The 69,246-nt window shown below is 35.8% G+C and overlaps 12 protein-coding genes and 1 long non-coding RNA gene across 16 annotated transcripts in view; 8 read left to right on the forward strand and 5 right to left on the reverse strand.

Moving 5' to 3' along the window:
- Positions 1-4,608: 4,608 nt before the first annotated feature.
- On the reverse strand, positions 4,609-10,025 carry LOC143452310 (uncharacterized). The gene is made up of 6 exons (XM_076953224.1): positions 9,452-10,025; positions 9,001-9,285; positions 8,757-8,878; positions 8,503-8,671; positions 8,251-8,359; positions 4,609-5,097 (listed from the first exon to the last, which is right to left on the reverse strand). The coding sequence occupies exons 1-6, from the start codon at positions 9,795-9,797 to the stop codon at positions 4,920-4,922; spliced, it is 1,209 nt and encodes a 402-aa protein (XP_076809339.1). The 5' UTR covers positions 9,798-10,025; the 3' UTR covers positions 4,609-4,919.
- A 5,064-nt stretch (positions 10,026-15,089) lies between these two features.
- LOC143452045 (uncharacterized) lies at positions 15,090-16,072 on the reverse strand. Of its 2 annotated transcripts, none has more exons than XR_013114937.1 (3): positions 15,853-16,072; positions 15,563-15,591; positions 15,090-15,323 (listed from the first exon to the last, which is right to left on the reverse strand). It is a non-coding gene; the product is annotated as an uncharacterized LOC143452045 (long non-coding RNA). The 2 variants fall into 2 exon arrangements; XR_013114938.1 differs by having other exon boundaries at positions 15,090-15,308; positions 15,853-16,070.
- Positions 16,073-21,116: 5,044 nt separating this feature from the next.
- Positions 21,117-25,970, forward strand: LOC143451869 (tRNA-dihydrouridine(20) synthase [NAD(P)+]-like). Of its 2 annotated transcripts, none has more exons than XM_076952627.1 (13): positions 21,117-21,304; positions 22,512-22,557; positions 22,787-22,881; positions 23,037-23,080; positions 23,177-23,237; positions 23,338-23,451; positions 23,675-23,832; positions 24,028-24,196; positions 24,587-24,708; positions 25,027-25,167; positions 25,261-25,351; positions 25,583-25,656; positions 25,728-25,970. In XM_076952627.1, the coding sequence occupies exons 1-13, from the start codon at positions 21,149-21,151 to the stop codon at positions 25,840-25,842; spliced, it is 1,386 nt and encodes a 461-aa protein (XP_076808742.1). In that variant the 5' UTR covers positions 21,117-21,148; the 3' UTR covers positions 25,843-25,970. The 2 variants fall into 2 exon arrangements, with proteins under 2 accessions (XP_076808742.1, XP_076808743.1); XM_076952628.1 differs by having other exon boundaries at positions 21,120-21,304; positions 22,842-22,881.
- Positions 25,971-26,931: 961 nt separating this feature from the next.
- LOC143451872 (phosphomannomutase 2-like) lies at positions 26,932-28,930 on the reverse strand. The gene has a single exon (XM_076952630.1). The coding sequence runs from the start codon at positions 28,832-28,834 to the stop codon at positions 28,076-28,078; it is 759 nt and encodes a 252-aa protein (XP_076808745.1). The 5' UTR covers positions 28,835-28,930; the 3' UTR covers positions 26,932-28,075.
- A 3,185-nt stretch (positions 28,931-32,115) lies between these two features.
- LOC143451871 (uncharacterized) lies at positions 32,116-34,077 on the forward strand. The gene has a single exon (XM_076952629.1). The coding sequence runs from the start codon at positions 32,219-32,221 to the stop codon at positions 33,314-33,316; it is 1,098 nt and encodes a 365-aa protein (XP_076808744.1). The 5' UTR covers positions 32,116-32,218; the 3' UTR covers positions 33,317-34,077.
- A 3,937-nt stretch (positions 34,078-38,014) lies between these two features.
- On the forward strand, positions 38,015-39,806 carry LOC143452238 (uncharacterized). Its single transcript, XM_076953126.1, has one exon. The coding sequence runs from the start codon at positions 38,049-38,051 to the stop codon at positions 39,144-39,146; it is 1,098 nt and encodes a 365-aa protein (XP_076809241.1). The 5' UTR covers positions 38,015-38,048; the 3' UTR covers positions 39,147-39,806.
- A 1,643-nt stretch (positions 39,807-41,449) lies between these two features.
- LOC143453249 (uncharacterized) lies at positions 41,450-44,264 on the forward strand. The gene is made up of 2 exons (XM_076954497.1): positions 41,450-43,211; positions 43,287-44,264. Exons 1-2 carry the CDS (start codon positions 42,852-42,854, stop codon positions 44,163-44,165), a joined length of 1,239 nt encoding a protein of 412 aa, XP_076810612.1. The 5' UTR covers positions 41,450-42,851; the 3' UTR covers positions 44,166-44,264.
- A 2,185-nt stretch (positions 44,265-46,449) lies between these two features.
- Positions 46,450-48,402, forward strand: LOC143452154 (uncharacterized). Its single transcript, XM_076953010.1, has one exon. It carries the CDS (start codon positions 46,600-46,602, stop codon positions 47,647-47,649), a length of 1,050 nt encoding a protein of 349 aa, XP_076809125.1. The 5' UTR covers positions 46,450-46,599; the 3' UTR covers positions 47,650-48,402.
- A 753-nt stretch (positions 48,403-49,155) lies between these two features.
- Positions 49,156-51,520, forward strand: LOC143451938 (uncharacterized). The gene has a single exon (XM_076952724.1). The coding sequence runs from the start codon at positions 49,797-49,799 to the stop codon at positions 50,910-50,912; it is 1,116 nt and encodes a 371-aa protein (XP_076808839.1). The 5' UTR covers positions 49,156-49,796; the 3' UTR covers positions 50,913-51,520.
- Positions 51,521-55,120: 3,600 nt separating this feature from the next.
- On the forward strand, positions 55,121-56,265 carry LOC143452112 (uncharacterized). Of its 2 annotated transcripts, none has more exons than XM_076952958.1 (5): positions 55,121-55,224; positions 55,374-55,452; positions 55,570-55,672; positions 55,770-55,884; positions 55,949-56,265. In XM_076952958.1, exons 2-5 carry the CDS (start codon positions 55,379-55,381, stop codon positions 56,041-56,043), a joined length of 387 nt encoding a protein of 128 aa, XP_076809073.1. In that variant the 5' UTR covers positions 55,121-55,224; positions 55,374-55,378; the 3' UTR covers positions 56,044-56,265. The 2 variants fall into 2 exon arrangements, with proteins under 2 accessions (XP_076809073.1, XP_076809074.1); XM_076952959.1 differs by having other exon boundaries at positions 55,952-56,265.
- A 1,609-nt stretch (positions 56,266-57,874) lies between these two features.
- Positions 57,875-59,028, reverse strand: LOC143452975 (uncharacterized). The gene is made up of 5 exons (XM_076954130.1): positions 58,954-59,028; positions 58,617-58,789; positions 58,392-58,515; positions 58,194-58,308; positions 57,875-58,044 (listed from the first exon to the last, which is right to left on the reverse strand). The coding sequence occupies exons 2-5, from the start codon at positions 58,781-58,783 to the stop codon at positions 57,875-57,877; spliced, it is 576 nt and encodes a 191-aa protein (XP_076810245.1). The 5' UTR covers positions 58,784-58,789; positions 58,954-59,028.
- Positions 59,029-63,071: 4,043 nt separating this feature from the next.
- On the reverse strand, positions 63,072-66,710 carry LOC143452295 (uncharacterized). The gene is made up of 6 exons (XM_076953204.1): positions 65,695-66,710; positions 64,965-65,031; positions 64,783-64,863; positions 64,293-64,400; positions 64,047-64,112; positions 63,072-63,917 (listed from the first exon to the last, which is right to left on the reverse strand). Exons 1-6 carry the CDS (start codon positions 65,719-65,721, stop codon positions 63,160-63,162), a joined length of 1,107 nt encoding a protein of 368 aa, XP_076809319.1. The 5' UTR covers positions 65,722-66,710; the 3' UTR covers positions 63,072-63,159.
- A 323-nt stretch (positions 66,711-67,033) lies between these two features.
- The window catches only part of LOC143452444 (uncharacterized), a 3,404-nt gene continuing 1,191 nt past the window's right edge, over positions 67,034-69,246 (forward strand). The window contains exons 1-8 of the mRNA XM_076953422.1: positions 67,034-67,166; positions 67,274-67,330; positions 67,518-67,605; positions 67,724-67,827; positions 68,276-68,389; positions 68,488-68,565; positions 68,735-68,782; positions 68,997-69,077. Coding sequence (XP_076809537.1) covers positions 67,097-67,166; positions 67,274-67,330; positions 67,518-67,605; positions 67,724-67,827; positions 68,276-68,389; positions 68,488-68,565; positions 68,735-68,782; positions 68,997-69,077 — 640 coding nt within the window. The 5' untranslated portion in view covers positions 67,034-67,096. The remainder of the gene's footprint in view (positions 67,167-67,273; positions 67,331-67,517; positions 67,606-67,723; positions 67,828-68,275; positions 68,390-68,487; positions 68,566-68,734; positions 68,783-68,996; positions 69,078-69,246) is intronic.

Raw genomic sequence — 69,246 nt, forward strand, 5'->3', positions numbered from 1 at the left:
GTTTTTCGCTAGTCATCTGCTAAACGGATTGAAAATTCATGTTTGACGGCTTTATATCACCGCAAATTCAGTTGTAAACAGCATAAGAAACATGACTGCTTGCGCCGAAAACAAGGGATAAGCGCCACATAAATTTCCGCGTCTATCATCACACTTGTAAATGTTTAACGATTAAATTACAGCTACGAGGTGTTTGGTGTTTATAAAGATCAGGACCTTATAGAGGATGGTAGAAGTAATCGAATTCGGAAACCAGAATGTAGGCTCTGACGTCAGACATTTCTAACAATATTCCTTTTTTTAACAATGTTCCCTTTTCTTTCCAAAGATTTGCTATTGTATTTGCAACGTCTTTTTACGTTTCAATTATGTTGTCATCAAGCTATTCATCAACATCTAAATTTTGTATATTCGTTGAATATAAAGAAAACAATTATTTAAGAAAGCATACCCACTTTTAAAATAGTTTTGTCTAGTTTAATATTAGTTAAGAGCAATAATAATAGTTAATGATAGTTATAGTTATTTGTTAAGGCTTTATCAAACTGTCGGAATTCGTTTCAATTGATCAGCTTGCGCTCGCCACTTAGTGGTAAATTAAAAAGCATAATTACCGACACGATATGTTTTTTAGACCGAGACTACCATTAAAATTACAGTAAGTTTTGGTTTTTCGAGAATTATTGTAACGACTTCCAAAATAATTATACGGCGAAGTCCAGACTTGCGCAAACTAATAAAAAATATCAAGCCACAGGTTCCATTTTAACAAGATTGACTGTATGCCGATAAGGTAAGTATTTTCATCATCACGGCCTTTTTCTGTTTAAATTTCACAGAATCAAGACTTGATTGAAAATCTTTGATAAGGGGCTAAGCCTATTTGTGTTGCACGTTTACGCAAACAGATGCTATCTTTCTAGTCAGGTGTCCAACAACAAACACATCAAAATCAAACCCAGCTTTGTTGATGGAAAGCTTAGACAATGTCATGTAATGTAATTCTAAGTGCGGCATATGCAAAAAGATAAACACCTTCAAACATTTAGTGCTGTGATTAATTCAGTTTAATATAGGGTTATACCAAAAAGTGTTTTCTGCCAGTTTGCTTTTGTTTTTTAAACTCGTTTGAGCAATAATTTACAAATACAAAGTATGTTGTCGAGTCATCAATAGTAATCATATGTTTTTGAATCTCGTCAACAGGTAGCCAACAACACAAATATTAAAATACTAAAATAAAACGCACTGGCTCTTAACTTTTTTCCTAATCCACAAAGAATTCAATTATATTGTTAAGGTACCGTATATTCCTTCGACAGAAATTGTCACTGTTTTCTAAGAAACACGCGGTCTTGTCCCAATTTTATCAGGTTCAAGAAATCGGCAAGCAAGTGATTTGTACAACTTTGACTGGCATGCGATATAGTTGGGTCGGCAGGACTACGTGGATACAGCTTTGATGACCTCGCTTGAACATGGCCACAGAAACCTCATAAAAGATTATTCTCGCATTTAAACGTAACTGCTGAGACAAGATACGATCTGATAATTATTTCCATTTGCAGAGCAGACCTCGACGGGGTGGTACGGATCTGCCCAGATCCGTAGCGATAAGCGCAGGACACGGAAATTAAGGCTTCCAATCCGCCTATCACTTTTGTCTATCAGTATGTTTCCAAATGTTTCGTTAATCTCACTCGTGCATCGATGTTATTGCCATTGCTGAGATAGCTTTCACGTGTATATCGCATCTGTAGCAGACGTTACATCGCGTTATCACGTGCAGATGAAGCGTGCTAGTCTTCTGGCTCGGTAAGCAAGCCACATTATACAATCTGTTTATGTAAACTTTTAATGAATCTGATGGTACAAACTGGTGAATGCATAACTGCATGTTTACAGGCTTTAGTATACTTCAAACAGTCGATTGCTGTAGATTTTTAAAAAATGTATAAACACACAGAACCAATGAAAAGCTAATAATTTTTTGAAATATAATAAGCAAATAGCAAATAAACTTTTTTCTATTTATAACTTATTATTAAAGACTTTAACGTTCAAACTAATACACCTCCCAAGTAAGGTTCAGTTACACCGTTCTTGAAGCTTTTTATACGAGAACAATAACAAAATTACGGCAATCTTCATTTGAAGAATTAAGCTAAAGTTTTTCTTAAATCATTAAACAAAATTTCAGCGGTTTTCTAGAAAATCATAAATTTTAAAGCCCACTTTTTACGTAACTTCATTGTTGTGCTTGGGTGCTTGGTTGTTGCAAATTCTGTGGGTTCATGTTAAGTTTGTGTGAAAAGTTATATTCAAAACTTTTGATCATTATTCTATATCCCACTTTACAGTTTCGGCGACGCAACAAAATATCGTTTTCGCCAGCATGGTCTTAAATTAAATCAGGCCGTGTGTTTTTCATGAACTTATCGTTTAGGTTGACCAGTGCTCAAAAGATTTTGAGTAATCGAGCTTTGGGCTATCGTGAATTACCCAGCGCTGTAGTTTGTTTTGGCAGAAATACTATCACTATAAATGTAAAGTTCATCGACGATTAACCATTTCTACATGATCACCAACCGCAAGCATTTTGATTCTACTTTAATTAGCTTAAGAGCAATCGGAGACTCGGTTCAATAGGCTCCTGTGTGGTGTAGTTTGTTTATGGGATTATCGAAAACGTACTAAAGCTGCCGTCAAGGATCGGGTTACCACAAAAACCTATAGACTTATGCTTTTACAAGTTCGGTTTCTCACAAATCCAACATGTACAAAATATACAAGGTTTTTCTCAGAGATTTGGTTGATTTCTAATTTGTAGTTAACAATTAACCTTAAGCCGAAATGATCAATCACCGACGTTTTCAAAGCCGCTTTAAGTCCTTCAGGCATATTAGGCAGAGATGACACGCTTGATGACGGAGATAAACCTATATTAAGCAGCTATAGTTAATCACTTGTCGGTTTGGATGAAAGTTAAAGGTCTCTTCGCTGTGATCAATTGCACCTCCACATATATGGATGTGTAAAGGCATTGCTATTGCAGTGGCATTGTAATGGTAAAACAAGTTGATTATCTTAGATAGATAATAACTTTATCATTTACTTTTTATCAAAGTTTAGCATCTTAGAAAACAGTAACATAAATTACTTCATCTCTTCTATGACATTTCACTTACATGTTCACCTTCGCTTTGTTTTCTACTACTAGGGTTGAAAATGATTAGTCATTACAGTTATATGGTATAGACTTTAGACTATAGAGAGATGATGTGTATAAACTCTCCAGAAGTACTTTTAAATTTTAAGTTTTAACCACCTTGATCACTCTCCAAGTTAAATGAAGAATGAATGAAGAATTACGTGAAAGTCATCCGTATTTGAATGCATATTACTTAGAACTGTTCAGCTAAATATTCAAAGTTTTCTTTTCTCTCGTGTTTATGGCACGATGTGAACAAAGTTGCAGTGATAAACCGAATTTTATGTTTTATTAATAAAATGAAACCTTTGGTGGAATTCTTGCGGAATAAAGGTGTCTAGAAGTAGGCATATTAGACGCCTAAAAATAAGCTCATTGAAAAAATATAATTTTACCACTTACATTACTAAGTTGGCTTTTACGCAAGTCATGATAATTTGTCGTTGTTAGCAATGTATTCACTTACAGGTGTTTAGCAATGTTGATAAAAGGAAAAATTACGTATTCAGGTAAACAATTTTAGTAGTAATATAGGAATCCTGACAACCACAAAGCTTTGCTTTTCCTTGAACACTTAAAGAAAGTTGACATATAACCAGCCTATAAGCAATTCGCCATACACGTACAAAAACCAGCTTAATCTGAACGTTGACGCTTAGCATTTTGGTTTATGCCTTCATAAAACATTTTGTTAAACACACTTGGTTTCTCTTCCTTAGAAAACTAGTTGATAATGTCACGATATAAGAAATATATTGTCAGTAAATATCATTTTCTGTAAAACGTTTAATTCATCTAACCGAAAAAAACTTTAATTATTTTCTTGATATCGGCGTTTGATAGACAGGAATGAAATTATACGAATTTCTGTTCTTTTACGCCACCTTGCGTGCAAAATGCTTTACAGTAGCTTACATGTGTTTTCAGTCTAAAGTATATTTCACATTGGTAGTTTTGATATGTAGTTAGATGGTAGAGAAATAAAGTTATTCTTTATGTTGTTCAATCTACTTTCTATACATTGTAGAGATGTCCTTTACGAACGTTTTGCAATAATAAGCGATAAAGAAGTCTTTTGTACTCTTTGCTGTAATATATAAAGTAGATTGCTTTCTTACATTCAATTTTAAAGATTAATGGCTGTTTAAGGCGTGGCATAAATATTTGTGTTTCTCGCTCCACGTTTTTTAATCTTTAATTTAATGTCGTCTATTTCTATCATATTCACGTTCAAAAACCTTCATGTGACTGCACCATAAATTCACTTCTTTCGTAGACAAACTTTACCGCGTTGTGCGCGTTATGTTGCGACAGCCGCCTTCTAAAATGAAGCTGCATCGCAGGTTTAAAATTCACAGTAACATGATAAAAATAAACATATAGGGTTATCGTTTCGTACAGTTTCGTGTCATATCAAATATCTGGGTTTCGGTTTAAATGCACGGAAAGACTGTGTGTTAGACTGAAAAGAATAACCTATTTTACAACGTCTGAGACACAGCCAGGTACCATAAAGCTAAAAATCATTGCACATCGTGGTGTGTGCGAACGTCAGAAGCAGAGAAAAGTGACGCAACATACACCTTTATTAAAGTCATATTGGACCACGTTGAAAACTCACAACAAGACTAACTTGACATTAAACAACTTACAGTGTAAAATTAACAGCTGTACCACGGTGTCTGTAGCCCTACTACCACCCGGTCTCTTATGATCTTTGGGAGTCTGGTGTGCTTTTGTGAAAGAAGTCTTGGTGAAAACGGGCGACTCTTAGGAAAGTCGTTTTCAGAATTCTGCTTGATGATGTTCCCGACGATTTCAGCAAAGATAATACTGACTGCCGGAAGCCTTTGTCCCGTACGCTATACACCAGAACGTTGATCAAGCTTAAAAAGGTGTAGTAAGATTAATCTGTTTTGTTTAATTGAAGGCGTAAAATAGTAATTGTTTGCTAATAATATTTTGTGTGAAATTGAAATAAAGCAGCACGATATGGCTGAAGCCGAAGTTTTTTAAGTAGGCCTACAGTCTGCCTGTTTTGACGTTTGACCTCATAAGCAGTACCCTATTACCCTATAGAATGTAAAGTGTAGCTATAGTGTAGGCTGTATAGGTTGTATGGTATTTGCTAATGCGAAATCGGCTCAGGTTCGAGCGCTGGCTTCGCAAAACTGTGTAGCGTTTCGTTTGCCGCTTCCTCCAGCACAGAACCGGAGGAAGACGCCCAGGTCGGATGGGCCCCATGGTAAAACGGGCCCCCAAATGTGGTTGAAGACTTAACTTTATGCATATAAACAACCAAAACTAAACTGACACATTTCCTCTTTCAACATTCATATTTATCTACCCTAATGATATAGGGATCATGGGAAAGCTGTAAACCACCAACATCTTATAAATTTGCTGATTACAACTGTTTTTTATTTTGCTTGCAATTTTTTATTCGTATTATACAGGTGTGATGCTAGGGTTAAGCTAATTTGGTTTGCGGATAACAGGTTCATTTCCTGGAAATTCTCTACTTCCTATCAGTTATAGTGTTACGGACTTTGTCCCCACATGTTGTTACTTATCATCGTATTTTCGTTTGAAGCGAGCGTTTTTACCAATCAGCACCGTGTACGCGTTTGTTGAACTATTTTAATCACGTGTTTTGGCACCCTGGTTGTATATAAAGATTGTGCGATTTTAGGAGAGGTGAGTCTGAGTCGGCGTCTGGCTGAGACCAATTAAATGTGGCTTTTCGAAGATCATCGGTTTGTTTCGTTAGCGTGATAACGCTACAAAGTCTCACAGTTGAAGGTTACTCACAGTTACTCGCAGTTAAAGGTGTCGCGGTTCACCGTAAATGTGAAATTAAGCCTGGCTACATGAACGAGAAAATAATCGTTACAATTGGCGAGCGCGCCAGGATTTCACAACCGCCAACAGGGTTAGCAGTTTTGTGAGTATTATGGATCCGATCTTCTACCTTCCACGGCCGTTCTATAAAGCGGGAGACGACTTACGACGATTTTTGTATTTGTTTCATTCCTATTGTCGTCTAACCAAGCTTTCCGATGAAGCGAAGAAACCGTTTTTCTTGGCTTCGATTCAAGAAATGTTTCTCCACAGGTTAAGTTACTTACCTGTTGCCGAGATGTCTTTAGTAGACGTTGTTTATCAATTCGAGTTGATTGTCGACTATCGAGAAGCTCTGTACAGAATGCGGAAATCTTTCTTTAACAGACGACAACTACAAGACGAGTCTGCATGTGACTATGTAAAGACAGTAAACACTCTGGGTAGAAGGGCCTACCCAGCAAACGAACGTCTTCGAAAAGATTTAATGTTCCTGTGCGTGATGAAGGGCTTAAGGGATCCACAAATGGTCATGTCTCTCCCAGAAACCATCTTCGAAGAGAAAGATTTTGACTATCTTTATAGCTTCATCACTAACCCCCAGAAAGCTGTAGAAGCTGAAGAAGTTTTATTGCTGGGGGTGGGCCAGGAAGATGACAGCGGTACCGATGGAGAGTGCAGTCGCACAGATGTTTCCGATGCTGGACAGAATGAAGCCGATGAGAGCTTGCCTACTTCAGTTCTCAACAATCAAGCGACCGACCTGTCGGAAGGGGCCCTCAAAAAGTCAACGTCGACGCCTGTTACAGATGAAGCGCATACATGTTCCGCTTTACTAGTGTTTTGGGGAGCACGAACACGTGTTAGAGTTCTCGGATTTTTAGGTAATAGAGCACTTTTTGTCGTTTTTATGTTTTTAGCTTGCATCGTACACACAAGTCACCGTGATTTAATTCACATACCTTGGGACAGGGGAAAAGTTTCGCCCGAGTGGTCTCAAATGTAGGATGGGGGGTGTGTTACGGACTTTGTCCCCACATGTTGTTACTTATCATCGTATTTTCGTTTGAAGCGAGCGTTTTTACCAATCAGCACCGTGTACGCGTTTGTTGAACTATTTTAATCACGTGTTTTGGCACCCTGGTTGTATATAAAGATTGTGCGATTTTAGGAGAGGTGAGTCTGAGTCGGCGTCTGGCTGAGACCAATTAAATGTGGCTTTTCGAAGATCATCGGTTTGGTTTATTAGCGTGATAACGCTACTAAGTTTCACAGTGGAAAGTGACTCACAGTTATTGGTGTCGCGGTTCACCGTAAGCGTGAAATTAAAACCTGGCTAACTGAGCGAGAAAAGAATCGTTACAATAGTATAAGCTTTCTTTATATCTTGTTTGACTTGTTGTTATTTAGATATTCTGTGGTTTATTCTATTTTTCAAATTGACGTTTATATAAATATTGACTATTTCACCGGCGTATTTGCTTACTTCGGTAAATGCGGTCGGTAAAATAAGTGTCTTCTTCACCGGCCGCCGTTTACCGAAGTAGCTTTTTCCAAATTCGGTAATCGTTAGCTGGTGAAATGAATGCTGCCTAAAAATATTTCTGTTAAATGGTTTGTTGTGTATGGTTATTGTTAGTAGTTATTTACTCAGTAGTTATTTATTGTTTATTGTATGTATAAAAAATCTGTAAAATACTTTACTGTGTAAGGTTTGTTAAATGATAGATGGTTTGGGAGGCCCAATGGGCAGGCTTGGAGGACTCTCAAACCACCTAGCAACGTTGCTGAGAAGGAATGACAAACGCAAAATCTACGCAGCTAATTAGCGTATATACTCGACCATTGGTAATAAGTTTAATAACTACTGAGGTTTGAGTCCGCCGCATCTTTTTGGATATTATCAAGTGGCTGGCGAGCCCAATCGTTACAAATGCGGCTCGTGTTGGAAACTCAATGGCGCTACCTTTGTATTGCCCTTAGACAAGGTATTAATGATGCTTGCTCCTGTTGAATGGCGAACAAATCTAAATTCGGGTAACAAAACAATGTATGATCATCTGAAATTGCAGAAAGGCTATCTAGGTAACCGGGGCTCCAGCAAGGAAGACTTTTCCGTTTAAAGTCTTTTCTCATTCCGCTAATAAAGATTAATTAATTATCATGTCATGCCAAATAGAAGGTAGGATTTGACTTACCTGTTTGACAGACTGAAGTATATAAAGCCTGCCATAAGGGTAAGAAAAACATCACATCTGTATGGGGATGTGCGTACAAGTAATAACAACAACATGATCACAGCAGGACCTGGTAAAACACAACCAAACATGATAAATTTAGTCTACTATCTTAGTGTGGCCGGAATATGCCTTAAAAATGTACACACAACCAAATACAAATGCACAGGTCAAATATTAGATTTGTTCTAAATTAAAACTGTTTCTTCAAACCTATTGTAACAACTACTCCACATTGCATGATTGCCACCATTTTGAAAACATGCAACTCTCGTTTCGTTTGCTGAAGTTGCTGACATTTAGCAGCGTCATTGTCTGGCAATTTTCGCAGACGTCGAAATTTCCACCAAGCTGCGATTGTTGTCATAATGGAAAGCAGGACCTACGTCATAAAGCTCTTTCAAGGCAAACGTTACAATAACTGGAAAATACTAGATGTTTCACTTGCCACTATCAACTCGACCTACCATCAAAAAGAAAGGAAAGATGATTACAGAACACCATAGGCCTAAGGCCGCACCCAATGACTTTCCAACGGGAATGTACATAAACGCGGCCAGGTGATATCCATAGCGAGATGAAAAGAAAACTACAAGTCAAAATCGATATACTTGTAAGACACAATTAATGCTTCAGGGTTAAGTCCTAGCTACGTACGACATTTAACGCTGGCTTATAGTAATAACGGCAAACAAGTTAGTCTTTGGTTACCTGGCGCCATAGCGTACAAAAAGGCGAGAATCCAAATCACGATTAAACCGACAACAACTTGTCGTTTTGATTGTGTTCTATAACGGAATGGCAGCTGGATGGCGTAAAAGCGCTGTAGGCCGAGTAGAATGAGATGAAAGAGAGAAGATGTGATACAAAAGATCATAATAACTGACCCAGTTGCGATGTACACAGTTTTAATATGCTGCTGTTTCTCGTATTCTCCTAGTGTTGTTCCCATCGCCATTATGAAGTTTGGCAGAACAAAGACGAATATTTGCACACCTAGATTGAATCCAATAAAGTGTTAACCCTTCCACTTTTTTAATTATAAATATTTGTGAAAACAAAAGCGCGCCCTTGCGTTTGTTAAAGGATAAGAGGATAAGCTTTCTGATAATGCCTTTACTCTTACAACTCATTAGCCTACTCGTTTGTCTTTGACACTTACCTGTTAAAATATCCGCTAAAGCCAATGATATCTTTATTACGTCAATCTTTTGCGCGATTCCACTTCGAACTCGTTGGCATCCAACTGCAATTATCAGTGCGTTCCCAACCAGTATTGAAAGGCCTAGTGTACAGATGCCAATAACGAATGTAATTTCCCTGGCTTTGTTACATTCTTCGCAATCACTGATTAACTTCGTTTCACAAATTGCATGAGCCTGTTCCGTACAAAATCCGTCCAAAATGCAAGGTCTTGAAGAAGTCAACTCTATCATGCTAAATTCTATTACTTCTGCTTTGGATGTTGCATTTTGTGCGAAAGTAGATAAATTGCTTGCTTTCGACATCTTTACGACCCAGCGTTTTTATTTCCTATAGCCTAACTTTTTTTCAGCAGCAAAACTGTTAGGCCCTAATAGGTTACTACTGTTTTAACTATATTTTCCATAATAGGCTATGAGTTATGATAGACCAAGTCTTTGTATATTTTTTATCACCTGAAGATCTAACTCTGTTAAGTTTAATGAAGGTTTGACCAAATAGCAAAATTCTCAAACTGACGTTTTGCCTTAAACATCAACAATTCACTGCATTCTCTGACTGTGAAGTTTAAATCCATCTCAACGCACAAAGTAACTTAAAAATGTTTTTCAGCGAATTATTTTCTATTGTGCTATTGGTAGGACAAGAAAGAACTCTACTAGAGCGACATAATAGACGAGAACCATTGATCTGAAAATGCTTCTCCAACCGAGGAATATGGCGCTTAGATATTGAAAAAGGCGATGACAAGCTAGGCCTATATAGTCTACATTAAACAGGTGAAAATAAACAAGGGGAAAAAATCTTCATCCAAATCTTCGCATTTGTTATGCAATCTACAGGGTCACAACGTTTAATATATCAACAAAGCGCAGGTATTTTCCATCCATATGAACCACATTTCTTGTTTTTAAAAGACTTACGAGTTTTAGTTAGAGTAAAAAGCGTTACGAGATTGCTACAAGTCATGAATCATGCTTTCAGGCCAGCGCTTATATTATATGTGATGAACTTTTTTGTATTCGGTTATCAACGACATACAGTGGCACGTATCTGATTTAGCGAAGGAAATTTGTTTAAACTCTGTCGTTTGTAAGGAATAACTGAAGACTTTTGAGCTGATTATGATTTAGATTCCTGTTGAATCTAGGCTAAGACAAAAGCTGTTATTTGCTTAGTTTTTTACTAAAAATTATAGAGCATCGTAGCCTTAGCGGCCACAATATCATTTAACAGAAGTCGGTGTCAGCAAATATCGACATATGGATTTGGTTTGTTGATATTTTATTATCATGAAATCACAGCCGTTAAGTGTTTGGTTTTGAGATATCAATTGCTCTTTAAACCTTCTGGTGGGGTAATCTTACTAATCTATTATATTGATTCCTAACCAAATAAGAAGCTTTCAGATTATTTGTGGGGCAAATTTTTATTAATTTTTAGATCATTTTTTGTAAATAGATGGCGAAATGATGGGTTGTTGGTTTGCTAGATGAGTTGGGTAAATATTCTGAAATAACGAAGCGCAGTCTAATGGATAATCATAATATATGCAAGTGATTCTTTGTCAAATTCTTTTAACCTCATATAATAAATACCAATTACGACATTTAAGACTAGCACTTTAACCTAGTTATCATTCAAGAAAAACTTTTTAAGAACAAAACTTTTTTTATTTTGCTTATACAGTATCCAAAAGGTGTTTTAAACAAAAAATTTAGTTTGTAATAAGCTTATAGACTACATCTACTTGGAAGTCTAAACTTATGTTACAAAGACAAATACCACAAAAAGGATAATATTAAAGATAAAATACCAATTTATGGTTTTATTAATGTGGAATCGTATACACAAGAATATTTTCAATAGAGAAGATACAGATAAAATAAAACTGTACAACAAACAATTCTCAATCGCCTTTTTACTCTTTCAAGTTACCTCAAAATAAATTTCGTTCGGTAAATGGGTAATTTTGAAAACTTATATTTTCCTAAAATAATTTCTTAAGTTTTTATTGTATTGTTTTTCTATCGCGTGAAAAATAGAATTAAAGAATAGAAGTAAATTTATTTAGGCCCAGTGTTTTTGAAGGTATTTTGGAAAAGAAACGGTGTATTAAATTTTGTAATTCCATAATTATACAGCAGAAAATGAGCAGTTAGTCTTAAGTAGCGGTCTTTTAAAATTTCTTAGCGGTCGTCAAAGTCAAACCTTAAAAGTACTGTTTAGCCCTGTTATAGTAGTCCATTATTGCAAACATTGCTGCGTCATTCCCTGCTAATCATTCCAACATTTTTCAGACAATTTCCTTTTTTATTACACATTGCATCAAACTATGCTCACCTTATTGTGTATAAGCAGCTAAGCTTATATCCCACACCCGGAATAGGGATTTTTTCCCGCAATTTCCAGACATAGATTGCAATAAATTTTGCCTTTCTTTTTGAAAAAGAAGTTTGTCAGAAAATTTGTATGCAGCCTTATTGGAACTAGTTTTTTTCATTAGTAAAAGTTTTATTCACAAAGTGCTCAGAACTCTACAGCTGCCTTAAGAATATGACGTTCGGGTCAGTATACTTTACATTTAATATATGACACAAAAACACATGCGTTCCGAACTTTTGGATATATATTAATACTATAACACAGTGGTTCCCAACCTGTTTTGTTACATTCCTCCCTTTGCCCATTTTCGAAATATTCATTCCTCCCCATAAGCCAAAAAACTAATAGAACATAAGAAATTATAGAAATTTGAAATATCAATTTATTTGGTTTGGTGACACAAGCAAAAGGTTGCCGACCCCTGCTATAGATAAAGGCGCTGTCCAAGTGCTGTCGCATCCAAGTGATTATGTGTCACGTGATTAAATGTCGCGTGATTAAGTATCCAAGTCGCGTGATTAAATGTCCTAGTGATTATGTGTCGCGTGATTAAGTGTCCTAGTGATTGTGTGTCTGTGATTAAGCGTCGCGTGATTAAGTGTCGCGTGATTAAGTGTCGCGTGATTAAGTGTCGGTAAACCAATTTATTTTACATGATAACTCAATGCGAAATTTGTTCTTGTTTGCGGTCTGAAAGTGGTTGTATACGCGGCGCGGTTCGTGACAGTGCACAACGCAAGTCATCCTCAACATCAAGTTTATTTCTTTGTTTTCTTAGACCTTATAATTAGGGATGTCCATTTCACAATCCTTTACAACCGGTTCCAAATGTGAACTGGATCCAAATTATAATGGACATCCCTAATGGGTTTGGTGACACTTAATCACGCGACACTTAATCACGCGACGCTTAATCACCGACACATAATCACTAGGACATTTAATCACGCGACTCTTAATCACGCGACACATAATCACTAGGACATTTAATCACGCGACACATAATCACTAGGACATTTAATCACGCGACATTTAATCACACATTTACAGTATCGAAAATTGCATGTCTACACACGAAAAACAAATATAAACCTAAAAAGAAATTGTTAAAATGATTAAACATTGTTTGCGCAGATAAGGCTACCGTACACACTAGGTAACAATGTCATGCATGGGAAATGTAAGCAACTGCACGAAGATAAACTAAAATCTCGCTTGACAGATAACGGTCAACTGTGTCAACACGATGACTGTCATCGTGTTGGTGATATTTCTGGCTAAATAACAAAGAGTTTCTAGCTGGTGGAAGTCAACTTTAAACCAATGTTTTCTGAATTTGTCGGTTTAATTTAAATTATCATTAGAATTGTCGCGATACCCATCTATGCGTATATGTGGTGTACTTCGCTTTTGCAAAACTTTGTTTTAAGAAAGGTAATAGGTAAAAAGTTTTTTCTTCACGTCAGAACCGTTTTGATGGTACTTTGATCAAGAGCTTCAGTGACAATAGAATAATGTTACATATTACATAGGTTATACGTAGCAATGCAAAATGACATGTTATTTCCTGATTGGCTAATGTGTTTCTATAAAAACTAAGGTTTGGTTAAAATCTCCTCTTCTTGTCTCTACACATAATATCAGTTTTACCTTGTGGACTGTTCATTACTGAATTGGAGTTATAGTTTTGTTTAAATGTGAAAAGATGATGAAAATGTTTCTAATGTGATACAACTTATTTCGGACAATATAACAATTAGACTTTATGAAGCTGGTGTTGATTTAAAGAAACAGTATAGAGAAAGCCGGCGAAACGGAGTCAAAGACAATTGTCGGGGAGTTCTAAAAGAAAGACTAATAGCCTTTGGCTTTAGGCCAACCTTAAAAGCAATCCACATCGCCATCCCCACACAGAGATGCACACGAGCTTGAATTACTGAATTTTCCTCACGCTTTTCCGACATTCGTTCTCTACAAAATAAATTCAGGCTATTCAGTACTCCTTTTGATGTGGACGCCAATACCATTCCCGAAAAATTTCAAATGGACCTTATTCAAGTGTGAATACATATATTTTGCTCTTTTTGTGATTGGTATGATTGAGATTGCAGCAATGTAGCGTAATATACTGAAGTGAGTGTGAATTATAGTATTAATGAAAGTTCCGGCCCGCCAAAGAGTTGTGCACTCGACATTTGGCCTGTGACTAGCAAAAGGTTGCCGACCCCTGCTATAGACAAAGGCGCTGTCCAAGTGCTGTCGCATCCAAGTGATTATGTGTCGCGTGATTAAATGTCGCGTGATTAAGTATCCAAATCGCGTGATTAAATGTCCTAGTGATTATGTGTCGCGTGATTAAATGTCCTAGTGATTATGTGTCGCGTGATTAAGTGTCCTAGTGATTATGTGTCGGTGATTAAGTGTCGCGTGATTAAGTGTCGCGTGATTAAGTGTCGGTACACCCCCTAATGTATATACTAAAATATTCTGTAAAATTTCCAAAGCAAAAAATGTTTTTTAAAGTTTTTATCAAATTCCTCCCCTGAACTCATAAAATTTCTCCCTAGGGAGGAATTCCTCCCCGGTTGGGAACCACTGCTATAACATATAACGGATGGTCATCTTTGAAAAATGAGTTACAATAGCCAAATTTTAACTGCATTGTTTCGAAAAGGCGAATTTTTCATTTATGCTCACAAGAAAGTCTGAATGGGGAAAAATTTATGACATAGTAATTCTTAAGTCCTCAATCACCTGGTGAGCGTGCAGTTGCCAGACCTTGTCACCCAAATGAAACTTCTAACTCTATGGCTTTCGGTTGCTGAAGTAACCGGTGGCGCCTGGTCATCATAGAAATAAAAAATCTCAGAAGTATCAAAATAATGAACAATAATGTAGAAGCGCATACCGTTGTAAGCATAGGTTTGCTCAAAGATATTAAAATGGCTGCGTATTCTGTAAACCTAATCTTGCTTGAAAACCACTCCTGTTTGCTTACTCACTTGTGTCCGACTTTATGTATAACTTCTTAATAGATTTGTAGTTTCTTTCTACTATATAGCCCGAGTATAACGTTTTATTTCATACAAGGGCTCACTTGGCATATTGTCTAGAAACGGGGCAGGGCTTCACTTGCCATTGGACAATTTGACCTTGGATACCCTGGTCAGTCCGCCACTCATTGTCAAATTTATATTCATTCATCAAAGTGATTCATATTTGGAAGTTTTATTCATCTTTTCAAATAAATCCATGTGCTCAAGTGTTTGAACTATTTTCAGAGCAACAATATTTGAATTCTTAACCACTACAACATTCTGGTGAGAATGGCGGTCGATCACAGCATGTAAAGCGTTTGACTACACCTTTAAATTCTCCTTCTTCCACATCCCTTTGCCAACGTCTCAGTTGATTCAAAGATTCCATGATACCTGTCCAAAAACTTTCTGTAAAGCCAGTAAACGTTTCATGTCTTGGTGTAATAATAATTTGGATGAAATACGTTTATCTTAATGAAAGAGAAAATATTGACAAGATGTTTTTTCATGTTATCAAATTAACTACAAAACGTTGTTGATGGCAGAAATGGGCGCAATTCCGAGGGCACAAATGTCACCAAAATATTTAACCAAAATATGTAATAATAATTAACCAAAATGTGTAAACAAAATATTTTCAAATTTACCATTTTCATCAACACTTTGATGGAGACGTCTGAAAAATAAATCATTTCTTCATTGTATAAGCAAATGCTATTGTAAATTTTCTTTCTTTGTATTTTAATGGAAACAATAACTTTAAATCTGGGAAAAATTGCTTAACATTTATATCATCTCGGTTATCATTTTCGCTTTAGTACTTGCCAACTTTGTGTAAGTATAAGCGAAAAATAGCCTGGCAAGTAGGCTACTGTTAAAAAAAACGCTGTTACAGAGAAACTACAACCTTTTCAGCGTAGGCTAAATGTTAACTTACACGGGATCAGAGAACGTAGCACAAGTCGCAAGAAGCAGAATTTCAGCGATCAGAAGAAACTTGCTCATCTTTCTGTAATTTTCAAGAAACGAGTTTTGAACAAAGGCTAAACTATAGGCTACCTACAACGATTTACAGACGCTGTAAACTACTTCGTAAAACTTCTTATTGGTTATTATTTTGCAAGTGGTTTGTTGCGATAGCCTACGGTAACGGAAAATATAAACTTCGATCAAATTCTGAAGTTTTACAAAATATCATTTTTCCCCTCAAGGCATGCTGGTATTTCTCAGAGCAGCTTTTTTGTTGTATACATTTATAAAGACAAACCTCATTGTGACTAATTGTTGATCTATTAGATTTAGATTTGAAATTTAGTCATGATCAACTACAGTCCGTGGTTATGATGTCGGAGCTTGCGTTGATCTGACTATAACGAGTGACTCGACACGACTCACAAACCTATCGGTTGTAATATATTCCACAGCAGTAGTTTTGTTATTGTAACATTCGCTTTCAACTCGACAAGATTTCTTCGTAGAGTTATAAAAATTCATTTTATTGACATCGTGATTCATTCCAATTCCACGTTCCACTGAGGAAATGAGAACAACATCACAAGACTGCAGCTTTCACAGAACAAACTGTGATTAGTGAAAATGGACGTTAAATCAGAATGCACTTCCTAACATGATAAAAATTGTGTACGGCATTGTTGCTGGATACGACCAGAAATTACAGGAAAGACGACACTGAAACGATGGATGCAATTGTCTCTAAACCATATGAGTTATTTGTAAAGAGTGTTCACCAGGATTAGGTTATGTATAACTTATTACAAACTTATATTGGAAACATAACACAATATAACGCATGTTATTAAAAATGATATGGAATTATAAGTACTCTGTTTATCTTCACAGCTTGTACAAAGTCATTTTCTAATAATCGGATTACACCGTACACTTGAAGTGCTATGTTTTGTTATTGATTGTGCCATTAAACGGCACTACAAAACTTAAACACAGTTTAAATTGAATTAAGATTAAAATACAATTAAATAATTCATGAAGAAGTTAAATAGAAAATACAACACATGTGAGTAGGCTAACAGGAGTGGTCTTCAAAAGAGGTTGTGTTTTGGATTTTCTGACAACAAATACCTTACACGTTGAATGCAGTGTGCGTATAGAACTTGAAAAAAGCGATTGTTTCCATAATTTTGATAAAGTTCATCTTGAACGTCAATTTCGTCATCGTTTCCCAATTTTGAAACTTTGTTCGGTCATTATACGCAAGACGACGGCTAGCACACCACATTCAACGTATAGACTATAGAGTGTTAGTGGTCGGAAAATCTGTATATACTCTTTAAACTAATTTTTTTTTGAAATATTTTTTTGTATATGTATAATCACTTCCGGATTTAAAATGTAGCAAAAGTAGCGTTTGCTACAGGCTCCGCGCTCTTGGTGGCCCCGCTCTAAAGCCATTATCTTGTAACAAAAAAGAAAGCAATCAATGAGAGAATATAGTAGCATTGATTGCAGTTACTTCCAACCAGGGGCTGGTGGAAGTTACAGGGGTTGGGGAAGGTAGCCTAAGTCACAATTTTTAAGAAAAACATTTGTCAAACAATTCCTAGTCACTTTGATTTGTAACTTAATTGTTTAAAACCATTTCTAAATTTGCGTAAACAAAACACTTGTTTTATAGAATGAGGTAAAATTTCATGTAAAAATATAAATCTAGAGATTGATGAAATCATTATGACGTAATATTCTATACATTATTATTTTTGATACAGTGGCAGAACACAAGGTAGCACAGAGTGATTACTTTTTTAAGCCATATGTTATAGTACGCTTCACCTAACGAAGTAAGCTTACGCTTGCAAAATTTCGTGTTGAGTAATTAAACGTTTACTCTTACAATGCTATAATACTGTATATTCTGCTCTTTTATTAGATACTGAATTCAACACGCATCAACCACCATCAAATACCCTATATTAAATAGCAACGGTTTCAACCTTTTTTAGTTGGCATTGCACAAAATAGGTTGCCAAATGCCATACCACCTCACGCCGTATTATGTATCCTCAGCAATCAGCTTACAGATGTAGCAGTAGCTTTTGTCAATGCATGTGCAAAGTGAGTCCCAGGTTGGTTCCGCAGAAGTTGCCTTTGACAAAACGTTATTTGCTCTTTTTTAAACACTTTGTTTTTAAAACATAGCAATACATGCTTGTCTACGGAAATTATTAATTATAAGTAGCCGAAATGAATTTTTGAGATATTTTTTGTCTATGGAGGTCCCGGGGCTTTAAAAAGTTATGGTTTTCGTTAAAACGAAAAAGATTGAAAATTCCTGCTTTGGAAAATTTACACTTATAATATAATTGCAAGTTAAGATCAAGTCTTGCAAGCTAAGGTCAGAGCAATGCCATCCACTGCTTGTGATTTGTCAATATTGGCATTGTTTTGTGTCTGGTCGTTTCCATTTTGGGCAAAGGTAAGGCTGAACCCATAATAACCTACAGTACGTTGGACTGTTAGCTTACAGGGAGAACGCTACAGTTTGCCGAAGATAATACTGCGACACGCCCAATTTTCACAAATGCACTTATTTCTTGATAGCGAAGTATTGAATGAAACAAACTTGAGTGTGCATGTAACATACTATATTTCCAAGTTTTATCAACAAGCATTGTATAAATTCGGGATTGTTGATAACGACTGTAGTGTTATTTACCAGTAGACCAGTTTGTAAAATTTCAAACAGCGGCATTTAGCACTACCTTTTAAGCTCTTGCTGTTTGCCACTTTTTCCTGCTCGTTAATTGTTTGTGAGCATGTGTTCTATTGCGCTATAGCTACATGGTTAGTACCGTAACCTTCGATCCGCAAAGTTAATGGCGAAAATAAACAATACAACTAAACAATATAATACAATACTATACAAAAAGTATCCTAATTAATTTTTGCGGTATTAGGGTTACACAGATTTTTTGTGCTACAGGCCCCGCACCAGTTTAATCCGGTCCAGTCTGTAATGCATTTAAACGTTACCATTTACGGATTGCTTCCCAAACGCGGCCTGTAAACTCACAATGATAGATGCAATGCCAAATTTTTTCAAAAAATTATTAGACCAGGAAATTTTCAACCGAAATCACAAAAATTTGTAGTTAGAAAGCAACTACTGTACATAACAAAAAAATTACTGTATTTCAGTTAAAATGGACTAAAAAAATGCAGCGTTGTTCCGCTTCACTGAGCACAAAGCCAACAAAGTACCTTTCGTAAAACGGCTGTATCTCGGAAACAGCTGCACCGATTTCTACTGTATAAAATTGGGCTCGTTTTTTTTATGAAGACCTGTACTTCCATACCACGAAGTTTCATCAAAATCTGAAATGGTGGGTCACACGGGTGGTCGAACTGACGTGAAATGACTTGGTATTTGAAAAAATATCGGCCCACTTGATTTTTATCAAGCAAACATTGTCTGCCAGAGTGTTTCAGATAGCTTAACACAGGTGATTAGTAAAGGTCTCGTTTCTGCGGTTTCAACATTAAGGTCAAAGAAAATTTTCTGGTCAGGTCAGGCCAACGTTCTCTACCTATAGTAATGCTGGATTGCAGAGCCTAACTGGAAAGTAGGATCATTTTCGACAAGAACTTGTGCGTGGAAAAACGCATATTTTGGTACGATTGATGGCGTACACTGAATCCTCAATTCTTGTTTAATTTTTATAAATCGGCATGTTTTCAGCAAGGTCTTGCTTGCTCCAACTGATATTTCTGCACCTGCAGGGTTAACCCGTTCTCTATAACTGGCCTCGCATTAAATGCGGCTCAGGTTCTGTGTTCGATACCCAATGGCACCATAGCCTAGCGTTTAATAATACCCTTGGTCAAGCAATTAACGACACTTGCTCCTGTTCAGTGAACCTGGTGGACCTAAGTTAGGGCGGTTCTATAACACAATCAAAAACTAAATATAAAAAATGTGTGATAATCGGAATTTACACGAAGACTAGCTCAGTAAGCTGGGCTCGAGTGATGAGGAAACATCACCCGGTTTTAGTTGTTCAAAGATTTTCATAGTTTATTTGTAAGGTTTTCTTCAAACATTTTGGTACGATACAATGAGTTTTGTTTTGATGACAAACTTGCATCAATTGCCTTTACTTTTCTTATCCACATCATTATTATCATACCCATCTCGCTCCTTGGTAGGCTATATGTAGCAACAAGAAATAATCTTCCATGCATGAACAATCACTTGTGTTGACCAACATTTTGTTTCACCATTACCTCTGATGAGGTATATATGTATTGTATTTATATATAATTTTATATACTTCAACTTTATTAAATTGACCAAGCACATAAGCTCTCTCTACGTCAACCTGACCTGTGTTAAACTTGGTTTCCTTACCTTGTGTTACACACAATTGACAATAATTACAAAAATCATGTAACGTAACTGCTGTTACAAACGTTTCTAAGAACAAGTTACATTATTACGCTACCAACTTTTTTGGCATGTTTTATGCACAAAATACTTTAATAACTAGCTTTTTTATTTATCTGCACTCATTATGTAAATTCGATTGAAAAGCTTGCAATATTCTGCACTCGGCTCTTGGCTCATATTGTCATTATCTGAAACTGGGCAAAATGTTAGCAAAAAACATTCGTAATGTGATGTAATAACCGTCCCTTGTTAATGACTGCTACGACCATAAATGGAGTATGGAAAGTATGGCAGTGATACCACTAAACTGTTTAAATGATATCACACTGCGTTTGACCTACGAGGGATATTGATCACTTTCATGTCTTGTGCAAAAGTAGATCACACACTACGTAAATAAAATTATGATATGGAATTAAGCCTAGGGTAATGTTTTTCAGAATATAACTTCAATTAATAACGACTATAGTGAATGACCTCAATCTACATTTCAAATTGCCTTAAATAAAAAACAATCTGAATAAATGGAAAAATACTTTATCAGAAATGTGCATTTTTGAGGGAAAATTCTAGTGACTAGAAACGCAAATTTTTCAAAACGGAAACTTAGTATTAAGTACGTGTATACTTGTTATACAAATCTGCTTTTCCGATGAACAACAAAGATCACCACAAAACAACACGAGCAGTGGTATATACATACTAGTTGGAAACAAACCTATCTATCTGTTGTTGTTTTTATTGTAAAATATTGTTTTTGTGTAGAGTATACTTGTAAACATATGCTGATATATCCTCTATATATAAACATATGCGGATATTCATGGAACATTTAAATGCTCAACAGCTGTCGGGATGTCGATTGGATTATCAAAACAAGCACATCCTTGCACCTATGGTCCGCATTGGACGGTTACCAACTCGTCTGCTTGCTTTGAAATATGGTGCTGATATTGTATACAGTGAGGTAGGCTAACTGTTGTTTTAATTTTTGTGGTATATACATCAATGATGGGTGTGTAATAAGATGTATTATAATAACTTTTGCTAGTAATAACCTAGTCTAGTAGAAATAGAAATTACTTTTTTAAAATGGGGTCACAGATCCAAAAAGTTTGAGAAGCCCTGGTTGCCATATTGGCGTTATTCCTGCCAAATTCTTCAACGTTGATGTTTTTATGACGGTTGGTTTTGATTTCGATAATTTGCAAGCTGCTGACTAAAAATTCATTATCAGTGATTTGTCGTTTGGTTTAACTGATGTCTGGTGGCAAATTTTATACAACGGAATTAGGTGGTTTGTAAAATCTGCACTGTTAATAAATAATTCCTTTAAGCAGCTATGGTTACTTTCACATATTTAGATAACATAGCCTCGGCCTCCTAAAACTTCATAGCGGTCGTCAAACCTTAAAAAACTTGGCTATGGGTATGCAAGGCAGACACAGAATTCTTTCCATTAAATGGGTTTTAACTTAAAAGAAGATACATACAAACTAAGAGCTTTACCATTTTTACACTTTGCATTTTCTGTTTGCTCATACAAAATACGATTAGCTATGCTCTGGGGGGGTTATATCCTATTTGTATATTTAGTGTTTTTTAATCATCTCTTTTCGCAACAATAATGATTTCCTACAGACACATTGCATTTAATGCATAAAGTTTTTTTTTCATAAAAATATATGCAGTTACCTTTGTGTGAAATAAACTAGATTAGGGCTACCAGCCAACAAGTTTCGTCATGTATTATTTTGGTTTCGTAGACTTCTTATTTTGCTGTGTGTGTCCAAGCCATGTATGTGATATAATAATAATATTGCTTGGTGGGCATTTCTGACTAAAAATTTTGTGTACTTCATTGTCAGTGATACATACATCTGCACCATGTGAAAAAAATCATAAATACATTATTCTAAGTTACTCTACCAGCTTTCACCGCCATAACAGGCTTTCCAAAGTTCTGTTTTTCTCTTTAAATGGGTCCTATAAAAGAACTGGTCAAACACATGGTCTGAAACTTTTACATATCCTAAAAAGAAATTTAGCAACTTTACGAAAAAATCATTAGGCCTAATAATTATGCTATACAGTGTATAACTATGTATATAGTCAGTAACTTACTTAAATTATGCCCATGCTGTAGTTTGTAACATTTCATATTTTGTCAACAGGAAATTATAGACCATCGCTTTATTCGTTGCAAAAGAATTATTAATGGTAAATAAATAAGTAATCTTGTGTCACAAATGAAATTGTGTGCTGAACTGATGTACAGTAGTCCTACTGTGTATGTTGTGTTATAATATATCATGGTTATGGCATCTACAGAACGTGACCATGAATATTAATTTGTGTTGTCTTTATTTCGTCTGACCATTTAGCATACATGTTATTATGTGAATTATATCTATGTATTATATGTTTTTATTACTTTCTGTGTTTTTAGATAGGCTAAATACCATTGACTTTGTTCAAGAAACTGATAATTTCCCCATGTTTAGAACATGCAGTGCTGAAAGACACCAAGTGGTTTTCCAAATGGTATCATTCATCTTTGTTGTTCGTACCATATAATTTCATATTGTGTGCATTTACTTATGTTAAGAAAAGTAACTACGGTTTGTGTTTCTATCTATTGTTCCAGTGCTTCTTAAGAGTGATTGCAATAGTTTATTTTAACCATTGCTTTTACTCAGGGAACTGCTGATGCGGATAGAGCTTTGAAAGCTGCAAAACTTGTGTACGTTCTTCTCTTCATAATTATGTGTTAATTTATACTTAAACTGATATGTCAAGCATAACACCCAAGTAATATTTCAATTGCTTTATTTTTTAGTGAAAATGATGTTGCCGGTATTGATGTCAATATGGGATGTCCAAAGGAATATTCTACGAAGGTATCTGAAATGGTTCAGAAGTTTTGTTCTAATTTGTCATTTCTTCAACTTTGGCGAGACTAACTCAACAAAATGGTTAGTTTTTCTGATTTCTGTGCAGGGTGGCATGGGTGCTGCATTGCTAAACAACCCGGAGAAAGTGAAAAAAATTTTAACAACTTTGGTGAAAAATTTATCTATCCCCATCACTTGCAAAATAAGAATATTGCCAGACGTAAGCCAAACATTGACTTTACTTTTTTCTGTAGTTAGATCATATCATATTAAGTTTCATGAAACATCTTTTTGCTAGATATTAAGATTATTTGCAAGACACCACTGAAGATAACTGTGTAGCTACGTGGTAGTTCCAGCAAAAACCATAGCAGCATAATTCGAACTCAGATAAAATAAAATATAAAAACAGAGATATGAATGTGATTTACCTTCCAATATAGATGAAAAAAACCATAGAACTTGTAAAGTTGATTGCATCAACTGGTGTTGCTGCCCTTGCCGTTCATGGAAGATACAAAGGAGAAAGACCAAGACATCCAGTACACTGTGATGTCATTAGGAAAATTGTCGAAACTGTGAGCATACCAGTCATTGCAAAGTGGGTTTGAAAAGGAGACTGAGGCAATGTCGTTGTATTAGCGTATTAGCGGCGGAATAATCTGAAGTGTTCATTGTTGATTTCAATCAACTGCAAATGTTTTTACTGGATACTTGGTTACCAAGTCTTTAAAAAAACTCTAGTTTACATTTGATTAGCCAAACAACACAGTCTCTGTTTTTATATGTATTTTAGCGGTGGGTCGGTGGAGTATATCCAGTCCTTTGCAGACATTCAGAAGTTCAAAGAAGCAACAAATGCGTCATCGGTAATGATTGCTCGATCTGCCCAATATAATTGTTCAGTCTTCAGAAGAGAAGGCGTGTTGCCTACGCAGCAAGTGATCAAAGATTACCTTGAATTTGTAGGTGTCTCAGAATTTGGCCTCCTAAAGCTTCGCAATGCTATTATTTAATTTTTTTAGATTACCGTATTTACAGTAAATCAACGGCCGTGAATGTAAAACTTAACCTTTCATAAAATAACAAATCATTCAACGCAAGACAAGAATTTACACAATTACGCCTTTTGTGTTGTAGTAGTACCCTGTATATTTAAACGTTTTTATATCACGATAAATGTTACGCAACATCTCTACAACCTGAAATAGTATGCGAGCAGCTAAGATAAATATTTTCATAAATACATTAAGTAATAATAAGTATTTAATGAAATATTAGTACAAGGATATCATAACCTTTATTTATCGTGGTTGTGTGCACATCCTGATACAAACAATTACCTTTGTTTTAAGGCCGTAAATTACGACAATCACTACATCAACTGCAAATACTGCTTGTTAGAAGTGATGCACGATTGCCAGGAGTCTGAGAAGGGTGTGAAGCTTAGATCTGCTGTTTCTCTCCAGGAAATATGGTTAATTGTGAAGATGATATTATCATTTCTAAGACATAATCATTTACTTTTATACTGTGTTTTTTTTCATGTTGTAAGTATAGGATCTATTTCTGCATTTCGTGTGGTTATTGTAAGATTTTAGTGTAAAAAATCAATTTCATCTCTCCCCTAACTTAAACTTGTTTTTTCGTAGCCAAGTCAAATTTGCATCAGAAAATACTGGATAAATGCTTTAGTAGATATCATCTGTACCCTATAAACATACCGCTGCGTTTTGTTTGATATTGTAGCCTACATGCATCAGCAATTCTTACGCCACTTCACCATTTTATCCAGTGATATATTTGAAATGGGAGATCAATGCAGGCAAGTGTTCAAACAACGAGAATCAATGGATGGCGCCGGGGAGAATGGAGAACCTTTGCGTAAGAAATTAAAGAATGATGACGTCATCACAATGGAATTCGTTTTGAAAAGGTGAACTTGCTCTAAACTGTTTTCTTATTGTTATTGAAAGATTTTTTATATTTTTACTGTGTTTTAACATGACCGTTTTCGTGTTTTTTGTAGATGTGATTTTGACTTGAAGTCCCGCAGCCCAAAGTCTATTTTATTGGAATGGACACATGATAAAAAATTTAATGACCCCGTGTATAATACGGTATGAAAGCAAGATTTTTACTAATGAGATTACATAATAATTTTTATTAAATAAAATATAAAATAATAACATGGCCAAACAGTCTACTGATGAGTAGCTAAAATGTGGTATTGATGTCAATACTATAAGCTATTACTTTGAACGAAATAATCAGGCCAAGCATCACATGCACTGATGTAAGACCAATAAAAAAGCAGAAGTTTTCATTTTATATCGTATGAATTCTATCAGGCGATGCGTGAATCAGACAGACGGTTCCAATCAACGGTGCTTGTGAATGGTCAGAAATATCAAACAACTTACTGGCAAGTATCAGCTGACATGGTGTTTGTTTTATAAATCACCCACTGAAATTTAAATTACTTCTTTCTATCAGGGAAAAGAACAAGAGGTTATCGGAGCAGTCTGCCGCCATTGTATGTTTGAGGTCCCTTGGTTTGGATGATGGTCGAAAATCAAACAACAATATTCAAGGAAACGAGGGCAGCTAGCAACAACTGTGGCTTCTGCCATTTCCAGGCTACTTCTATGCTGCTTTTCATTTGCGCATCATCTGGGTAGTAGAGTCGGTGCAAAAACTTTCATCGCAAAATAGGTCATTACATTACCTCATCAATGATATCTGTGCTCATCCTAAAATTACTGAATGCAAAGGACGAAGTATGTTTTCTTGGCAAAGTGATTTGTTGGACGTCTCGATCCACTTTCACCACAAGCCAAAGGGTTTTGTACGCAAGCGATCAAACTCTAATATTAATGCAGTGATGCTCTATATGACTGCTGGAGAAAGGCCAGTTGTTCCAGCGGCGAGGATGAACCGGCATCAATAGGGGTCATCATGTTAAACAAGCGGTTTATTCCAGATACAAAAATACAACTTTATTTCATCTCACCAATATCATCAATAAAGGTTATGCGTCTGCTTGAGTTAGACTGTAGGCAGTAGACAAGGGTGCCATACTCCCCTCCCCCCAAATCTCTAAGTTACCGATTCGAACGTTTGCTTTTCTTGCTTGCAGAAATTTGTATCCCTCCTACCCACTTTTATCTTATTTTAGGCAGAGTGAGAAATTCGGGCTCGCCAAACGTTCAACATGATCGCTTATGTCGAGAAGCAGTGTCTGAAACCAAACACTTTTACTCGATCGCTAAACTTATAAAATAGTTTCCCACCAACAAATTTTGGGCTAGCTACGTTACTTTTTAGACGTTTTTGACAAATCGCGATTTGTATGGCATGATAACATGGTCAGGTTTATCACCGCTAGATGATGACAAAGTGTGGATAGCCTGACCTGATGCAACTGCCGCCCTGAACATAACTCCGAGCCTTTTTAGGGTACAACACAATCTACAACCGATAGACGCTTGGTTGAAGAAAAACACGTTCTATACTCATTGGACTTTAAAAATAACGTTCTGCGAGTTTGAAGGTTGTTAGTCTTTGTAATCCTTGGTGTCATTAGATCACGCTCTGAAAGTTAATGTTTAAAAATTAAGCTTAACTGATGTTTACTCGAAGCTTATCTCTCGAACAAACTTGTAAGATAACGCAGGAAGAGTAGAAGTGGATTCATAAGACGGGTTAAAATACGTAGTTTATATTAAACTCCAACTGGCTTAATAGCGCCAAAATAATGATGGCTAAATGGTCACTACAATCGCACCACGGTGGTCCATGAACACACAAAATTTGTTAGAAAAGGATTTAGATAGTAGCTCTTGCAAACGACACTTGTAATAATCAACCTCGGTCATAAGCGTAAAAGATTTACTACAACTTTTAAATAATTATTTTGTTAAGCGAGGCATAGACTTGGCTTCATATAGTAATTGGATGAGGTCTGGCTTAAATGGTTGAAACACTGACAGTAATTGATAAACTGGACTAGTATCACCAGAAACAAACAAACAAGCTAGCTACCAGAAACTATTGTTTTAGATTGCATACGCCAGAATTACTGGTAAGGTTATAGCAGATGGCCAATTAAAAAATTCAAGATAATGATGACATTAAAGAATTTGTAGGAAAAATTAATACAGTAATAGAAATATAGACATAAAAGCAAGCAAATGCCATTCTCCTTTAAATTCTGTTCTTCTACACCACGTCCTTCACAGCCACTATATATAAATTCAAAAATGACCATTTGGTCGCTGTAGTGGTGATGATCTGAATTGGAAAAAGCTTTACTTAAACATAAAAGCTCTCAGTAGAGTAGAAGGACATTCAATGGAGAATTACTTATCTCATGAACTACTGATGTATATAGTTATATACTACTTGTGTTATATATTACTTCTGAACTGCAACACAGATGCATGTTACTAATCGTTTGAGAATGTTTTGATCAATGAAAGCAATCCCAACAATATTTCTTTATCAACACAAATTTTCTGTGCAAAACACGGGGGTATCTATCTGCATACGAATACAAAGAAACCACTGCAAAAATAGATTGGTTCTACTGTATATGATGAAAAAAAACAACTGCAAGGTGGAATGAAAGTAGGTGGTATATAGACTATTATATATATATATATATACGAGTACCGTATATATAGAACATGTTTCAAACAGCTTCATAAATCTTTGCACACCATGTCAACAGGTTTTTGTGTGAAACGCTTCTGCAAAACTGTTAAAAAGTCAGAAGAGCATTAGTTACGGAGTTAGTAAAAACACAGCCTCTATACTAGAGTCTATATTCAAGTCTGCTGTAATCATTTGTCATAGAAAAGCTTTGAAAGTTGTTGCATAGTATCCTCTGGTGATGTCACAGTGTGCCCAATTGTTCTGTCATCATTGTAGATCTCAAAGTCATTGCCACCTTGCATTGTTTTGTCTCCAAAGAAGTGAATTTGCTGAAATCCATCATTTTGGACATATTTAAGGCAGAATCGTTTATCCCATCCGTCGGGGAAAACATCAAAGCTGATCTGGCCACCAATCGAAAATGTCAGCCCAGCACCTTGAAATTCCTTCCGTAGAGAGGCAACAAATTCTTTTCGAACGTTGTTAACATTGTCATACTCATTAAACTCTATCCGTTCCTGTTGTGTGCAGCTTCTACCAACCGGACATACATTGAGCATACCCTTACGGAACTCTATAAACGTTCCTCGCTTTCGTGGAAGATTCAACTTTGACATATACTCGAGACTATAGTTAATGAAGCGTTGCAAAAGTTCGTCGCCAAGGTAATCTTGAATGTTATTCTCACCAATTTTTACACCGTTCTTATAGGCAACGAGGCCATTTTCTGAAAAAACATAATCAAACGAGTTGATAAGCTCATCTCCATCAGCTCCTAGTTGCTCAGCTATTTTTCCGAAATCGGATCCGCCAACCACTCCAATTGTAACAATCTTTCGAAGGTCTTTCAAGAAGTTCTTCATTTCAGGTGTAATCTTTAGTCTTGGCAGAGTGAGAGTTCCATCCACATCGAAAAGACATAAAACTGATGAATTCTTTTTAGCCATTGCAAAGAAAGCAACCGATTAGATTTATTTTGCAAAAAATAAATTTAATACATAAACCGTCCCTATTTGCAAGCTTCTGTGAAAGAAATGAATGAAGAGCACGCGTGGCTTAATTCGCACTTGACTAGTAAAACTTTGCAGCTTACATAAAACTAAACTGCCCTAACCATTATCATAAGAAACTATGTTATCCAACAGTAACTAGTAGTCTAGTAAACAAGTGCACAACCACAGGATGCCTTTGTATACTAAACCCCAGCTACTCAAATTGTGACGTCATCTAGTGTGCACTTGTATAGGCTACTAGACCCTCATTTTCAAATGCACTGGGTCCCAACTCTCACATTGCAGTCCTACTAAAGATAATTCTAAACGCAACTTCTCAGGAAAAGCTTTGGCTGCAACGCACATAACTACATAAGAGTAGTTAAAGCAAGCAATTTATGAAACGCCAGAACAAGCTGAAACACTAAATTTGCTTGCCTATGTGCTGTATAAAGATTCATGTTTTCAGTTCAAGTCAAGTCGTATACGTATAGACTAAAATCTTACACATTTTAACCTCTGCTGCGTTTTCCTATCCGTCAGACAGACAATTTCACATAAGCGTTGAATTTTATTGTGCAGTCAAGGCTGGCCTAGTTAACGCCAAAATAATAGCGGTTGGCAGTTGGCACCACAGTTTCACTCTTGCGCTAGCTAAAAAAGTAGGCGACCAGATAGCCTAGGCTACGTAATTTTTTGCATAACACATCTGGATTGTACTTGCTCTGTCGTTTTACTTTTGAAGTGCCACTAAAATCCTCAGCAGAATATACGGCAGTGTACAAAGCTGAGTAACTTGATTTGCAACTTTTCTTGCAATTCAAAAATACGAGTGAACTGCCACGTCTTCGACACACCTCTTTCAGTCATTGATGACGCGTTGAAATTTGCGTGGGTGATTCTGGCGTCACTTTTGCTCATAGAAAACATAAATCAGAATAACAAAATCGTAGAAACAAACAAAACATCAAGCTGAAATTGGTCCTACCAAAAAATACTAAATAGAATTACTAAAATTTAAAATAAATAGAGTAAAATTTGCCTATATCGCCACCTTAAGAGGAACAGGAAAACTCGCGAACCGGTGACTTAAACAAACAAAATGAAATCAAATTTTTTTATTGCATTTTTAGGGTAGGCTACTACATTTAGAATTTTAGATTAAATGTAGATTAATGCATTTAGATTAAATGCTTTGTAAATTTTATTTTTGTTAAAAATTAATGCTTGATGTGATATTAAGATTTTAATTTTTGTACATAGAATAGCTTCCTAACTTAAATCTACTTAAAAGTCACTAGGCTTACTTCGTATCTCACAGCCCTAGGCTTTTACAATCATAACCTGCTTGATGATTTTCTGAAGACAGAAAACGACTCTCCACTCGATGGCTAGAGCAAAACTGCACTATAAAAACGACATTCTCTATACACTATAGCTGGTTCCATTTTCATCGTGATTCTGTAGTTATTGGCTAGGCCGCTTCATTTGACTGCAGCACAGCTAACTGAAAGAAAATTGAAACCGATAAAAACAGTCTAATATGACAAGGTTTCCGGGCCCTTCATAAATTTACATCATGACGTACAATAAGGTTGTCTTACGTTAACAAGGATCGCAGATATCTTGACAATACAGCTATAGTGTAGTTGTACCAGATTAAGTTTGCCATGTAATCACGTTGACAAAGTGTTTTTAAGGTCATATTTCTTATGCGTATTATTTTGGCCAAAGTAGCAAGAACAGTGCCGAGTTAAGCGAATTATTTTGCTCATTATAACAAAACATAATACTACAGAAGAAGTAAGCTTTCCGCCGGACCACGACTTTGGCGAACTGACGGCTTAGCCGAAGGCGACTTAGGCGAGCTTTAAGGTACTAAGATATTTTAGGTATAATTACAAGAATGAATAACATTTTGATTATTTTAAAGCGTTTTATGATGGTAGAAACCAAAATTTTTGCGATTCGCGCATTTTTGCATGGTAGTTAAACATGGAAATTTTAGATTCAGCTTTCAAAATTTTGGATCTCTTCTCAACATAATTCTAAATAGGCCTACTGATTTCTGGACGCACCAAAATGCGGTATGTGGAGTGCTTCGTCGAGAATTGCTAAATAATTAAAGGGACCAACCGTTGTTTTCATGGAGGGTACATTCCACACGAGTTACGCCGAAGATCTTTGGCATGAGCTATGGCCAAGGCCAAGCGATGTAAACTCGGTTTGACCTTGGCGTGACACGGAGCCAATTTAGGCCTACGTCTTGGCGCAAACATGACAATCCATTTTTCTCTTGTTTGGACTAAACAGAGCACAGTGTCTCCTTTTTTAGAGATCGCAAGTGGCATAACGTCTTTAGCGCATTCGTAATTTACGCCAAACTTACCTTCGGCGTATGCATTGCGCGGAATGCATCTTGGGTTTTCATACATAGGCCTATTGTCTATCAAAGCGACTACTTCACTGTAAACCACACAGTCCACTGTTGAAGACAAGCAGTTACGTTAAAAGAATGAGTATGAAAAACTCAATTTAAGGCAATTAGGGTATGAAGTTAGATATATTTTATAAGGAAGACTTTAGGTTTGAATCAAGCTACTATGTGATAACATTTACAGTAAATTAACAAGAAGTTAGACCTATAAAAAGTAGCTTCGACAGAAGCCTATGATTGTTCCGGTGAAATAGTGACAGCCTTCAGTTTATTGTTGGAAAGAAAGAATATTAGCAACAGTGATGCTGCAAGGGTTCTCAGATTTCGTTTTGTAATTTTAGGTTTTTTCTGCTTGACCAAGCAAGAAACCAAATTTTGTGTCAATTTTAAAAAGCCTCTAAGATTGTGTATAGCTGAGTCACATAGGGGTCTAGGTCACATCATTCTTTTATACAAGGCTTCTCCGTTTGGTTACTTGAAAGGCTCCGAAAGGCTCCAACAATAAAACTCTTCTCGCGAGAAATGTTTGATATGTAGCTTACCTTCATAAATTTTACGTAGAGTAGGCCAACTGTTCATTTCGCACCTGCTTACTTATTGTCTTTCAAAAAGATTAACGAAAGATAACCACTTCTTCGTGCTGAAACCATGCAATATGTTCAGTACCTGCAACAGCTTACCAAGCACGCCTGTGCGTTGAGTCTAGTAGAGTGATCTCCGAGTACAGTTGTCTACGGACGATGGCGCACGTCATTGTTTAAGTGACGTGTGAATGCTCTGAAAGGTTATTACTGGGTGTTATTCTATTATAAATTATTTGATATTTTCAAGGCATTTTTCTTTACAACATTTTGTTTTAAGTTTATGTGGTCAACTTTTTAAAAAGCGAAATTCCAGCTAAAATGAAAGACACAAACTTTACTGAATCGGATCCTTACATCAGATGGAAACATGCAGACTGGATAATACCTGAGGTGATCAATTCTTTACTTATCCTTGCTACTTTGTGGATCATATTTTCTTTGATTCATTTTGGGATAAAACACAAAAAATGGAGCACAAACAGGATGGGAAACGCAGATAAACTTAGTGGTGGAAGTGTGTACACATCGACTGTAGTTTGTGCAATGACAGCACTTGTTAGGTTCATCAACAGCCAATTCACTTTTAACATTGGAATTGGTGTTGGTTACGACAGAGAATGTGAGATTGTATCAGATTCGTCATTTGCTTGGTATAGCCTAGTTAGTTTCGCGATTTACATTTTCCTTTGGTTACGTCAAAGAATCTTTTATTCAAACAACATGCTAAACGTAAGATTTGGAATTGTTCTGAAACTGGTCAGTGCCACTAGCATTGTAATATTGTTTCTGGCTGGTCTTGCAGCGGTACTAGTCAACACAATTCCTGTGAATTATCCATCATCACGACAAGGTTGCATTTATAAGGAGACCGAAGACATCGGTCCTGTCGCATGGATAATTTGCGTTGTTGTCGTAATTGCTGCTCAGTTTGTATTGGTTGGACTTTTTGTATATCCACTCAAACAGGATTTCGTTCAAAGTGTTTGTATTTGCTGTCCGAGTGTAGTGCATGCAGCGAACATCGTAAAAAGTAGGGCATGCAGTGTAGCAACTATACTTACGACTGATGAAAACGCTGGCGTGAATGCTTCGAAGAATATGACGACCGCAAAATGCAGAAAATGCAAAAAGAAGTCGTCAAAAAAAGTAAAGACTATCATGCAACGAACCGTTGCGTTCTCAATCATCATGGTTGCCACAGATATCATATTACTTCTGATTACAACATACACCATCAGCAACGAAGGCCATCGCCGTATTCCCACAATACTCTATGATGTTAACACCTTTCTTAATCTCATCTTTGTCATTTGCTCGTTTTTGTCATTCAGACAAATGTTGTTTTCACCACTTCTGAATGTGAAAGCTTTATCCGCTACCACTCACATATCTTCTGACGTTGCTTGCAGTAGCTAAGCTTTTGTCTTCGAACGAAGAGAGACAAGACTTTTTTTGGTATGAAAATATCTGCTAATGTGTTGATATTTGTGAAATTTACTAATTGCACCGCATCTATTTTAGAATTACTTTGCTAATAATTATCTAACTGGAAAAAGTCTCTTTTAGCTGCACATTCATGTACATGGTTTCACGGAGTTTTGAGTAAAGAAGTTGTACATAGTTTCGTCGATTATTTCTTGTAAAAAATCGTTTGTGCATAGTGGCAACATACTCACAGTGTAGGTTGTTCCACGGCAAACTTTTTTGATCTATTTTAACCCCTTCGACAATAATTTGTGCATATATTCAACCCCACGAGTTTTCGACATGACGGTTACAACAATACAAAATAAAAGTGTATCATGACTTATGTTTAGGTTTCCTTCTAATGTCTTTAAAATATGCAAATACAGTTATAATAATATTTATTTCAAAATATATTTAACCCATGTTGCTTGACTTAACCCACTTGGATTTTGTAAACTTACTGATAATGGTATGAACATAATTCATATATATTGTACCTTTGAGGAAGCTGAAAATAACCCTAACAAAACGGTTTAATGGTAAATTATACCTAAGTGTATGCTATAGATTATAGAATATATAAATAATAACATATCTAAATAATATATATAAATCTTGCAGTGTTGTAATATTATTGAAACTGCTTCAGGCAAGGACGTTAATGATGAGATTATGCGTAATTGTCGACATCTTACGGATGGATTTATGCTAAAGACCTGATATTGTTTTAATGACTTTTTAATTTTATAGCGCAATCAATATAGCTATGAATGAATAAATATAATCACTCATTATGTATTTATGACGAGTACTGGTTAAATAGAAAGAAAAAAAAACAGAAATCAAAATACTTTATAACGCTAAGTAGAAAAATCATAGATGGACCAGCCGTGTTTAAACAGCAAGCTGATTTAAACAATGCTTAAATCAATATACCGCAATACCTGTCTGTCATTATATTCCAGAGAAAACTGTAAAGTACTGCTTACTTGCAAACTTAAAGCGATCTGCGTGGAATGTATTTTGTTGTTACTTGTTAGTGACCCCAAGCTCGAGAAAACTTGAGAACGGCATCATTGTTGACAGCTAAACACAAATATGAACTTAATTCTGCAGGGGAAGTTTGAAGTACAAGAGCAAAATGTACCACTAACATTCTCGCACACTGTAAAAACTTTGGGCGATCGTTAGAGCGTAAACTTCTGCGAAGGGTTTTAAACTTAAAGCGTTCACAATAGCATATTTGATGTTGATGCTTCAACAGAACAGATGAAAATTAATAGGGAGAAAAGTACCGCATTACACCTACAGTGCTGACTTTGGAAACGGTACTGTATAGGTATAACCATGTCACGATGTTCACGCTGTTGTTTTAGTTTTGTTTCGGAAATAAACGTTAGAAAACAGGCAGCTTGTGCAACAATTTGCATTGTTGTTATTGTGCAAGTTGTATACATGCAATACAAGCTGCAATACAGTTGTTACAATACAAGCTATAACAATTGCTTGATACTTGTAACTTTGTAAAATAAAAATCAAAGACCAAACAGCTACAATTATCAGTAAGAAAATCCAATGGAATCCATGGCCTACATGCTGTATATAACAGAATAAGGAAATAAACAAACTTTCAAACAGTTTCCGAAAACAACTATTTCTTATGTTGACAAGTTTTGTGGTCGCTCATTCGCATGAATCCGTTAAAACAAAACATGCTGTGGAATAAATGTTGACGACTTTTTTCCTAATTTATCATGCTATGACGGGATCTTACTGAGCTGTTATGTAAAAAAGTAAGCTTATCCATATTTGCCGAGATAGATGTTGAAAGGAAATATGTTAAATTACTCATTATAATGTGACTTGGGTTACGACCTCTACTCAACACAAGCTTTGCTTATGGGAAATTTTGACTGATACCAACAAAACTTAAAAAGACAGGTTATATAGCGTTACAAAATCATTGCATGAGATAGTTAAAATGCATTTTACAAAGCGTTTAAAAATTGTATGCCACAAATTGCCGGCTACTGGATAGTCTATACGTATAGGCTACAACGCTACATACAAATATGTATTTCATTGTGAGGCGTTGCTAATTTAAGGCGTCAAATCGTAAAACGTTTGGGCAACGTAGGAAAATGCGGAAATTTTAGACACAGCTTTCAAAAGTTTCAAATTCCATTTTAACTCAGACACGCAGCCCTAAATACGCCATCACTCTTTGTCGGAAACGGTAAATGACTTGGTTTGGGTTAAAGTTATTGTCAGAGTTATAGCAGTAGAGCTCCTAGAGCATTTAAACTAGATATTATAATAATTAACCACCTATTATTGGAATCGACTTCAATGGTTAAAACTTTATGTAACTTTAAAATTTACTCAAATGTTATAACTCTATATAGTTACTTTATGCTATAATATTTGCGTAGGTAGAAACGCTACGTGAATCACATGCTGCGATATTTAAATATCCAAAATTTCTGTAAAATGCTTTTTAAGGGGTTCGGAGAAAAATTCGTGCATGCAATGAGAGTTTGCTTTAAAAGAATAAGTTATTTTAAAGGTTTATTGTTCTGTTACGTAAACGCCTGCAAAATTGTAAGGTGGTGTAAGCTGGATGGCGGATAGGCTACAGCATTGCTCTCTGTCAGATTAGTTATGCAGGTTTTGGAGCAAAGTCAAAATAGAATATTCTTAAAATATGATTTACAAACAAAATTTGCAACTAAACATTAAAATTAGTTTTGTTTAAGCTCTTATATAACTATGACTTTGTCGACAGTGATACGTGGATACGCTAAGTATATTTTTTATTTGGTCTCATTTATAATGAAATGCGGAAAGATACAATTGTGTCACAAGTGGAACACGTGACTCGTTATTAAAGATGAAAAAAGGTTGTAAAAGCGAGAAAATATGCAAAAAATTGAGTTGAACCATTTGAGATTAAATTAAGCTTGATTTAGTGTAATAGAAAGTTTTGCGTTGGATGCTGCTAAAGTTACAACTTTTAAGCTTACCGAGAAATAAAACCGGTAAAATGATTTCAAAAAAAATTAATCCTGTAAAATAAAAACTGCTTATATTTTTTCAGCCAGTTTCTAAATAACTTTACGTTATCGAACTCTTTTTTAAACATAACACTCATCAATGTTTAAAGCAACGTAGCAATCCACGATAAAACAAGTAAAAAGTATTTTAATTCTATCAATAAATAGTTCCCTGCAATGGTTGGATGAGCAAAGGCGAGCAAATAACTCTTTTACCTTTTAATAGGTTACAATAATGAGCTCAGAGGTTAAGCCATTTAATTTTTAAATACTGTATTACTAATCATCATGTCTGGCAGGTTGTCGTGGTATCCATCACTTTCCTGCGGTGTAGTTGTGCAAAAAACACGGTCTGACAGTGCACGATGTCATAATCACAGCACGCATTTTCGATATTTACTATATCATTATACCGCCAGGTTTTTAGTAGCAGGCAAAAAATGAGCTTTGACGTCAGACTTCAATCAAATAAAGGCGGTTTGAGCAATTTAATTACGAAAATAATATATCTACACTGCATAGTATTGAAACTATTGTAATTATACGTACATACTGTAATAGTTATTATGAAATAGATCATGACGTATATCGCATAATATTACACATTGCTTCATAATTTATGTTTTGAGGATAATAGCGACTGCAGTTTCCACGGAATTTAGCGTAAAGCCAAGTAACCGATTAAATTATACAGTCGAGTACTGGTCAGCAATTACAAAATTACTAATCAGCAATCACCAAAATACGATTTTTACTTAATGTTTATATTTACTCGTCGTATTTTATGACGCATGTCATTACCGTTTTATATTGTTTTGTATCTTATATGGATTTGAGGGTAATAATAAGTAAAGCTTTCGAATCATCTGTTAGATTAAGCGCATAACGAAGTAACTGGTATGAGACACACGCATATACATGTACTGCTATGAAAGACAATTAACTGAAACCACCTCGGAAACATCTACAGAAAAAGAGCGTTTAAATAAAAACACAAATGGATCACAAACTGATTGTTTTCCAGATAAAGCAATTTTTGATCTAAACTCTTGTAAATGTTTTGAAAACATAAGCTGTAAGTTATATGTTGAATTTAAAATAGTATTTTTTTAAACAAAATTGCTTTTAACATTTTGTTGTTTAATTAGTAGAAGGCTTAAGGTGCCGTTTTACAAATATAAGCAGCTTAAAATGGAAAACATCGTGATTATTACAAAGGTCAAACATTGCCACTTTAGAAAAAGTAGAATTGGTTTCGATTTTGTGCACATGTAACGCTATTGTATGATGCTTCGTTGTTGTCACTTGTTTTCGTATTTTTCTTAATCTAGGCAAACATTGACATCTAGTGTTGGTTCGAAGTCAACGTTTTTGAATACATTGCATTAAAATTTTCAGCTCAAAACTAAATGTAACTTAAAACGCTTGCTGTGTGAGTTCCAAATATAAGACTTTATTAGTCATATTGCAGTAGTTTTTCTTATAACTAATATATTGCTGCATACAAGATGTCAGGGAGGTTACTGTTCTCATTTATTAGCAAATGCAAGTTGAAAAATCTTACGTCTGTAAATTGTTTATAATAGACCTTTTTGATAATATACCACAGTAACTTAGGGAAAAACAAAATGACAAATAATTTAAATGAAACAAATTCGACTGAATCGGAACCTTACATCAGGTGGAAACATGCAGACTGGATAATACCTGTGGTTATCAACTCTTTACTTATCCTTGCTACTCTGTGGATCATATTTTCCTTGATTCATTTTGGGATAAAACACAAAAAATGGAGCACAAACAAAATGGGAAACGCAGATAAACTGAGTGGAGGAAGAGTGTACACATCGACTGTAGTGTGTGCAATGACAGCACTTGTTAGGTTCATCAACAGCCAATTCACTTTTAACATTGGAATTGGTGTTGGTTACGACAAAGAATGTGAGATTGTATCAGATTCGTCCTTTGTCTGGTATAGCCTAGTCAATTTCGCGGTTTACATTTTCCTTTGGTTACGTCAAAGAATCTTTTATTCAAACAACATGCTCAACGTAAGATTCGGAATTTTTCTGAAAGTCCTCAGCTTCAGTAGCATTGTAATCTTGTTCCTATCAGGCCTAATAGCTATACTAGTCAACACAATTCCTGTGAATTATCCATCATCACACGAAGGTTGCATTTATCACGAAAGCGAAGACATGGGACCTGTCGCATGGATAGCTGGCATCATAGTCGTGATTATTGCTCAGTCTGTATTGGTCTGGCTGTTCATATATCCACTCAAACAGGATTTCGTTCAAAGCATTTGTGGATGTTGTTCGGCTGAAGTGAATGGAAAGAAGACCAATAAAAAAAGATCACGTAGTGTAGCATCCATCCAAACTAACAAAAGCGATGGAGAAAGCAGAAACATGGTGCCGGAGGAGAAAGTGTGCAAAAGAAAGTCATCGAATACAGTGAAGTGCATCATGCAACGAACCGTTGCATTCTCAATCATCTCAGTTGCCACAGACATTATATTAGTGCTGATTTCATCATACACCATCAGCAGCGAAGGACATCGCCGTGTTTCCACAACGGTCTTTGATATCAACGTTTTTCTTAACGTCATCTTTGTCATTTGCTCGTTCTTGTCATGCAAACAGATGCTTTTTTCACCGATATTTAATGAAAATTCCGCACCTGGGACTGCTCAAACCTCCTCAGACATTACTAGAAGTTGCTGAGTTTTTTGTTCTTACCTGAAAGAAGACAGCATTCAATTTGGAACGACAAGACGGGGGCCAATAAAAAATTTGACTCTTTTTTCACTTACCCTTGCTTCCAACACATTCCGTTACTCTCTTTGTCTGAAATAATAAATAACTTTGGGTTATTAGGTATAAGATTTAGATATTAATTTCGAAGCACAAGTGTGAAGTTAATGACATACAAGTCCGTATGCAAGAATAAAGCTTGAAAATTTTAGAGGCAAAATTGTGTGCAACATGTTTTTACTCTCTTGACGGGTTTAAGCATATTTTCTGCGTTCGCAATGAAGCGATCAAAGGAAATCAGAAAAGTACTGATCCAAGCTTTGTCTTTTGATTTGGAAAATGACAACCATAATACCGCGCTCTCGTCACTATATGTTCTATTTTTGTTTTCAAGTAAATATTTTAGAACACAAGTGTATTTACCAATTACACTTCCCACTTTTATCATGCTGTAAATGGTGAATGTATGTGTATATATACGTAGCATTAATTGCCACTTATAAGCAAACGTAATTTTATACTGTTCAAACGTGTTGCATTGTGAGTAATATAATGACAAAGTTTGCTTTATAATTTAATATCTATATATTTACAGACAATAAACTATCGTATGTACTTTCCTGGAATACATACTATGTTTGAACAATTGTATGCACCAAAAATTACAGCAACAAACAAGATTTATTAACGCGATGCGAGATTGAGTTGTACATATGTAACAGTTTTCATTATAGTATAGGATTTTGTGTTCATAAGTGATTCTGTTGGTACTTCCTAGATTGGATGGGCTTATGCCACAGCATATGAGCAATAAAATCGATAAACCATGAGCTGCCGTATAAAATACATTTGTAAGATTTTGTATTTAGCATATTATGCCATAGTTTAACATTTTAACACATATTATCCTTAAGCACAACAGTCTTTTTATTTACTGTGCCACCCAGTACAAAATGGCGGCCGTAACTCGTTAAGGGTCTATACCTAAGGTCATTTAAAAAAGTTCTGTCGGATAACTCACAAAAACAACCTCGTTAACCGGGGCACGAGCGACGATCGAGGCTTCAACAGCGCCGGTTTTAATTTTTGTACAAAGACTTCTTCTTCAATCTGAGTATAAAATTTACGGTAATATGCCAAGTATTTCGGCAAAAAAAAAAGAAATTCCGCAGTGGTAGTTAATATCGGTTTACTGCGGCCGATATATGTATGTAGGCTCTCCATACGCGTGTGACGAATTTCCGCTGCTGTTAGAATCCTAAGGCTACCGTTGGTTCGCGCCATTACATTTTGCTGTTTTGAAAATACCGTTAGAAAAGGACTCACATAAGCCCAGTTATAAAAGCCATAAGGTTTTCAATGGTATGGTGTAGTTCGAAACCGTTTAGTGTCGGCAAATCTCGTTTATTACCACCAAAGCAATTGCAGACCCTTTGCCGCTTTTAAGTAAACTGAAGGGTTCAAAATGAGGTTTCAGCTCCATCTACCGCCGATATCAGATGTATATACAGCAAGATAAAGGAAGAAATTATATATTCAATAAGGCCGTTCAGTTGAGCTTGAACAAATCTATTTGGCGTTAGGAAGATGTTATACAGGATACACCATCTATCAAGAAACGTATTTGCGAGCCCCTATAAAAGGTTTCATGAAGCCGGCACCTGATCGAGGACCCCACAGGTTTAGTGTTTATAGCAAATAGATTGCGTTTCAAGTGATATGCATAATCAAGATAAATCAAATTGTTTTTTTATATAAAAGGAAGGAGCGACAGACACTTGACGTAAATACTTGCAAGTTGATGAACTGCTCTTGTGGCCTGAAACAGTTAGGAGAAATAAATATCAAACGTGCTTGCAGTGTACAGTAAAGTAGACTTTATTTGACAGGCTATTTGCGTCCTTGCCGAGAGACGGTTCATATCTACTGCCCATTTCGCTATTGTGTCAGTCATAGTTTTCGATGTATCAATTAAGAAATACCTATCGCGCACGACACGTTTCCTGTTTTGCCTTTTCTTTGTTTGCGTTATCTTGCCTTGACATCACAAAGACGAACACTCGTGCACGTCATAATCGTGTTAACGCTGTGTAAACAACAAAAATAGCAGCTGCTGTTTGGTTTTCGCAGATTACCAACCTGCATTTTGTCGTTGTTCGTGTTTTGACGGGTTAAAGTTGATGTACTTTGACGTAACGGCCCAGGTTTCCATTTTCCCGCCTTCAAACTAGCGGATGTTCGTAACCGTTGATAGAACCAGCGCAGTCACGTAACTTTGAATTGCAAGCACTGCGTGCATACTCGAACATTCAGCCAGAGGACGGCAGGAAGAAAATTATTCTGATATTGCGAGTATTGAGATTATGTAAATATTGAAGGTTAACAAGTTATTACACGATAACTGGTAACTTACAAAAGCAATGCGGCAGCTACGATATAGCAAGTAAAACTTGTTTTACTGATGGAAAATTAGCGAAATTGCCAAACTATGTCCTTAAAATGATTACCAAGTCTAATGACTCATGTTTTTGGGGTTGACACAATAAGTGGGGAAGGAAGGTCTTTTATTGACCAGAATAGTCGACTAAATGTGACTGCGGAGTCATTTTGTTTTGCAGTGGTACTGGTGTCTTCCGCGTACAACATATTAAGAGATTTAGTTATTTACGTTACGTTATAATTCTACATCATAGCTAGTGGCGCGAGATTACAGCTGCATTTTAGCGCATTGATTTTAAATTGGTAAATAACCTTTTTAAACGATACGAACGAGGGTAGAGTCGTTTCCTTCCTACTCCTTACAAAACCCTAGGTTTACTGTGCGCTGTGTAATTTGATAGTCTATTAAGACAGGAAACCTTCGTAGCTTACACATGAGAAACAAACTGCTGACCCAACCCAACCCATCTGACATTAGTAGTTAAGACTTAAGCTGGTAACCTGCCTCATTGGTTTACTTATAGGTAGCATTTGAAGATAGACTCACATTGTGGCTTGCCAGCTATTCGTTGGGTTTTTGTTGTTGTTTTTGTGACAATGTTTATATCGAAAGATTAGCTACCATACAACATAAACCGGCATTTGTCAAAGCAATAGTTCTCAACAAGCTGGGAACCTGGAAAGTTTTCAGTAGACGTACTAACGCCACGATAAACTTAGGATATAAACTAAAAATACTTCATTTATTTCTTTTCTTGATTTGTCGAGCGAGGAAGGTGTTGAATTATTTACTGAGTCAATAATTTGTCAATGTTCACGATGATTACGACATCATCGTATACGTTAACAGCACATATTATTGTGTTGCAAAATGCAATTTCAATCTAGGACACGAGACAAGGGTTGTGTTGCAAAATAAGTACATGGCAAAAGAAAGGTTAAAAGTCTATTATGATTTGGCTAAAGTTTTGTCGTAGTGGCAATTATATTGTATTCTACCAAAAGCTTACTGTAAATAAAGAAGTTTCTGGAATGATATCATTTATAGAAGTGCGAAAACGTTAAAAAAATTTTAGACGGTCCACGAGCAGAAAAGGTTAGGAAACACTGCATTAACTAGTAGCTTAAGTTGTAGCAGCTTACGGAAGTGTAGTCAAAAGAAATATTTTAAAAGCTTGTTTACTAACTGCATCGTTATCTTTCAGACGCAGGCAATGATATGCATCATATTTAATTATGAATGATTTTAACAAAACTATGAAGCAAGAGTTTGAAAATGCTACAAGTTCCCTTGAAGTTGTGAGGAACAAGTCATCTATCAACTACGTCAGACAGGTGGAACCTGAGTGGATAATCATACAAACTAGTAACATCGTTTTGATCTTGGCAACTCTGTGGATACTCATATCATTGATCCACTACGGGAAAAAAGCAGGAAAGTGGAAAAAAGTATTGACAAAAAACGTGGATAAATTAAGTGGCGGTGACGTCTATACCTCCACTGTGGCATGTGCGGCTATGTCTCTACTACGCCACCTGACTACCTTAGTCTCACTCCAAGTTGGATTTGCTTTCGACCAAGACTGGGATTGCGAGGTGATGTCAGATGCCTCGTTTGTGATGTACTGCATGGTCCTATTCACAATCTATATCTTTCTATGGTTTCGGCAGCGAGTCTTCTACACCAACAATATGATGAGGACCGGATACAGCAAAGTTCTTCGCATGCTGAGCGCTGGTAGTATAATAATCATAACCGTCGCTGGCTTTGGTGTTATTTTTGTAAATACCTTGCCCTTTTCCTACCGCTCTTCCCCGTATGGTTGCGTTTATGTGTTGTCTAATGGCCCTCTGGAAACGACATCTTGGGCGGTATGTGCTGCGGTATTAGTCAGCGGGCAGGTAATGCTTATAAGTCTTTTCGCTTACCCACTGCACCAAAACTTTGATTGCTCTAACCTCGTAGACATTTTCAAATGTTCTTGCTTCAACGTGGGAGAAGAAAGTGTGACTGTGAGGCAAGGAAAGTATCGCCTCCGCGTCCTCTCCAACGATCAGTCATCCAATGTTGGAGATGACTGTTTGAAGACGTCGGAGATTGCAGGAGTTAATGCTCAAGAGCAGAAGGGCGGGCTGCAAGACATTTCAAGTAGATCGAGAAACGAATACACTTCGTCAGTCAGCGTCGTCAGTAAGAGCCTTCTCAACATTAACTCAAACAATGACAAGTTGGGCAAGACGCCTATTCGTAGGTCTAAAAAGACTTCAAAGCGTTGCTACGTTGTTGTGAAAAAGATCCTACAGCGTACAATTCTCTTTGGCCTCTTATCTATTCTGACCGATATCACACTGATCATCATCTCAACTTACAGTCTCCATGGTTCTGCCGTACAGAGAAGAATATCGGTGATACTCTTCGACGTGAACGTTTTTTTTAACTTGATTTTTGTTATCTGCTCGTTTCTTTCGTATAAGCCTATGTTGACGTCACCATTTCAAGGAAATCCTGAGGACGTTACGAAACAACACTCGTCGACTAGCAATGCTTGATTGGAAACTACAAGTGCTGTGAGGTTTGCGCAAATACCGTTTGTTTGTCTTATATCAAAGAACTTTATATACTGACTAAATAAACCAGTCAAAAATGTTTGAGAATGTTTTTGTGATTATAGGTATAAACCTTTTTGTCCAAAATATGTCGCAAAGTTGACGTTAATTAATGACACGCACACCTGTTAGTATTACGTCACACATAAAATTTAAGGTTTATGACAGCATGCAGGTTTTTGAAACAAGCCGCCACATTTTTATGTCAATTTTTCTTTCAAAGCCATTACCCTTAAAGATTGAAATGTTAAATGTTCAAAATATTATAGCACGTAGGCCTAGTACAACAAAACGTTCTCCGACATTACTAAAATTTGGCATCAGGCAAACCAAGAAGCTGTATAATTAACTAATTATCTACTTATTAGTAAAACGCTTTGAAATTTGTGCTAGAAAACGCAGCATAACACAATCTTTAAATACCGAATAAGTTGCACAAATACAGAAAATGTGATTTCTATTCAAAATCAAACGCAAATTTTTGGTTTGCTCTTTGCCCCTAAAAAGAAAGCTTTCTTCCTGATGTACTAAGAAATCCATTATGACGTGTGACGTTCTTCTAAGATTTGTCAGTTACCGAACTTGGTACCATGTTTATCAATCGTGAACTTTAAGACATACAAAACTGGCCCACAAACACTCCACCAGCACTCAGCAGTATACAGCAAAAAACTAACAGGCACCAAATTTATTGGGACTTTAGGCCCCTTGAGTTTTAAGAATGGCAGTTAACGCTGCTTGCGCTGAGATCATTTCAGGTTTTAAAGAACCATAATACTGTAAAATAAAAAATTGTGCCCAGCCTGAATGCAGTGATTAGGGGAAACTGTTCGCCTACTATATGCGGTTCCTGTTCGTATAGAAACGATTACTCACACAAGTTGTGCAGCGAAAATTTGTTAAATTACAGTAACAAAGATTCCGAGGAAAGAAAACAGTCGATGAAATCGGCAACGTGATATAAGGGGACGACATAACATTGCTTATTGCTTTCTAGAAAAATACTTGAAACGTGTTGGGTTAAATGTACAAATGTTTACAAAGAAATAAACTCACAGCAATTTCGCCTTTATAAGACTTTCACCAGGGACGCTCGCATTCTGGTGTTTCCATCGGAAGTGGTGATTAATTGAACGTTTCCGAGAACAGAAATCGAAAACGGCGAGTAATTTGTTGTCGCTATTAAGAAAAGGTTGAATGCATCTTATACTCAGCATGAAAAAAAGTTTTCGTTGCGAAATTAACACATTTTCATCTCCAAAACAGCACGTGGAAATATATACTGTATCTATTAATAGATACAGTTGGCAGCTGGAAAAACAAATATTTAAACTTTCACAACAATTTTATCTAGCAAGGGTTTGTCAGAATTTATTAATTATTGTTTTAAATAAACTTGTAAACAAACACTGAATCTGCTTCTCAGAGACCGATAACAAGACAGGCGATTACTGGGTATGCAATGCTGCACTCGCTATGGTATAGTTAGGTATAGTATTGTTTTAGTATTTAGTTTATGGTTGATAGCTAATGCATAGAAATTAGTTCGTCTTCAATGCACATCATGTTAGTTGATAGACCTTGGGCGATTAGGTCATCTTCCACGTTTACGTAATCTGAATGAAGTTCCTCTATACATTTACAAACAAAGAAAAACGAGAGACTGATTGAATTATACCTGAAATTGGTTGCACGTGTTGATGCATATTCCTACTGGATACTTTATGAACTCTGATGTTGCGTTTGACTATAAAGTGAAGGTGATTGCGGCAATATATGTTGGTTAAAGAAATAACTGTAACAGATGGTTTTTGATCGTTCGGAAACAATTTGAACAAGTTAGTTTTTTCAGCGTCTTCTTCAGTTTGCTGCAGGTCAAAGCCTATAACTTTTCGTGTTTAACACGATTAATATGCAGATAGGTAGAACTTATGACGCGCAAATGCGTTCGCTAGTAAACGGGAAGCTAAGAATTTGTTTGCTCACGTTTGTATATTTTAAACTTAGTTGTTGTGAATACTATCACGCATAACCCAACACGTCTTTGTTTGATGTTTTTAGTTGTCACCACATTTTTCTAAGTCTAGGCAAAGGTCGGCATCTATTGTTGGTATGTATTATTGCTTAAATTGCATTAAAATTTTAAGCTCAAACCTAAATGTAACTTACAACGTTTGCTTTGAGAGTTTTAAATATGAGACTTTATTAAAGACATGGTAGTAGACTCTATTACACCTAGTATATTGGTGCAAACAAGATGTCAGTTAGGTTACTTTACTCATTTATTAGCAAATGCAAGTTGAAAAATCTTACGTCTGTACACTGTTTATAATAGGCTTTTTTGATTATATACCACTGCACCTTAGGGAAAAACAAAATGACAAATAATTTAAATGAAACAAATTCGACTGAATCGGAACCTTACATCAGGTGGAAACAAGCAGACTGGATAATACCTGAGGTGATCAACTCTCTGCTTATCGTTGCTACTTTGTGGATCATATTTTCCTTGATTCATTTTGGGATAAAACACAAAAAATGGAGCACAAACAGGATGGGAAACGCAGATAAACTGAGTGGAGGAAGTGTTTACACATTGACTGTAGTTTGTGCAATTACAGCACTTGTTAGGTTCATCAACAGCCAGTTTGCTTTTAACATTGGAATTGGTGTCGGTTACGACAAAGAATGTGAGATTGTATCAGATTCGTCGTTTGCTTGGTATAGCCTAGTTAATTTCGCAGTTTTCATTTTCCTTTGGTTACGTCAAAGAATCTTTTATGCAAACAACATGCTCAATGTAAGATTCGGAATTTTGCTGAAAATCCTAAGCTTCAGTAGTATTGTAATCTTGTTCCTGTCAGGCCTAGCAACTGTACTAGTCAACACAATTCCTGTGAATTTTCCATCATCACGCGAAGGTTGCATTTATCACAAAAGCGAAAACATCGGACCTATCGCATGGATAGTTGGCATCATGGTGGTAATTGCAGGTCAGTTCGTTTTACTTGGGCTTTTCATATATCCACTCAAACGGGACTTCGTTCAAAGTATTTGTGGATGTTGTCCAAGTGCATTCCATGTATGGAACACCAATAGAAACAAGTCATCCAGTGTATCATCTATCCAAACTCGAAATTCATCATTCCAGTCATCGAATACAGTGAAGAGTATCATGCAGCGCACCATAGCATTCTCGATCATCGCGGTTGCCGCACATATTATAATAATCTTGATATCATCATACGCCATCAGCAGCGAAGGACATCGTCGTGTTTCCACAGTAGTTTTTGACATTAATGCATTCTTTAACGTCATCTTTGTCATTTGCTCGTTCTTGTCATGCAAACAAATGTTGTTTTCTCCGGTTTTGAATGAGAACGTTACACTTGCTCAGACGTCCTCCGACATTGCTCGCAGCAACTAAGTCAACGTTGTTACTGGAAGAAGGAACGACTGCATTCGATTTGATCCCGTCGAAGCAGTGGTCATGAAAATTGTCACTTATTTGACCTTGCTGCTAGCCAGTCCAGTTAATATGATGTTCTATTGTTTGTTTGTAAATTGTAATAGAATAAATTGTATAATTATGGGTAACTTTTTGGGTTAAAGAATTTCTCTTAGATTATAACCTAAGCTGAATTTAATATTATTTGTTTAAACATTTGAGGACTTGAATTGTATGTAAAGCCAGATTCGTTTTTGCAAAAAAAGTGTGTGTTCATAGAAGTGCCACATCAATTGCAAATCTGTCCATGCAACACTTTTTCTACTGATCCGTAACCCATTGCACGGCAGTTTGTAACTGTCCAATTTTTTTTTCATATTATGCTATTCCGACAAAAACATTACACAGCATTACAGAACAGCAAGTTATATCATGATTGATGTTTGTTCCTATAGATCTTCACTCTACCGTGTATGCGCTTGACAATATTTGTCAGAACTATTTAAAATCCGTTTTGCCAAAATAAGAGTGGTATTTGCTGAGCTTGTAATTATAGTAAATCAATTCAGTTTTACTGCTAGTCTATTATTTCAAACTTTGCTTGAAATGCAAGGCAAAATTACTTATATAACGCACCGCAGACCCCCGCAATACAACTTTCCTAACAATTTTTTTTAGCAATGATTTGACTGGTTTTATTAAGTATTGTTTTAAATAAACTTGTAAACAAACACTGAATCGGCTTCTCAGCTACCGATAACAATACAGACGATTACTGGGTATGCAATGCTGCACTCGCTGTAGTATGTTCTATGTATAGTATTGTTTTAGTATTTAGTTTGTGGTTGATAGCTAATGCATACAAATTAGTTCGTTTTCAATGCACATCATGTTAGTTGATAGACCTTGGACGATTAGGTCATCTTCCGCGTTTACGTATTCTGAATGAAGCTCCTCTATACATTTACAAAGAGAGAAAAACGAAAGATTGATTGAATTTTACTTGGAATTGGTTGCAGTTGTTGATGCATACTGCTACTGGATACTTCATGACCTCTGATGTTGCGTTTGACTATAAAGTGAAGCTGATTGCCGCAATATGTGTTGGTTAAAGAAATAACTTTAACAGATGGTTTTTGATTGTTCGGAAACAATTTGAACAAGTTAGTTTTTTCAGCGTTTTTTTTAGTCTGCTGCAGTTCAAAGCCTATAACTTTCCGTGTTTAACACGATTAATATGCAGATAGGTAAAACTTATGACGCGCAAATGCGTTCGCTAGTAGACGGGAAGCTAAGAATTTGTTTGCTCACGTTTGTATATTTTAAACTTAGTTGTTGTGAATACTATCACGCATAACACAAAGCAAAAACTGAAAAAAGCGCACCAACTGTACAAGGAAGATAAAAGAAAACTGTCTGCATTGTAAAAATAGCTGAATAACCACGTTTTTTACACTTCCCTGTCTGCATAGTTAAGCACATGCTTCTTGGTATGAATTAGACTAAGTTAAGGCATATTTACATGTGACCCACCGGGAATGACAGGCTGTGAAGCAAAAGTTTGTACGGGAGGAAGTTAAGCATATTAATAGCTGAAGTAACAGAAATTCACTCAGAAAAACGTATAATATATAGCGTGATTTTTAGAACCAAGTCTTTGTCATGTTTAAACATAGAAAGTATTTAAACTTTGAAGTATACTATCACATATCAAAAGACAAAAATAAATAATGCGGTAATACCATACCACAGTGCTGAAGGTGGCTTCATTACAAAAGCATTATTTCCTAGAAACATGGTATTCATGAAAACCTATTCCTGTATTTGAGATATGCTTGACATGGTGGGCCTATGATTAACCCAGTATAGCCAATTCATCTGAACGGTCAAGTGAGCATAGATAAGTATTTACAGAGCAGAAGAGAGTTATGTAAGCCTATACAAAGAACCTGATGTTGTGAGATAGGCCGTCCTGTGGTGTAACTAACTATTGCGTTGCCCCAACCGGGTAGGTTTCGCTCGGACGCAAAGTGTGAACAAGCACTTTTTTCAGAAATTTCTCGTAGGAAACGAAAAAATATCTAATTATTGCTCTTTAATTTAACGCAGTTCTGTGTTAACTGGAAATGCCGTTTTCTAACTCCATCAGCTTTACTCCGGCTACAACAAACCTCTCAAACGGCTCCGATTTTGTGCTGGATGGATACGGAAGAAACGACTGGATTCTTCCAATTGTGGTTAACTCTGTTCTCCTCCTCCTAACTATTTGGATCATTATATCATTGATTGATCATGGGATCAGGACAGAGAAATGGAGCTTAAAGAGACGGGATGAGCTGAAACTGAGCAGTGGTATAGTTTACACTTCGACCATAGTCAACGCGTTCTTGGCGCTTGCCAGATTTGTGGCTTCGATGGTGTCATTTCAAGTGGCTTTTCAAGACTACTGCGAAAATGCGGAAGACGCCGCATTTTACATTTACGGATTTTCGACCTTTTCCGTACATCTATTCCTGTGGTTACGTCAACGCATCTTTTATACGAACAGTATGCTAGGCATCCAATTCAACGTTTTGCTGAAGATACTCAGCGCTATAAGCATTGTCTTAATTTTCGGAGCAGGCTTAATTGTTATCTTGCTCATCAACATCCCGTCGTTGTACAAACCTACCCCAGAAGGTTGCACGTACAAGCCAAGCCCTGAAATGGAAAATAATCTCTTCAAGATTTTGCTGGTTGGGGCGTTGTTGGTGATATTGGGACAGCTTATCATGGTCGGGCTTTTCATTTACCCTCTCCAGATTGTTGCAGGTACAAACGAAAGCTGTTTCAGCTGGCAGTCAATTTGGAAAAGCAGTAACATATCTGAAAGCGGCGAAAGCAGAAGCACAGTCATGGAAGTAGTATCTGGTACTCAGCCAAGCATGACCAGTAATGTGGGAACTGTGCGCAGTCAGTCAGCAGTACCTGACTTGAACAAAGGGAAAAGTGGGAAAAGGAAACGTTCCAGCAAAACCGTGAGACAGGTCATCGGTAGAACTGTCATTTTACAGATATGCCTGATCACTGTTTACATACTTCGTTTAGTTGTTACCAACTTTGCATTGGAAAAATACGCAAACAGAAGGGTGTATAATACTTTGACTGACCTAAATGTTTTCATCGATTTGATGTTGATAATTCTCTCATATACGTGCTGCAAAGAAATGTTTGTTTCCCCAATACTAAGATGCATGAAATAATCATTCAACTTTCGTTTTTCATGGACATACCTTCGTGCCAAGCCAGTCTTTTACGGGCAAAGGTATTTTAATCATACTCAACAATTGCTAACATGTCAGTGGTGAGAATACGTGAAACGTTGTACAGTAACGGTTGTTTCTTTGTTTAAAACTTAGGCTATATAACGTTTTAACGTAGGTTTAAACGTAGCCTATATGTGTATATTATAGTTAATTGATTGTTAAAAACGAAAACTACGAAAGCACAAGAAAAAAATTTTGGAAATATAAAAATTTTGCATACAAACCACAATATTTGTGTACAAGGAATATTTTGGAAATGAATATATGCCTTGCTTTGATTTATTTGTAGGAAATATAGTGTCACAGATTACAAGGAAATAGAATCATTATAAGCTTCTATGTAAACTTAGATATTTAAAAAAAATTTCTACCTCAAACATATTTACATTTGACACAGTTTAAACTTTGCGTATTCAGCACTATTGTATTTTCTTTTCAACCACTTTATGTAAATAGTGTCGAAAATGTTTTATGATGTTCTTTGGTATATGGTGTCGTTCAAATGGATACCTTTGACATGAGAGAATACAGAAATGTAGCATTTATATGACGTAGTGTTGAGAAATAAAACATAGAAGTCGCGATTCGGGTTTCCTTACGTAAGATCACGTGCTGTGTATCGATGCCTTCTATCTTTTTTGTTAGACACCCATCAAATTTTACCTTCCTATTTTACATCATTTATGTCTCGTTATAGCTTCTAATGAATACGGCATATAGCCTCGATAATTGGGTATGTTGTATGACATAGCCTTTTACGGGTGTAGCAACGTAGTTATGTTAACTAACCGTTACTAAAACATTATCAGAAAGTTGCGATTTATGATTAAACAAGACTTAAAAAATGATTGCGGTACTAATGTCTGAACTTTACTGACCTCATCATTAATGGCTGTAAACATATAGCACATATATTATATCCAACATATTATACCTTGAATTTGGCATATGACACGACTGAACTTTAGTGAATGACTAAAAGCACATCGTAATAGAAATGAAGCAAGCATCGAAAAGGGCTGAATATCACAAAATTTACTAATACATACTCAATGAGTTACCACGTAATCATATTAGCCTTTTTCCATAAATTGATTCTAGAATATTTCATGGCAGTTGAAAAAAGTAAACTAAACTAATGATTGGCTAATAATCACGTTATAATCAGCACAGCATTGCACACTGAAATCTAACAATAATGACCCTGCCGAGAACGCCGAGCAGCAATGCACAACAAACAAAGTTAACCACTTGGTGTTGACAAAGCGCAATTGAGATTGCATTCTACGCACGGTGAATTTCCTCTCGTCACACGGGTCAAGTACCATGCAGAATCACATTGCATACCCATATCAGAATTATGCAGTGACTTTTGGGGCCTCGAAGCACTGCTGCAAAACAGCGATAAACATCCTTCTTCGTATGAGTAAGAAACTATGTTACTGATACAGTTTGTTATCTGAAATTTTCTAATTGAATAGAAGAAAGCCTTGTATCATGGCATTAACTTGCCGTCATAATTTCTTACTGCTAGAGCGCAGGTTGTATAATTTGTCTCTCTGAGTTTGGATTTCCAAATTTTGCGTTTCGTGTTTCGGTTTGTCTCGTTTCCTGTAGCATTGTCTCAGTTTTGTTCACTAAAATCAGAAAACAAACACTTCCACTGGCACAAAATATTTTTGTTTATTCTTTATTATATTCTATTTCTTACTCTAAGATACCAGCAATTGTTTTTAAGATCAGCCCAGGTGGTCGTTTATCAGTCGCAAGAAAACTGTATAGTAGAATGACTATAAGTTACATAGATATTGCGGCACTTTTCGCCGTGATAAAGGTGTTAGCTTAGTACCCGTTAGAACATACACATAATGCACATACCGTGAACAGTGAACACACACCTGGAAAAAGTTAAAAGAGGACGCAGCCCTTCTATTGCGTGGTGACGATACGGTTATCGGCAAAGACTATTAAGTAAATAAGCAATCACGTACTCCATGCTGTTCTTAGGGGACACTATAATACGTTAATTATTTCCTGTTCTAGAAAGGCATTTGCACGATATACATCTTTCCACAACATCAAAAACAGCTTTCGAATTTGTAAAATAATAATAACGTTGTAACATATTTAGGTCACATCGGGCCGGTACTACGGGATAATCAAAACCTGTTTTAAAAGTCAAGCAATTGTGACAAAACTAAACCTTATTCGCACGCGATCATAGCGTAATCTGATTCTGTAACCATGTCTATATATAAGATTTTGTGCCATTTCCATACATACGAGCGTTTTCCCATTTACTAAATGGACAAGAATTTTTTGGTTGCAATGCTTGATTTTAGGATCATGAACTGCGTATGCTTAAAATGTTTCTATAGATGTAGAAGTTTAACGTGAATATGAAATACAATCTTGCATTTACGGACGCAAAGTTTCACGTCATAATGTACTGTTGGATATTTTGACAAATAAAAGGTGTTTCAAATTTGTCCAGGATGAATATCGATGGACAAAAGATACTGTATATAACATAATAACATATAAGCATATTTGATTTCTATTGTCATGAATCATTTAACAATTTTTTTAAATAAAGCAAGATTTCTATATAGACTATAGAGCATGATATTAAAACGTTTTTCTATTAGTTGCGCAATCTAACTTTAGGATTAGTTTATGAACTTTACTCAATGAAGAATGAGTTTTTCCAATGGACAAGGAAACATTGAAAGCGTTGCTTGGCCTGACATTACGTCCATATTGAACGTATCTTTGCATGGATAATGAGTTTTTGCATACCAACTAAGTATCGTGCATACAAATTACTCGAAAACAATCAGGGTAACATACATACATTGATGAAAGAATATAAGGTTCATTAAGAGTGGGAACTTCTTTGGCAGCCTCAACCCTCAATGGGAAAAGGGTAAAAAAAATTAAACAGAGTATTGTGCTGCAAACGAGGAAATTGGTCAATCAATCAGATTTGCATAAACTTCCACGAAGAGTCGTTGCAAACTGCGCTGCTTCACGTAAAAGAGTTACATTTTGGTTTTAAAATTTGTCGGTCATTGGCCCTCTGCACGCTGCCTTCGTTATAGCTTTACTAGATTCCGGGTCGACTAAATAAAATTCATCGGGTGATTTGTAACATTCAAACATTTGGTCATTTAAGGTCAGTATTGCTTTTATTACAGTCAACAGACACGCCGAGAGAAATTTTCCATACGTTCTTCCTTGTTCTGTATAACTTAATTTTTTACATGGAAAATTGTCAGACGTGTATAGTCTTGGTCTTTTTTCTTATCCAAAATTTTGCTCAATCGAGCAGAGACAAGCGTTATGAAGGGAACTTGTTTGAAACGTAAATCAAATTAAGATCAATTATTCTCTGTTTTTCTATTACCCTTTAACCATATTCTGAAAACAGTATGTCAACGACTGAGTGCAGCGCTGCGGGTTCCACGACAATTAACCGTGGGAAATTGACCGCGAACAAACTCACCGGGGACAACTGACCGGGGGACAACTGACCGTGACGTAAATTTACCTAGAACCAACTAATCTTAAATGATATCATCACTTAAACCATATAATTTGAATAAACAACAATGCTAATTTGCGTAAAAAATAAAAATAAAATGCGTAGCGGTTGATTTGTGTCGCCGGCCAATTTGTTGCCGGTCAGTTGACCACGACCAATTGTCGCCGGTGAATTTGTTCACGGTCAATTGACGTGATCCCAGCGCTGCGGGCCACCGGGCGCCCACCCCGAACAAGAGCACTGAAGTCAGAAAATTTGTCGTTTTCTAAGAGAATTTAGTTGACTAAAATCTTCATTTACTTCGTAAAGCATGTTTTTTCCGGCTTTGTGCTATTCTTCCTGCTTAAGTTTCAGCTTGATGTAAATATTTTCCTTAGTGGTTACTTTGCCATTAATTTGCATAATATTTACATACATTGTTCTAAACAATAGATGTATCGCAGTATGGTGGGTTATTTAAGTTTCCCAATACCAAAACTTCCTCATCTTATAATAGCATTAAAATCATGAAAATTGCATAGGAACAAATGAAATTAATTTACATATTTTGCTACTTCTTTTAAAATCTTTACCCTTTAAAAAGAGAGTTTTACGGCAATCTACTTATTGTTGGACGGATTGAAAAATCGTTGCCTCGTCCCTGGAAAGAAACCACAAAATAGTGCATATACTGTTTAAGAAGTCTACAAACTGTTGAAGTAAAAGGTATAGTGACGGTTTTTATTGTACAGATTTTATTATTAAAGTATTTTTCTGATTTCTATCTGCGCTTAAAATTTAAACGTTTTACGATAAAGATGCATGAAATAAATATTATCAATTTACAGTATGTTTTATTTTCTGTTGCTTCGCAGAGAAAATGAATATCAAGTTATTTGTCTTTCTTCTTGCTATATCATGCTCGGTGATACCAAGTCATGCTGGGTGGTGGAGGTACATATTTTTATGTTTATTTTTCTTTTTTTTAACTCAACTTTTATTGAAATAACCGCTTTAGAAAAACCACATGTTACCTTATATTTGATCATCACTGATTGGCAAAGTTTTTAGGAAAGTTAAGAATTGGGGGTGTCGTCTGCACTGGTCATTGAGAGCAACTTGCGGCGTATTAGGCGACGAGCATTTGGAATATCTAGGAAAACTCCGAGAGATGGTGAGCAAGTTCTATCCATTTAAATTACAGCAGCGATGTTAAGCTTTCTGCTCGACGGCAATGTAAGCCTTTTATATATCACTTGCTGACTAAACAGGACGACGAAGCGTATGAAAAAGCAATGGAAGATGTGGCTGATGAATTGTCCGACCAACTGCCACCAAAGCAAGTCGTCAATGCCATGAAACACTTGGAGGAACTGCTAGCTAAAGGTGGGCATAAATTTGCAGTAATATTAAGTCAGAAAAGTCAAATTAAACAAGTTTAACGTTGAAGCAGGGCAGCAGAAGAAGATAATGGGAGACGTGAATGACGAGGACCCTGATTTTTTCAAGCTACTTCGCAATCATGTGGACAATGATGATGAATAAAGTGCAGTAGACCGCCAAATTATTAAATTATAAATATTTTACATCATGACGTGGCGGAATAGATGTCCTGTCAATCAAATATTTAATAATTTCGTGGCGTATTTTGATTTAGTAATTATTTTTCGTCTACTTGTCTATAATGATTGGTCTATGAGAAAATAATCTTTGTGCAAGCATCGTAAAAGTTTTAAAAAGTCGAATTTAATAAATATTTGAAGTCCAGGCACGCTGTAAACTTTGAAATACGACAAGAAATTTCAAGCAATTAAAAATTAGTTAATCCCAGGTTGTTTGTAATGTATCTGATTTCTTTTTATAAACAAGGCGGCGACCGACGCAGCTATATACGAACTCACATATGAATTTCACCTGCTACGAAGCATTTCCAGAAACACAAGCAGCTGGTTTCAAAAATTATACAAAACATGATAACAAACAATTTATAGGACGTCATTGTTATGCTACCGTGTATATTTGCAGTATCGTATAGGGCTAAGGCAATAAGCCATAGGCTTCGCATTATAAATGTTGCCCATGACTATATAGTCAACAGAATAGATTCAAAGAGTTTCTGAAATTTTGCATATAGGGCTCCGTCAATTTGTACAAACTTTAGAAGTTCTACGAGCAGAAAAAAGTTGAAAACTACCGCATTACTCACTTGCTACTTTTTTCCTGGTCGAATGTGAAGCGCAGGCCTGATGTAGAGCGAAGTATCACTGCACAAGCACGATTACCTCAAAAGCGGAAGAGTGTCGAAAAATCAAATTACGCCTTTGCAGTCGTTGATGCATTTGCATGCATGAACGATTTTTGTTGTTGGTCAACTTATTTAAATTTATTGCCTAGCTATCGTCCAAGGTCACAAGCAGCTTTGTTGCATTGTATGTGTTTAGTAAGGAAATAAAAAGCACAACAAAAGCATAACACAATGGTTGTATTTAGACTACATTTACGTATATGCAAACTCATGTAAAAGAGGACACAAAATTTGGGATATGTTATATACATCCACAGCAAAAGTCCATGTTATTTTAATGAAGATGTGTATTTTGAATTAAATGAAATCATTAATTGGTTAAACAAAGCATTGGCATAAAACAAAATACTGTACTTTGCAACTTACCAAGACATTAACTACAGACATATTTTTGAAGTTACGGATAGTTTAAAGAGGTTTATGAGTTTGAAAAGGGGGCCAATGACTTAGTTTGTTCTTCTAAACGTTTGCAGTACTCTAAATCTGCCGCATGGTATTCCGAGAGCATGTGAACTATATAGGCCTAAGACTACCTCATAACGGAATATGACAGGGTTCACGTATCTGTAGCTCCCGTTACACAGTCCCAAAATCAAAGCGGACTTTTAGCCAAATAAATACACATTCCACTCATTTTCACGCCAATTTTTATCTAGATACCACCAGGAACTTTAAAACGTTGGATAATTTCCAGGCCGAAAAACAACATCAACTTAGCTGCACTCTGGTTATTGAAAACAAGGTTTTAAAGGCATACGAAAGAGTCTAAAAAAATCAGAGAAATCTTAATTTTCTACCAATAATACATCTCCTTCTATAGGGTTTTAAATGGGATATTTGTTCTACATTTCTATGTATTAAAAATTGCACTGCTGTTGATAAACATGTTTGTGATTACATTTGCAACATTTTAACGTACTTCCTTATTGTAGCATTTGCGTTTTTTGAAAATTGTAGTTTGCAATTTTCTTGCGTATTGCAATTCATAATTTTCGGTTTGAGCGTGTTTTAGCATATCGCTTAAAAGGTCTGCATAAGTTACACCATATCGCTTTAAATGTAAAACATTTTTTATTCTCGAAAGAGTTTGCACAAAATCTTGGTTAAAATCTGGTCCGGGCTGTCGCTTTTGTCATCCACTTTACGAAGGACGAAGTCGGCATCCTCATCTTCATCATCACCAAGAAGATCCATCAGTTCAGTATCATCAGACTCCTGGCTTGAATCTTTTATCTTTTTGGCTAAGAAATAATTTTGTTCACAATCAGCAGTTTGTATATGTTTGCCAAGGCCTATTGTTGATAATACTGCGTTATCAATTCAATACGTTATGACAAATAACTCTAAGTGTTTGTATATACAGTACGTGCGAAATATCGTACTGGCTGACCTTGAACCAAGATCTTTTCAAGTGTTTCAAGGTTATTCTCGATTTCCGTCGGGGTGAACTTGTCGGACAAATCATCCGCCAATTCGCGCATCTCTTCGTCGTAAGCCTCCTTGTCCTGTAAGCACATAGTTAAGTGAAAAATATGTCGCAATTAATAAAGGAAAAAATCGTCAAACATTGTTCCTGACGTCACTTTACTTCATCATGAAGTCTTCCAAGTTCTTCAAGATCTCCATCGTGGTATCTTTGATTGACGTGACAGAACATATTGGCCGGTTGGTTCATGCAGCAACAGCCCTGACTGTGCCCACTAATCTCTCTTCTGTTTCATAGAAAGAAACCGAATCTATTGTTATCCATGCTCGAATATAGTTAACTAAACATAAATACTATAAAAGTTTGAATCAACTAATAGAATTGTACCTGACGAAATGGTTCGCAGTGTTATGATATGAGTTTGACCCAGTTCGGCGATGGCTACGTCTACGTCCACTGGAACTCCTTCTACGCCTTCTCCTGATGCCATAGCTCTCTTCAGGTATCACCATGCAGGCTATGATCACCAACGCTATTGCCACCTTCCAATTCATTTTTTGCTGTAAAACCATAATTTTTATTTGCATTCTCGTTACCGATTGACAAACCAACATAAACAACAGTTTCCGACATTTATTACAACATCTGTGTCTAATAACTTTTATATATAGTATAATCACTGTACTGTATATACAATAATTTATTTTAGAAATTCTATACTTACAAACTTGATCCTCGAAGAAATGATTGTTGTATTATTTCTAGTCAAGCGTATTGTATGGGGCTTTCCACTTCGAAACCTCACTGCTAACTGAGCCATCAGTACGTCATCCGCGCTATTTAAAGACTCTTTTTTGAAAATATGGTAATGAGGGTCTGGGTTATAAACTACAATTTGGTCTTCTCTCAATTCTTACTTCCTCTTCCTTGTGAATTTTTAGTCTAGTGCAATGTATAAAATGTCATAAGCTTATTAAAAAAAGCTAGTATAATGGTGAAACTCACTATAATAAGATTTCAACATAGTTTTAAAACGATTTAGATTATTTGATTAAATTGGTATTTTTACCGTAAATCACGTGGAAAAGTTTGTATTTCTAAACAAAGTCAATATAATGTTTATTTACTCCTAAATTTTGTTGCTACTTGTCAAAAATACGTCACAATAACTTAATTAAATATTTTTCTGGCAGCGTAGTATTGACATCATAGTATTTTTCGGTGGAGTAACTAAAATTTTTAAATTTTATTTAATGCTTGATTTTCATTGTACTTATACGTAACGGCAATAGCTTTTGAGTATCTTTGTTATATTAAATACGTCTTACAGGTAACTTCATTGCTTTTTGTTTCATATATCTGCCAGTCCTCGAGGTCCAGTTAAAGAATATGCTTGCAAGTATGTCGTTTGACAGTCCAATAGTCTTATCACCAACTGAAACAACTGGCTTACAATATCAGCCGCTAGGGCGTAATAAGAGGGTTTTGAAACGTAATCATTGTTTCTTGTTTCCTGCCCACCACGTATATATTTTACCATAAAGTGTAGACATAAGTATTACTGTTGCTGGTTGTGGTCAACATTCAATGCTCTGTTGTTTATTGTTTACTGTTTGGCGTTGTACAGTGCTGCATAATGTCAATTTCTTATAATGTATACTTTCTGTGCTTTGCGTTAAAATTTCGAGGTTTTGTACGAAAATAAACACACCCGTTAAACAAAAAGAGTTATAAAAAGGCTATTGTCTATATTGAGCTTTGCATTTATCGTTCATAGAACTAGTTTAAGTACTTTTTTTAGAAAATTGTATCCATTGTTAGTTATAATTATTAATAATATGTTAATTAAGATGCAGATAAGGTCGCAAAATTTTCCACCATTGGGAATTCTGATCCATGCAAATGATGCTGGTTTTAATGAATAGTGTTAAACAAAGCGATGAAATATCTATTGTATTTAAAAACATAATTGGTACAGTTGAGCAGCTACTCGCAAAAAATTTAAAACTGTAAAAGAGAGAGCCACCGACATCAACCTACATCGCAGACGTCGTCAACTAAGCCAATTCTCAACAGCACAAATTACGAACATTAAAATATGTTACATACAAGATCACAAGTTTGTAATATATATTCAGCGTAAAGTTCCGTAAGCAGAGCATCTTATCTGTTGATGTTTCAGTCAAATAAATAGATGTAAACTTGAACCTATACCAAACAAAATGTTTAAATGCATTTTTAATTTGTGTTTTTTCATTGGTTTTGATTTGGTTTTTAAGACGGGGTTTGTTTTTTTGCCATTGTCTGCACCAAAATTTCAAGCTTTTAATATTCATATTGATTTTTTTTGCATAGAAAGACAACAAGAGAGTATATATAGACTGTTCTAATGCAGCTAAATGTATCTGTGTGTGCAACGCATAATCAAGTGAGGGTGCTGCAAGAAATGCAAAAAACGTGGCAAACCATGCAAAAAGCTTAGAGTGAAAGTGTAACGATTATTTTCTCGCTCAGTTAGCCAGGTTTTAATTTCACGCTTACGGTGAACCGCGACACCAATAACTTTGAGTCACTTTCCACTGTGAAACTGAGTAGCGTTATCACGCTAATAAACCAAACCGACGATCCTCGAAAAGCCACATTTTATTGGTCTCAGCCAGACGCCGACTCAGACTCACCTCTCCTAAAATCGCACAATCTTTATATACAACCAGGGTGCCAAAACACGTGATTAAAATAGTTCAACAAACGCGTACACGGTGCTGATTGGTAAAAACGCTCGCTTCAAACGAAAATACGATGATAAGTAACAACATGTGGGAACAAAGTCCGTGACACACCCCCCATCCTACATTTGAGACCACCCGGGCGAAACTTTTCCCCTGTCCCAAGGTATGTGAATTAAATCACGGTGACTTGTGTGTACGATGCAAGCTAAAAACATAAAAACGACAAAAAGTGCTCTATTACCTAAAAATCCGAGAACTCTAACACGTGTTCGTGCTCCCCAAAACACTAGTAAAGCGGAACATGTATGCGCTTCATCTGTAACAGGCGTCGACGTTGACTTTTTGAGGGCCCCTTCCGACAGGTAGGTCGCTTGATTGTTGAGAACTGAAGTAGGCAAGCTCTCATCGGCTTCATTCTGTCCAGCATCGGAAACATCGGTGCGACTGCACTCTCCATCGGTACCGCTGTCATCTTCCTGGCCCACCCCCAGCAATAAAACTTCTTCAGCTTCTACAGCTTTCTGGGGGTTAGTGATGAAGCTATAAAGATAGTCAAAATCTTTCTCTTCGAAGACGGTTTCTGGGAGAGACATGACCATTTGTGGATCCCTTAAGCCCTTCATCACGCACAGGAACATTAAATCTTTTCGAAGACGTTCGTTTGCTGGGTAGGCCCTTCTACCCAGAGTGTTTACTGTCTTTACAGTCACATGCAGACTCGTCTTGTAGTTGTCGTCTGTTAAAGAAAGATTTCCGCATTCTGTACAGAGCTTCTCGATAGTCGACAATCAACTCGAATTGATAAACAACGTCTACTAAAGACATCTCGGCAACAGGTAAGTAACTTAACCTTTGGAGAAACATTTCTTGAATCGAAGCCAAGAAAAACGGTTTCTTCGCTTCGTCGGAAAGCTTGGTTAGACGACAATAGGAGTGGAACAAATACAGAAATCGTCGTAAGTCGTCTCCCGCTTTATAGAACGGCCGTGGAAGGAAGAAGATCGGATCCATAACATTCACACGACTGCTAACCCTGTTGGCGGTTGTGAAATCCTGGCGCGCTCGCCAATTGTAACGATTATTTTCTCGCTCAGTTAGCCAGGTTTTAATTTCACGCTTACGGTGAACCGCGACACCAATAACTTTGAGTCACTTTCCACTGTGAAACTGAGTAGCGTTATCACGCTAATAAACCAAACCGACGATCCTCGAAAAGCCACATTTTATTGGTCTCAGCCAGACGCCGACTCAGACTCACCTCTCCTAAAATCGCACAATCTTTATATACAACCAGGGTGCCAAAACACGTGATTAAAATAGTTCAACAAACGCGTACACGGTGCTGATTGGTAAAAACGCTCGCTTCAAACGAAAATACGATGATAAGTAACAACATGTGGGAACAAAGTCCGTGACAAAAGCAGAATTGGAAACATAAGTAGGCTATTTCTGCCATGGCAAAAAATGTTTTAGTGGGCTGTTTGCATTTCGTTTTGCGGTTGTTTCCCTAATGAAAGATTTGATGTAAATGTATATGGAAATATGCTCTTCATGGATCTCTGCTCTGAACGTTGATTCACCGCTTAAAATCTGCAATTACAACAACTGCGGAAGCTGCCCATGTGACGAACTTTGTTCCTCACGAAACTTATCATTCATTAATTTGTTGTGTGTTTGAAGCGTTTTATCACTTAGCTACTTTTAAACGTTTGTTCTTATTTGTTTTATCACTGTATCTGACACTCATGGACAACATTTGAAACGTTTTCTGTTGACAGAAACTGTGTTTTTTCCTGTATAGCTTGGTTTCAGATATCATTTGACTTGAGACTTGACTTGTCTCAAGTCTTATACACCAAAAGACTCGACTTGAATCAAGTCACTTCATTGATAAAACTCAAATTGGCTTGAGTCTGCAAAGAGGAATGACTTGACTTGCGACTGGAGGTTGATGACGCGGCAACGACTCTGGTTGGAGTTAACGTACAGGCATACCTTCTGCTTGATCATGGTCCACAAATGCTCGATCGAGTTCAGGTCTGGAGAATCATCTGGCCAATTCAGTACATACAGTAGACGTGTTTAATTCTTAACTGTACCGTAACCGCCTTGGTCTTGTTGTTCGTTTATATGTGTTACTCAAAGTAAATGGTACTATGACAAGCAACAGAAATTAGAAACGTAATTGTCAAATAAACGATTTACAAGAGACATAATACAGTAATGATTCGTTGGTTAACTTTTAAAATTTTTTTTTTCCTTGCCGAGTTTATCACTTTTTCCAGGTCATCAAAAATGTTTGATTCGACATTTACATTTCGAAACGTGATTTTGGATGACCAATACCAATGCACGGCTTGAGGATAGTTCTCAAGGCAGTGATAGGAATAACCCAGAAGTAGCTTGCTTTTTCCAACAACTTCGGTCTCCTCCTTAATGTGTCCAATAGTTGCGGTGATATTTGCAGATACATCAGCGTAACATTGACTAAAGAACTGACATAGACCAAGATAGTAAGAAAGATCTTTAACGACATGAGGTAAATGCTTAGTAAGATGTTTAGCAAGATTAGATTTCTTCGAGAGCGAGATAAGCCCCTTTAGAGTTTTCATCAGTCGTGGACTAATGGGCTGCAATTTGTTTCTAATGGCAGCATCCTTTGTAAACTTACACGTAATGGCAGTCATTTGATCAAAATTTTCAATCATTTGTTTTCCATGATAAACTTTGTAATGGTTGATAAATAAGTCAAGAACGCCCAAAGAACGTTGGGTTTGATTTTCTTTGTGAAAATTCCGCGCAATGGCGCAAGCCATCTGGAATTCCTCTTGTTGTAAACTCGATTTGGTTGTTGGTTTTCTGGATGAGGTGACAAGTTGACCATAATATTTTCTAGCCGCGGGTAAATCGCGTTTCTCCAAGGATTGTTTAATGACTAGCAGCTTTCCGTGAAAAGAATCTTGAAAAATCAATTAATCTTAAATTTCAAAACAATTGAAGAAATTTAAATTTAGGATATTGTTTAACACAAATAATTAAATATATACATACATATATATACAGAAAGTATTTGAATTACATATATTACTTTTTGTTTGTTGTGAAGGTTTAGCAGCAGAAGTTTTAGCGGAAGAAGCTGTAGTTTGCTTATAGTCTGTAAAAGAATTTATGCAAGATCCTTTAGCATCAAATTTGTTTTTTCTTGCGGAAAAAACAAGTACAATTATTTGATCTTACAAAATGTGCGTATGTAAATATTGAAAAACAATGCTTTAAAAGTAATTAATTTTTCTTTAACTTCGGATTCTTTATGGAAATTTTTAACAAAACTAACCTTTCCGTGTATTTTTCAATTTCTCTATAATACCGTTCTTGAATATTCTTAAAACAATCAAAATCAACGCCAAAACAAACACGATCCCAGGCGCAATATTTGGAAATACTGAATATAATGTGAAACGTTTATTAACTTGTATGATAAACTATTTTTATATCAAAAACTACACTGAGTTCTCATTGTTTTGATTCGGCCTATGGTTATAGGATAAATAACATAACAGACTAATCCCACATATCCCTATACGGTTATTTTTACATATATAACTTACATATAACTCTATATTCACATAACTATATATGTACATAACTATTAATTGTACATAACTATATGTACGTAACTCTTACATATAACTCTATAGGAGATATATTTATTCGTTTTATTTATACCAATGATTTGTTTTGGGTTTTGATGTGCTAGAATATATTTTTACTCATAACTAAATTTAAAAATCAGATATGGACACAACAAACACTATCACTCATACAATAAAAGTTATAGTGCACATGTTTGTTTGCGTTAACTTCGTTGATGGAAATTTTCGAAACATTCGTGAAGTTGTTACTCACTGGAAAAGAATAAAAACAGCTCGTTACATATGTTTTGAATGTAATTTTAATTTACTTTACGCTTTGCTTGATAATATTATTTATAGTACTTCTCTTTCACCTGTAGGTTTTCTAAGCTGCTGGTAATGAGCTATCTCGATCAAGAGGAGCAGTATGATTAGGCCTTCCTAAAAATATGAAAACTTTGCAAAAAAGCAACTTTCCTCAATCCTCTTACCAAACCGAACCTATCAGAAAAATCTTTAATAAGTACAAAATGTTCAGTACAGACAACGTATATTCTTTGTATGAATCAAAGTGAAGGGCAAGATCAAAAACAAATTGTCCTTATATCAAAGAGTAGTTGTCAGTTAGTATACTGTAAAAATGCTTTTTTCAATTAATAAGTGGTTAAGCAGTTATTAAAACGTTAGAAAAAACGTTAGAAAAACGCAAAATCGCCGTTAAATATGATGGTGATGGCTCTTAATGCGTCACAAAATAAAAATTACGCACGAGTTAAATATTTCGATCAAGTATAAATAAATTGTTTCCCGTAGCCGGCAAGTAATTTTCGGAGGTGGGCACGAGCGCGCTCAATCCTCACTTACTGGCAAATGTTGTTTGATTTAGGATTTGGGTTTTTGGAATTAAACCTCACTTTAAATTAAACGTACTAGTTTGTAAATCGAAATCCAAAAAATAACTGATGGAGAAGTGCTATGGATTTTGTTGCTAACGAAATGATATTAAAAGATTTTCATCATGTCACCAAGAATTTAAGATAGATAGCCTACTTTTGAAGTATTGTAATTTAACTATTGTTATGAATGTAACATAATAACGTTTACCTTAATTTTGTTCCCTTCTTGTGGCATTTTGAAAATTTCTTCATAACCTCCTATAAACTTTTAAACTCTAAAAACTAGTAGCCGAAATATTTTCGCAAACTTATTGTAGCAGAAAGCAAACAAAATACAGCAGACAATATTCAAGCAAATGATACAAGGCGGCACAAATTAAATGGCATCACATAAATCTCTGTACTGAGTTACTCGGTAAAAATACAAACAGTCTTTTAGGTTTCAAGACCGTTTAATTGTTTTTAATATGGAGTTTACTCATACTGTGAAATCTTTCTGATCTTTCTGATCTTTCTGAAATCTGAAACCTTTCTGAAAGTACATACCATACCCCTCAATTAATTCGTACTGTATTCTGTGTACAAACAAAACTTAAATAATGCAAACAACAAGCTCATCAGTAACTCTAAAATAATTCAAATTTCTTTGTACCCGTAGTGAGCAAAATTTCACCAAGAGACTAAGGATCAAGTTGAATTCTTAAACAAAGACTTGAAAAAGCATTTATGTAAGTTTTTGTATGCTTTTAACTACTTAACTTGATAGTAATTAAATGATCTAAAATTTCTGAAAAATAAAAATTTTTGCAGTTATAGTAGGAGCAGTTATATAGTAAACACGAAATTCAACAAAATTTTAAACGTTTTAAGTTTTTTTATCGCAGCTGGACGGTGTTATCTTCTTCTTCTTTCACATACTACTAGATTTTGCGAGCCAACTTCAGATCTACAAAACCTTAAACCTCTGCCTTTGAATTGATGTGTATTACAGTTGGTTACAACTTAAACGTTATATAAAATCATATGCATTTATAAAATTAAAATATCAAACAAAATGTCTTATTGTGTCTTTATCCATAGTAGGCCTACCGATAATATGATCAACAACATTTGTTTTCACCAGAAACAAGTTTTATACTTTCGAAGGTTTTCTAATAATTACTGTACAGTAAAATTAGAGTTACAATTGCGAATTAAAATCTGACTCTGAAAAAGGAACTAACTGCCTTCCACGTTAGCCCCATCGCCCTATCTGGACTACAAACGCGCCATTGTAATTTGTAAAGAGTTTGTATTCTCTAGTAATCATGTCTATTGTCTTTGAAAACATTTCTTTTGTAAGTTACATGGACCTACGTAATTTATAACAATGCTCATGTTACATTGAGGTGACATTGAAAAGGTCTCGTAAAAAGATATAAGTTTAGTGACTTGAGTCAGTCAGATGGTAGTTAAGAGACTTTGTAGAAGAGAGGGAAAACGATATTCAACCAAACGTAGATTTTTGTCTCATGAGTTAAATCGAAATTATAACCAGACTTAAACTATGCCCCTGTTTTTAACAGATTTTGAAATATAACCCGTTTAGTCAATATACTAAAGCATACACGATGGACCCCAAACTGATAGGAGTTATAGCAAGTTGTTTGGGAATACTTCTTGGCTATTGGAAAGTATCAGGTCACTATATATTGACGTTTAGGCTATATGAAAGACGCGATATGATTTAAAAAGCAATGCTGTTACTAAAGCTAAAACTATTGTCTAAAATTTAAATGTTTACTTAGGAGAAGATGTAATCAAACTTAAACCGACTATTGAAAGTCTTTTGGAAGCAACAAAAGGTAAATAAGTTTATACATTTTAAAAAATTGCGATTTAAAATTTTTTACAAAATTTTTAGGTTTTGCTTTACTAAGGCTATCAATAATACAAAACAACAGGCACATATAAAATAACTTAATAGTATACATAGAAAATTTTATCTTAATGTATTGGACACTATTGTTCATAAAAATTGCACTTTTACAGAATACCATCTGATATTTGGTATAATAGCTATTAGTCTTATAGGACTTTATAGCGCCTTTCAGCTTCACAAGTTGTGGAACAAAAATCGGTTAGATTGCTTTGCTTGTTGTTGTTTATTTTTCTATGAATTTAAAAGATTATAGTGCAGAGCATCGTTGACAAAATTAATCCAGGTTTTGCGTTTTATAAATTTAATAATACCTTAGAAACTCATCAAAAGCTGACTCAACGGAAAAACAGAACAACTTTTATAAGTTTGAAAACAGTACATTACAAGGAAGCATAAACAATGGTGCACGGAGTACGCTAGGTAAGTGTAATATGCTACAAATCATCAATAGAACAGCATTATTACAGAACTTAACAATACTAAATGATAGTGTTTTTACCGAGTAGATGGTATAATTTAGGATTATTTTAACAAACACTTAATGCGTTCTGTTATTGTTAAATAAGTTAAACTTAAATAGGTAAGCTCTCTTTCAAGTTAGCCAGTGATTTTTACGTTTGTACGTATTTTGTCCTTCAGCTTATAAAAACTTATAAATGTTGCTTAACTAAACTAAAACGTATTGACAAAAGGCCAAATTTACAGTTAATTTACAGTTTACAGTTAAAAGTAAGACTATAAAATAAAAGTAATTTGTGTAACATTACATATATCTCGCATTTAAAGTCGGCAAATGGAAAGCAAATTGAGACATGGACAAGCAAAGTTTCTTTTATTTCATTCTTTGATGTCAATTTTGTCATAATAGGTTCCTCGTCAGAAGACAAATCTTGCTGTACTGTTACTACCCTTGCTGTACTGGTATCAATTGCCGGTGTTTTTGCAGTTGGTGCTATTATGGCAGTCTACAGACAATCAACGAGTAAAAATATCTTATAATGATCTTTCGCTTGATTTTCAAAATTACCGTCAGTGCATGCTGTTTGTAGTAAATTGACTCACTTTCCTTAATTTCTTTAGTTGAAAACACTTTTAACAACGTTTCGAATGTGAACATCGGTGAACAGAACAGCGTGAAAACTGAGAACCACTACCAAGGTAAATCATGGTTTGTCGCCATGGCAACATACAACATATACGACAGCACATACAACCTAGCTTGTTTTCTGCGACCACAGTGTGCCTTGGTTTTACGATAGGATTTAGGTTTAAAATTGCACTAGATTTGTCAAGTATTTCCATAGAAAGCTATCTTATTTCTTTTTAGACTCATCTTATCTGATACCGGTACTGATCATTTTAGCAACATTAATAGGTAAGTCTGTTATGAATCAAGTCCACTATCAATTGGTTACTTTAGGTGCTTTAGGTTTCAAGCATCTAATGTTTTTCCTAATGTAATTTTACCCGAGAATATTTGCACATATACAGTAAGGCCGCTGATACACATCGGTGAAAAATAATTTTTAAAGAAGCAGTAAATAATCAATTTATGTTAACGTTTAAAGTCTAGTGATTTTTCCCCACAGGTTTTCTGATTTTCTTTATGATAAACGTGGACGCGGCGAAACAGCAAGTTAATACTGAAAATCAGCTTAGAAAAAATAAAGGTACCCAATCTAACAAAAACTAGTTTACAATAAGCTTGGAAAAATTGCTGTCGGCGCTTACGCTTTTACTGGCCAACCTTTATCAACATATTAACTTCCACATGGACTAGTCACAGATTTTGTGCAACCTATTTACTGTACAAGTTTATATCTAACAGTATATACTTAA

Source organism: Clavelina lepadiformis, chromosome 4 (assembly GCF_947623445.1).
Source record: "Clavelina lepadiformis chromosome 4, kaClaLepa1.1, whole genome shotgun sequence".
NCBI lineage: Eukaryota > Metazoa > Chordata > Ascidiacea > Aplousobranchia > Clavelinidae > Clavelina > Clavelina lepadiformis.

Bases quoted from the DNA above. Each gene is read 5' to 3' on its own strand.
- LOC143452295 (XM_076953204.1), bottom strand. From the start codon at position 65,721: ATGCCACAAGAAGGGAACAAAATTAAG. The intron at 65,032-65,694 runs GTAAACGTTATT...TCATATTTTTAG, and splicing joins AAGAAGGGAACAAAATTAAG to GAAGGCCTAATCATACTGCT. The intron at 64,401-64,782 runs GTATGAGTGATA...CATTATATTCAG, and splicing joins TGTGCACTATAACTTTTATT to TATTTCCAAATATTGCGCCT.
- LOC143451871 (XM_076952629.1), top strand. From the start codon at position 32,219: ATGAAAGACACAAACTTTACTGAATCGGATCCTTACATCAGATGGAAA.
- LOC143452238 (XM_076953126.1), top strand. From the start codon at position 38,049: ATGACAAATAATTTAAATGAAACAAATTCGACTGAATCGGAACCTTAC.
- LOC143451938 (XM_076952724.1), top strand. From the start codon at position 49,797: ATGCCGTTTTCTAACTCCATCAGCTTTACTCCGGCTACAACAAACCTC.
- LOC143452112 (XM_076952958.1), top strand. From the start codon at position 55,379: ATGAATATCAAGTTATTTGTCTTTCTTCTTGCTATATCATGCTCGGTG. The intron at 55,453-55,569 runs GTACATATTTTT...CAAAGTTTTTAG, and splicing joins AGTCATGCTGGGTGGTGGAG to GAAAGTTAAGAATTGGGGGT. The intron at 55,885-55,948 runs GTGGGCATAAAT...TTAACGTTGAAG, and splicing joins GGAGGAACTGCTAGCTAAAG to CAGGGCAGCAGAAGAAGATA.
- LOC143451872 (XM_076952630.1), bottom strand. From the start codon at position 28,834: ATGGCTAAAAAGAATTCATCAGTTTTATGTCTTTTCGATGTGGATGGA.
- LOC143452310 (XM_076953224.1), bottom strand. From the start codon at position 9,797: ATGTCGAAAGCAAGCAATTTATCTACTTTCGCACAAAATGCAACATCC. The intron at 8,879-9,000 runs GTAACCAAAGAC...TTTGACTTGTAG, and splicing joins TTTGTACGCTATGGCGCCAG to TTTTCTTTTCATCTCGCTAT. The intron at 5,098-8,250 runs GTAAGTCAAATC...CACCTTTTTAAG, and splicing joins TACTTCAGTCTGTCAAACAG to CTTGATCAACGTTCTGGTGT.
- LOC143453249 (XM_076954497.1), top strand. From the start codon at position 42,852: ATGAATGATTTTAACAAAACTATGAAGCAAGAGTTTGAAAATGCTACA. The intron at 43,212-43,286 runs GTGATGTCAGAT...TGGTTTCGGCAG, and splicing joins ACCAAGACTGGGATTGCGAG to CGAGTCTTCTACACCAACAA.
- LOC143452975 (XM_076954130.1), bottom strand. From the start codon at position 58,783: ATGAATTGGAAGGTGGCAATAGCGTTGGTGATCATAGCCTGCATGGTG. The intron at 58,309-58,391 runs GTAAAGTGACGT...ATGTGCTTACAG, and splicing joins TTGGAAGACTTCATGATGAA to GACAAGGAGGCTTACGACGA. The intron at 58,045-58,193 runs GTCAGCCAGTAC...ATTATTTCTTAG, and splicing joins TGAAAAGATCTTGGTTCAAG to CCAAAAAGATAAAAGATTCA.
- LOC143451869 (XM_076952627.1), top strand. From the start codon at position 21,149: ATGCGGATATTCATGGAACATTTAAATGCTCAACAGCTGTCGGGATGT. The intron at 22,558-22,786 runs GTAAATAAATAA...CTGTGTTTTTAG, and splicing joins TTGCAAAAGAATTATTAATG to ATAGGCTAAATACCATTGAC. The intron at 23,452-23,674 runs GTAAGCCAAACA...CTTCCAATATAG, and splicing joins AAATAAGAATATTGCCAGAC to ATGAAAAAAACCATAGAACT.
- LOC143452154 (XM_076953010.1), top strand. From the start codon at position 46,600: ATGACAAATAATTTAAATGAAACAAATTCGACTGAATCGGAACCTTAC.